The sequence below is a fragment of the Dendrobates tinctorius genome, unplaced genomic scaffold (genome assembly GCF_039654945.1).
Source record: "Dendrobates tinctorius isolate UK_male_01 unplaced genomic scaffold, ASM3965494v1 ptg000215l, whole genome shotgun sequence".
Taxonomy (NCBI): domain Eukaryota; kingdom Metazoa; phylum Chordata; class Amphibia; order Anura; family Dendrobatidae; genus Dendrobates; species Dendrobates tinctorius.
This window is the reverse complement of record NW_027361882.1, coordinates 3,948,328-4,015,857: the sequence shown is the minus strand read 5'-3', so window position 1 is coordinate 4,015,857 and position 67,530 is coordinate 3,948,328. Positions and strand designations below refer to the sequence as shown.

General features: G+C 51.2%; 1 protein-coding gene across 1 annotated transcript; it reads left to right on the top strand.

Annotated features, from left to right (window-relative positions):
• Positions 1-25,286: 25,286 nt before the first annotated feature.
• Positions 25,287-46,334, top strand: GPAA1 (glycosylphosphatidylinositol anchor attachment 1). The gene is made up of 13 exons (XM_073555055.1): positions 25,287-25,411; positions 35,183-35,272; positions 36,508-36,687; positions 38,965-39,076; positions 39,153-39,300; positions 40,352-40,453; positions 41,070-41,266; positions 41,647-41,843; positions 42,135-42,288; positions 43,251-43,322; positions 43,414-43,610; positions 45,200-45,370; positions 45,667-46,334. The coding sequence occupies exons 2-13, from the start codon at positions 35,199-35,201 to the stop codon at positions 45,908-45,910; spliced, it is 1,848 nt and encodes a 615-aa protein (XP_073411156.1). The 5' UTR covers positions 25,287-25,411; positions 35,183-35,198; the 3' UTR covers positions 45,911-46,334.
• The last annotated feature ends 21,196 nt before the right edge of the window (positions 46,335-67,530 follow it).

Sequence of the window (67,530 nt, the reverse complement as noted above, 5' to 3'; positions counted from 1 at the left end):
AAAGCGTGATGTTGTCAATTCTGATAGGTCAGGTAAGGAGGATCTGTGAAATGGGGGGAAAGATGATCAGTTCATATTTGTCCACATTCAGTTTGAGGAAGCGGGAGGAGAAGGAGGATATGGCTGATAGACACTCCGGGATTCTGGACAGAAGAGAGGTGACATCTGGGCCAGAGAGGTAGATCTGAGTGTCATCGGCATAAAGATGGTACTGGAATCCATTGAACTTTATGAGTTGCCCCAGGCCAAGTGTATAGATTGAGAAGAGTAGGGGTCCTAGAACAGAGCCTTGGGAGACTCCAACAGAGAGAGGGTGGGATGAGGAGATAGTGTGGGAGTTGGAGACACTGAATGTGCGGTTGGAGAGGTATGAGGAGATCCAGGATAGGGCGAGGTCTTTGATGCAGAAGGAGGAGAGGATCTGTAGTAGGAGGCAGTGGTCAACTGTATCGAAGGCAGAGGACAGGTCTAGAAGGAGCAGTGTAGAGTATTGTCCGTTTGCTTCGGCTGTAAGTAGGTAGTTAGTAATTTTGGTCAGGGCTGTCTCAGTGGAGTGATGGGGGCGGAAACCAGATTGTAGATTGTCAAAGAGCAGGTTAGATGAGAGATGGGAGGAAAGTTCAGCGTGGACGTGCTGCTCCAGGAGTTTGGAAGCGAATGGGAGCAGCGATATTGGGCGATAGCTGGACATAGCGGTTGGGTCGAGGATTGGCTTTTTGAGGATAGGCGTGATTGTAGCATGTTTGAAAGCAAAAGGGAAGGTACCAGAAGTTAGTGATAGGTTGAAGAGGTGGGTTAGAGATGAAATAAGAGAGGTGGCGAGGTTGGGGAGGAGGTGGGATGGGATGGGGTCAAGTGCACAAGTGGTGAGGTGTGATTTGGAGAGAAGATGAGTAAGCTCGCCTTCAGTGATGTTGGAGAGTGGGGTTATGGGGTTTGGGCGTTGGTCTGGTATACAAAGGGGTTGTGGTGATTGAATAATAAAGACTTGCCGAGTTTGGTCTATCTAGTTTTTGAAGTGCATGGCGAAGTCCTCTGCAAAGATTAGGGAAGTTGAAGGGGGCAGTGGTGGGCGGAGGAGGGAGTTAAAAGTATTGAACAACTGTTTGGGGTTGTGGGATAAGGAAGATACAAGGGATGTGAAATAGGCCTGTTTAGCAGAGGTGAGAGCTGATTTGAATGCGAGCGTTGCTTGTTTGAGTGCAGTGAAGTCATCTTGGGAATGCGTTTTCTTCCAGCGCCGTTCTGCAATTCTGGATGCTTGCCGAAGCTTTTTAGTGGTGTTATTGTGCCAGGGTTGTCTATTGATTCGTCGCACTCTGTTATGCATGACAGGGGCGACCGAGTCGATGGCTGATGCAAGTGTGGCATTGTAGAGAGTAGTGGCAGTGTCTGTGTCGTGGAGTGAAGATATGGAGGACAGTGGTAGGACAGAGTCAAAGAGCATGTGAGTGTCTAGATGTGCAAGGTTTCTGCGGGGTGTGCGTGTTGCTGGACATGGGTGACAGGTGAGGAGGACTGGGATGAGAAAGTGAGTAGATGGTGGTTAGAGGGAGAGGTGAGGTTGTGAAGTTAGAAAGAGAGCAGAGGCGGGTGAAGACCAGGTCTAATGTGTGTCCGTCTGTGTGAGTGGCTGAGGAGGACCACTGAGTAAGTCCAAAGGAAGAAGTGAGCGACAGAAGTTTTGAGGCTGCTGACTGGTGGGTGTCAGTGGGGATGTTGAAGTCACCCATGATGATGGTGGGAATGTCAGCAGAGAGAAAGTGGAGGAGCCAGGTGGAGAATCGGTCAATAAAGGCAGTGGTGGGGCCTGGAGGTCGGTATATGACAGCCACTTGGAGGTTGGAGGGAGAGTAGATGCGGACAGAGTGTACTTCAAAAGAGGGGAGAATAAGGGAGGGTAGAGGTGGAATTGGGTTGAAGGTGCAGTTGGAAGAAAGGAGAAGGCCCACTCCTCCACCATGTCTATTTCCAGGGCGAGGAGTGTGGGTGAAATGGAGGCCGCCATAGCATAGCGCAGCAGGGGAGGCGGTGTCGGAGGGTGTCAGCCATGTTTCAGTGAGGCCATTTTCATTCTCTGATTGGTAGCAGAGGTTTGGAAATGGGGAAAATGTAGGAAGTGGCAGAAAGGTATCATGTGCGAAAAAAAATCACATTCATTGAAATTCGGAGATAAAGAAAAGTTGGGACATCGCCCAGTACAGCCGCCATTCCCTCTCCCATTGTCGGGGGTCGTCTCCCAGTTCGGTCGCCTTTCTCTCTCCCGTCGGGGGGTCGCTGCCCGGGATGGTCGCCTTTCCTTCTTCTGTCTGAGGGCGGTGGTCATTGTCTGGTCTTTCCTATTGTGGTCATCGTCCGGTACAGACGCCTTTCGCTCTCTTATCGCCTGGTTCGACCACCTTTCCCTCTTCCGCCACATTTCCTTCTCCTTTCGAGGGTCATCGCCCGGAAAGGCCACATTTCCTTCTCCTGTCGGGGGGTCAACTTTGACAGACCCCAGATTGGCCTAATTACATAGTGGTCTTGCCATGTGAGATTATGTGAGACCATAGATGGGGCAAGTAAGTTCTGTGTTAAATATTATTATTATTTATTGTTATAGCGTCATTTATTCCATGGCGCTTTACATGTGAGGAGGGGTATACATAATAAAAACAAGTACAATAATCTTAAACAATACAAGTCATAACTGGTACAGGAGGAGAGAGGACCCTGCCCGCGAAGGCTCACAATCTACAAGGGATGGGTGAGAATACAGTAGGCGAGGGTAGAGCTGGTCATGCAGTGGTTTGGTCGATTGGTGGTTACTGCAGGTTATAGGCTTGTCAGAAGAGGTAGGTCTTCAGGCTCTTTTTGAAGGTTTCGATGGTAGGTGAGAGTCTGATATGTTGTGGTAGAGGGTTCCAGAGTAGGGGTGATGCGCGAGAGAAATATTGTATGCGATTGTGGGAAGAGGAGATAAGAGGGGAGTACAGAAGGAGATCTTGTGAGGATCGGAGGTTGCGTGCAGGAAAGTACCGGGAGACGAGGTCACAGATGTATGGAGGAGACAGGTTGTGGATGGCTTTGTATGTCATGGTTAGGGTTTTGTACTGGAGTCTCTGGGCAATGGGGAGCAAGTGAAAGGATTGACAGAGGGGAGAAGCTGGGGAATAACGGGGGGACAGGTGGATTAGTCAGGCAGCAGAGTTTAGAATAGATTGGAGGGGTGCGAGCGTGTTCGAGGGGAGGCCACTGAGCAGGAGGTTGCAGTAGTCAAGGCGAGAGATGATGAGGGCATGGACTAGGGTTTTTGCAGATTTTTGGTTGAGGAATGAACGGATTCGTGAAATATTTTTGAGTTGAAGTTGGCAGGAAGTGGAAAGGGCTTGGATATGTGGTTTGAAGGAGAGATCAGCGTCAAGGATTACCCCGAGGCAGCGAGCTTGTGGGACTGGGGAGAGTGGGCAGCCATTTACTGTAATGGATAGGTTCGTTGGGGGGGTCACGTGAGATGGGGGAAAGATGATGAATTCTGTTTTGTCCATGTTAAGTTTCAGAAATCTAGCAGAGAAGAAGGATGAAATAGTGGACAGACATTGAGGGATTCTGGTTAGTAGGGAGGTGATATCTGGTCCAGAGATGTAGATCTGTGTGTCATCAGCATAGAGATGATACTGAAAGCCATGAGATTCTATGAGCTGTCCCAGGCCAAAGGTGTAAATGGAGAAGAGCAGGGGTCCTAGGACTGAACCTTGTGGGACTCCAACAGATAGGGGGCGAGGTGAGGAGGTGGTGTGTGAGTGGGAGATGCTGAATGTCCGGTCTGTTAGGTATGATGAGATCCAGGATAGGGCCAAGTCTGTGATGCCGAGGGATGAGAGGGTCTGTAATAATAGGGAATGGTCCACTGAGTCAAAGGCAGCCGACAGGTCCAGGAGGAGGAGGACAGAGTAGTGTCGCTTGCTCTTGGTGGTTAAGAGGTCATTGGTGACCTTAGTAAAGGCAGTTTCAGTGGAGTGGTGTGACCGGAAGCCAGATTGTAAGCGGTCGAAGAGGGAGCAAGAAGAGAGATGGGAGGACAATTCAAGGTAGACGTGTTGTTCCAGTAGCTTGGAGGCATAGGGGAGAAGTGATATAGGGCGATAGCTAGATACAGAGGATGGGTCAAGAGAGGGCTTTTTGAGGATAGGTGTGATAGAGGCATGTTTAAAGCCTGAGGGGGAAACACCAGTTGTTAGTGATAGGTTGAAGAGATGGGTTAGGGTTGGGTATTAATCTTAAGCTTTTTTTGTGCCGGGTTTCTTTTTTTTTTTCTTCCATTTTTTTTTTAAAGTTCTATAAAGCAGCTCAAGTAGAGGAAAAAAAATCTCTAGTCTTGTCTGCTTTTTTTTATGTCTGGTGAGGAGTTGCTTAGCCTTAGGGCAAGTGACTGGTTCCTGTATATAGTTAGATAGGGACAAGTTCAAGTAGAACGTATCCTGTGAGCAGTGCTACTATTGTGGACGAGCTACAGTCGAAGAGACTAAAGAGTAGCGCGACCTACAAATGACTGAAGAGACAGTGGCCTTCCACCTTAAAGGGGTCCTTGGATGAGACGACTGGTGGGGGTCTTGAGTGGTAGATCCAGGGCACCACTAATGGAAGAAATGTGGAGCTGCTGAGAGAGTGGAGAGCCTTGCTGATCAGGACTATGGAGAAGAGCTGGGCTGTGATGAAGTGCGGCGAAACACTGTGCTTCACCGGCCCTGGAGAACGAAGCGTCCGTAAGACTGTGGACCGTCCACCCCGTGTCTATGACCCTAACCGTCCGTAAGACTGTGGACCGTCCACCCCATGTCTATGACCCTAACCGTCCGTAAGACTGTGGACCGTCCACCTCGTGTCTATGACCCTAACCGTCCGTAAGACTGGGGACCCTCCACCCCCTGTCTATGACCCTAACCGTCCGTAAGACTGTGGACCGTCCACCCCGTGTCTATGACCCTAACCGTCCGTAAGACTGTGGACCCTCCACCCCGTGTCTATGACCCTAACCGTCCGTAAGACTGTGGACCGTCCACCCCGTGTCTATGACCCTAACCGTCCGTAAGACTGTGGACCGTCCACCCCGTGTCTATGACCCTAACCGTCCGTAAGACTGTGGACCCTCCACCCCGTGTCTATGACCCCAACCGTCCGTAAGACTGTGGACCCTCCACCCCGTGTCTATGACCCTAACCGTCCGTAAGACTGTGGACCGTCCACCCCGTGTCTATGACCCTAACCGTCCGTAAGACTGTGGACCGTCCACCCCGTGTCTATGACCCTAACCGTCCGTAAGACTGTGGACCCTCCACCCCGTGTCTATGACCCCAACCGTCCGTAAGACTGTGGACCGTCCACCCCGTGTCTATGACCCTAGGTACAGCTCAGTAAAGACTCGGGGGTCTCCGTTACTGAACTGTGAAGCCTAAAGTCATCGGCTACAGGGGCCTGAACCGGCGCAAGACCCTCACAACCCCCAGCCAGGACCCACGCTGTCACATAGTGTGACCGGTGGAGACCACTGCCTCACCGGCAGCTACTGCCCCACGGCGCACTCCACGTGAGCAAGCGGGATGGGCTTCAGGGCCACTGCCATTCGATCAATAAGTTCTGTTATTATGGGGGCACGGTGGACGTCGCTGTTATTATGGGGGCACTGTGGATGTCACTGTTATTATGGGGGCACTGTGGACGTCGCTGTTATTATGGGGGCACTGTGGATGTAGCTGTTATTATGGGGGCACGGTGGACGTCGCTGTTATTATGGGGGCACTGTGGATATCGCTCTTATGGGGGCACTGTGGACGTCGCTCTTCTGTGTGCACACGCTGCGGATTCCGCTGCGGATTAATCCGCACGGATTTTGCAAAAACCGCAGATAATCCGCAGGTCAAAAGACCTGCGGATTATCTGCGGTTTTGCCTGCGGTTTGGTCCTGCGGATTCACTATCTCCACAATGGTGGAGATAGGAACCCGCAGCGGTTTCCGCAGAAAGAATTGACATGCAATTCTTTCTGCGGATTCAAAACCGCAGCAAATCCGCGCGGATTTTTCCGCAGCGTCGGCACAGCGGGGATTTTTTACCATTCATTTGAATGGTCCTGTACACCGCAGCTAAAACTGCTGCGTGTCCGTAGCGGCCAAAACCGCTGCGGAAACGCAGCGGAATCCGCAGCGTGTGCACACAGCCTGGGGGCACTGTGGATGTCGCTCTTATTATGGGGGCACTGTGGACGTCGCTCTTATTATGGGGGCACTGTGGACGTCGCTGTTATTATGGGGCACTGTGGACGTCGCTCTTATAATGGGGGCACTGTGGACGTCGCTGTTATTATGGGGGCACTGTGGACGTCGCTCTTATTATGGGGGCACTGTGGACGTCGCTCTTATTATGGGGGCACTGTGGACGTCGCTCTTATTATGGGGGCACTGTGGACGTCGCTCTTATTATGGGGGCACTGTGGACGTCGCTCTTATGGGGGCACTGTGGACGTCGCTCTTATTATGGGGGCACTGTGGACGTCGCTCTTATTATGGGGGCACTGTGGACGTCGCTCTTATTATGGGGGCACTGTGGACGTCGCTCTTATTATGGGGGCACTGTGGACGTCGCTGTTATTATGGGGGCACTGTGGACGTCGCTGTTATTATGGGGGCACTGTGGACGTCGCTGTTATTATGGGGGCACTGTGGACGTCGCTCTTATTATGGGGGCACTGTGGACGTCGCTCTTATTATGGGGGCACTGTGGACGTCGCTGTTATTATGGGGGCACTGTGGACGTCGCTGTTATTATGGGGGCACTGTGGACGTCGCTGTTATTATGGGGGCACTGTGGACGTCGCTGTTATTATGGGGGCACTGTGGACGTCGCTGTTATTATGGGAGCACTGTGGACGTCGCTCTTATTATGGGGGAACTGTGGACGTCACTGTTATTATGGGGGCACTGTGGACGTCGCTCTTATTATGGGGGCACTGTGGACGTCGCTCTTATTATGGGGGCACTGTGGACGTCGCTCTTATTATGGGGGCACTGTGGAAGTCGCTCTTATTATGGGGGCACTGTGGACGTCGCTCTTATTATGGGGGCACTGTGGACGTCGCTCTTATTATGGGGGCACTGTGGACGTCGCTCTTATTATGGGGGCACTGTGGACGTCGCTGTTATGGGGGCACTGTGGACGTCGCTCTTATTATGGGGGCACTGTGGACGTCGCTGTTATTATGGGGGCACTGTGGACGTCGCTCTTATTATGGGGGCACTGTGGACGTCGCTCTTATTATGGGGGCACTGTGGACGTCGCTCTTATTATGGGGGCACTGTGGACGTCGCTCTTATTATGGGGGCACTGTGGACGTCGCTCTTATTATGGGGGCACTGTGGACGTCGCTCTTATTATGGGGGCACTGTGGACGTCGCTCTTATTATGGGGGCACTGTGGACGTCGCTCTTATTATGGGGGCACTGTGGACGTCGCTCTTATTATGGGGGCACTGTGGACGTCACTCTTATTATGGGGGCACTGTGGACGTCGCTGTTATTATGGGGGCACTGTGGACGTCGCTGTTATTATGGGGGCACTGTGGACGTCGCTGTTATTATGGGGGCACTGTGGACGTCGCTCTTATTATGGGGGCACTGTGGACGTCGCTGTTATTATGGGGGCACTGTGGACGTCGCTCTTATTATGGGGGCACTGTGGACGTCGCTCTTATTATGGGGGCACTGTGGACGTCGCTCTTATTATGGGGGCACTGTGGACGTCGCTCTTATTATGGGGGCACTGTGGACGTCGCTCTTATTATGGGGGCACTGTGGACGTCGCTCTTATTATGGGGGCACTGTGGACGTCGCTGTTATTATGGGGGCACTGTGGATGTCGCTGTTATTATGGGGGCACTGTGGACGTCGCTCTTATTATGGGGGCACTGTGGACGTCGCTCTTATTATGGGGGCACTGTGGACGTCGCTCTTATTATGGGGGCACTGTGGACGTCGCTGTTATTATGGGGGCACTGTGGACGTCGCTGTTATTATAGGGGCACTGTTGACGTCGCTGTTATTATGGGGGCACTGTGGATGTCGCTGTTATTATGGGGGCACTGTGGATGTCGCTGTTATTATGGGGGCACTGTGGATGTCGCTCTTATTGTGGGGGCACTGTGGACGTCGCTCTTATTGTGGGGGCACTGTGGACGTCGCTCTTATTGTGGGGGCACTGTGGATGTCGCTGTTATTATGGGGGCACTGTGGACGTCGCTGTTATTATAGGGGCACTGTTGACGTCGCTGTTATTATGGGGGCACTGTTGACGTCGCTGTTATTATGGGGGCACTGTGGACGTCGCTGTTATTATGGGGGCACTGTGGACGTCGCTGTTATTATGGGGGCACTGTGGACGTCGCTCTTATTATGGGGGCACTGTGGATGTCACTCTTATTATGGGGGCACTGTGGACGTCGCTCTTATTATGGGGGCACTGTGGACGTCGCTGTTATTATGGGGGCACTGTGGACGTCGCTGTTATTATGGGGCACTGTGGACGTCGCTGTTATTATGGGGACACTGTGGACGTCGCTGTTATTATAGGGGCACTGTGGATGTCGCTCTTATTATGGGGGCACTGTGGATGTCGCTATTATTATGGGGGCACTGTGGATGTCGCTGTTATTATGGGGGCACTGTGGACGTCGCTCTTATTATGGGGGCACTGTGGATGTCGCTGTTATTATGGGGGCACTGTGGACGTCGCTGTTATTATAGGGGCACTGTGGACGTCGCTGTTATTATAGGGGCACTGTGGATGTCGCTGTTATTATGGGGGCACTGTGGACGTCGCTCTTATTATGGGGGCACTGTGGACGTCGCTGTTATTATGGGGGCACTGTGGATGTCGCTGTTATTATGGGGGCACTGTGGACGTCGCTCTTATTATGGGGGCACTGTGGACGTCGCTGTTATTATGGGGACACTGTGGACGTCGCTGTTATTATAGGGGCACTGTGGACGTCGCTGTTATTATAGGGGCACTGTGGACGTCGCTGTTATTATGGGGGCACTGTGGACGTCGCTGTTATTATGGGGGCACTGTGGACGTCGCTGTTATTATAGGGGCACTGTGGACGTCGCTGTTATTATGGGGGCACTGTGGACGTCGCTGTTATTATGGGGGCACTGTGGACGTCGCTCTTATTATGGGGGCACTGTGGACGTCGCTCTTATTATGGGGGCACTGTGGACGTCGCTCTTATTATGGGGGCACTGTGGACGTCGCTCTTATTATGGGGGCACTGTGGACGTCGCTCTTATTATGGGGGCACTGTGGACGTTGCTCTTATTATGGGGGCACTGTGGACGTCGCTCTTATTATGGGGGCACTGTGGATGTCGCTGTTATTATGGGGACACTGTGGACGTCGCTGTTATTATAGGGGCACTGTGGACGTCGCTCTTATTATGGGGGCACTGTGGACGTCGCTGTTATTATGGGGGCACTGTGGACGTCGCTGTTATTATGGGGGCACTGTGGACGTCGCTCTTATTATGGGGGCACTGTGGACGTCGCTCTTATTATGGGGGCACTGTGGACGTCGCTCTTATTATGGGGGCACTGTGGACGTCGCTCTTATTATAGGGGCACTGTGGACGTCGCTCTTATTATGGGGGCACTGTGGACGTCGCTCTTATTATGGGGGCACTGTGGACGTCGCTCTTATTATGGGGGCACTGTGGATGTCGCTGTTATTATGGGGGCACTGTGGACGTCGCTCTTATTATGGGGGCACTGTGGACGTCGCTCTTATTATGGGGGCACTGTGGACGTCGCTCTTATTATGGGGGCACTGTGGACGTCGCTCTTATTATGGGGGCACTGTGGACGTCGCTCTTATTATGGGGGCACTGTGGACGTCGCTCTTATTATGGGGGCACTGTGGACGTCGCTCTTATTATGGGGGCACTGTGGACGTCGCTCTTATTATGGGGGCACTGTGGACGTCGCTCTTATTATGGGGGCACTGTGGACGTCGCTCTTATTATGGGGGCACTGTGGACGTCGCTCTTATTATGGGGGCACTGTGGACGTCGCTGTTATTATGGGGGCACTGTGGACGTCGCTGTTATTATGGGGGCACTGTGGACGTCGCTCTTATTATGGGGGCACTGTGGACGTCGCTCTTATTATGGGGGCACTGTGGACGTCGCTCTTATTATGGGGGCACTGTGGACGTCGCTCTTATTATAGGGGCACTGTGGACGTCGCTCTTATTATGGGGGCACTGTGGACGTCGCTCTTATTATGGGGGCACTGTGGATGTCGCTCTTATTATGGGGGCACTGTGGATGTCGCTGTTATTATGGGGGCACTGTGGATGTCGCTGTTATTATGGGGGCACTGTGGACGTCGCTCTTATTATGGGGGCACTGTGGATGTCGCTCTTATTATGGGGGCACTGTGGACGTCGCTGTTATTATGGGGGCACTGTGGACGTCGCTGTTATTATGGGGGCACTGTGGACGTCGCTGTTATTATAGGGGCACAGTTGACGTCGCTGTTATTATGGGGGCACTGTGGATGTCGCTGTTATTATGGGGGCACTGTGGATGTCGCTGTTATTATGGGGGCACTGTGGATGTCGCTCTTATTATGGGGGCACTGTGGACGTCGCTCTTATTGTGGGGGCACTGTGGACGTCGCTCTTATTGTGGGGGCACTGTGGATGTCGCTGTTTTTATGGGGGCACTGTGGACGTCGCTGTTATTATAGGGGCACTGTTGACGTCGCTGTTATTATAGGGGCACTGTTGACGTCGCTGTTATTATGGGGGCACTGTGGACGTCGCTGTTATTATGGGGGCACTGTGGACGTCGCTCTTATTATGGGGGCACTGTGGACGTCGCTCTTATTATGGGGGCACTGTGGACGTCGCTGTTATTATGGGGGCACTGTGGACGTCGCTCTTATAATGGGGGCACTGTGGACGTCGCTGTTATTATGGGGGCACTGTGGACGTCGCTCTTATTATGGGGGCACTGTGGACGTCGCTCTTATTATGGGGGCACTGTGGACGTCGCTCTTATTATGGGGGCACTGTGGACGTCGCTCTTATTATGGGGGCACTGTGGACATCGCTCTTATTATGGGGGCACTGTGGACGTCGCTCTTATTATGGGGGCACTGTGGACGTCGCTCTTATTATGGGGGCACTGTGGACGTCGCTCTTATTATGGGGGCACTGTGGACGTCGCTCTTATTATGGGGGCACTGTGGACGTCGCTCTTATTATGGGGGCACTGTGGACGTCGCTGTTATTATGGGGGCACTGTGGACGTCGCTCTTATTATGGGGGCACTGTGGACGTCGCTGTTATTATGGGGGCACTGTGGACGTCGCTGTTATTATGGGGGCACTGTGGACGTCGCTCTTATTATGGGGGCACTGTGGACGTCGCTCTTATTATGGGGGCACTGTGGACGTCGCTGTTATTATGGGGGCACTGTGGACGTCGCTGTTATTATGGGGGCACTGTGGACGTCGCTGTTATTATGGGGGCACTGTGGACGTCGCTGTTATTATGGGAGCACTGTGGACGTCGCTCTTATTATGGGGGAACTGTGGACGTCGCTGTTATTATGGGGGCACTGTGGACGTCGCTGTTATTATGGGGGCACTGTGGACGTCGCTCTTATTATGGGGGCACTGTGGACGTCGCTCTTATTATGGGGGCACTGTGGACGTCGCTGTTATTATGGGGGCACTGTGGACGTCGCTCTTATTATGGGGGCACTGTGGACGTCGCTGTTATTATGGGGGCACTGTGGACGTCGCTGTTATTATGGGGGCACTGTGGACGTCGCTCTTATTATGGGGGCACTGTGGACGTCGCTCTTATTATGGGGGCACTGTGGACGTCGCTCTTATTATGGGGGCACTGTGGACGTCGCTCTTATTATGGGGGCACTGTGGACGTCGCTCTTATTATGGGGGCACTGTGGACGTCGCTCTTATTATGGGGGCACTGTGGACGTCGCTCTTATTATGGGGGCACTGTGTACGTCGCTCTTATTATGGGGGCACTGTGGACGTCGCTCTTATTATGGGGGCACTGTGGACGTCGCTCTTATTATGGGGGCACTGTGGACGTCGCTCTTATTATGGGGGCACTGTGGACGTCGCTGTTATTATGGGGGCACTGTGGACGTCGCTCTTATTATGGGGGCACTGTGGACGTCGCTGTTATTATGGGGGCACTGTGGACGTCGCTGTTATTATGGGGGCACTGTGGACGTCGCTGTTATTATGGGGGCACTGTGGACGTCGCTCTTATTATGGGGGCACTGTGGACGTCGCTCTTATTATGGGGGCACTGTGGACGTCGCTGTTATTATGGGGGCACTGTGGACGTCGCTGTTATTATGGGGGCACTGTGGACGTCGCTGTTATTATGGGGGCACTGTGGACGTCGCTGTTATTATGGGAGCACTGTGGACGTCGCTCTTATTATGGGGGAACTGTGGACGTCGCTGTTATTATGGGGGCACTGTGGATGTCGCTGTTATTATGGGGGCACTGTGGACGTCGCTCTTATTATGGGGGCACTGTGGACGTCGCTCTTATTATGGGGGCACTGTGGACGTCGCTCTTATTATGGGGGCACTGTGGACGTCGCTCTTATTATGGGGGCACTGTGGACGTCGCTGTTATTATGGGGGCACTGTGGATGTCGCTGTTATTATGGGGGCACTGTGGACGTCGCTCTTATTATGGGGGCACTGTGGACGTCGCTCTTATTATGGGGGCACTGTGGACGTCGCTCTTATTATGGGGGCACTGTGGACGTCGCTCTTATTATGGGGGCACTGTGGACGTCGCTCTTATTATGGGGGCACTGTGGACGTCGCTCTTATTATGGGGGCACTGTGGACGTCGCTCTTATTATGGGGGCACTGTGGACGTCGCTGTTATGGGGGCACTGTGGACGTCGCTGTTATTATGGGGGCACTGTGGACGTCGCTGTTATTATGGGGGCACTGTGGACGTCGCTGTTATTATGGGGGCACTGTGGACGTCGCTCTTATTATGGGGGCACTGTGGACGTCGCTCTTATTATGGGGGCACTGTGGACGTCGCTCTTATTATGGGGGCACTGTGGACGTCGCTCTTATTATGGGGGCACTGTGGACGTCGCTCTTATTATGGGGGCACTGTGGACGTCGCTCTTATTATGGGGGCACTGTGGACGTCGCTCTTATTATGGGGGCACTGTGGACGTCGCTCTTATTATGGGGGCACTGTGGACGTCGCTCTTATTATGGGGGCACTGTGGACGTCGCTCTTATTATGGGGGCACTGTGGACGTCGCTGTTATTATGGGGGCACTGTGGACGTCGCTGTTATTATGGGGGCACTGTGGACGTCGCTCTTATTATGGGGGCACTGTGGACGTCGCTCTTATTATGGGGGCACTGTGGACGTCGCTGTTATTATGGGGGCACTGTGGACGTCGCTCTTATTATGGGGGCACTGTGGACGTCGCTCTTATTATGGGGGCACTGTGGACGTCGCTCTTATTATGGGGGCACTGTGGACGTCGCTCTTATTATGGGGGCACTGTGGACGTCGCTCTTATTATGGGGGCACTGTGGACGTCGCTCTTATTATGGGGGCACTGTGGACGTCGCTCTTATTATGGGGGCACTGTGGACGTCGCTGTTATTATGGGGGCACTGTGGACGTCGCTGTTATTATGGGGGCACTGTGGACGTCGCTGTTATTATGGGGGCACTGTGGACGTCGCTCTTATTATGGGGGCACTGTGGACGTCGCTCTTATTATGGGGGCACTGTGGACGTCGCTCTTATTATGGGGGCACTGTGGACGTCGCTCTTATTATGGGGGCACTGTGGACGTCGCTGTTATTATAGGGGCACTGTTGACGTCGCTGTTATTATGGGGGCACTGTGGATGTCGCTGTTATTATGGGGGCACTGTGGATGTCGCTGTTATTATGGGGGCACTGTGGACGTCGCTCTTATTGTGGGGGCACTGTGGACGTCGCTCTTATTGTGGGGGCACTGTGGACGTCGCTGTTATTATGGGGGCACTGTGGACGTCGCTGTTATTATAGGGGCACTGTTGACGTCGCTGTTATTATGGGGGCACTGTTGACGTCGCTGTTATTATGGGGCACTGTGGACGTCGCTGTTATTATGGGGGCACTGTGGACGTCGCTCTTATTATGGGGGCACTGTGGACGTCGCTCTTATTATGGGGGCACTGTGGACGTCGCTCTTATTATGGGGGCACTGTGGACGTCGCTCTTATTATGGGGGCACTGTGGACGTCGCTCTTATTATGGGGGCACTGTGGACGTCGCTGTTATTATGGGGGCACTGTGGACGTCGCTGTTATTATGGGGCACTGTGGACGTCGCTGTTATTATGGGGACACTGTGGACGTCGCTGTTATTATGGGGGCACTGTGGATGTCGCTCTTATTATGGGGGCACTGTGGATGTCGCTATTATTATGGGGGCACTGTGGATGTCGCTGTTATTATGGGGGCACTGTGGACGTCGCTCTTATTATGGGGGCACTGTGGACGTCGCTGTTATTATGGGGGCACTGTGGACGTCGCTGTTATTATAGGGGCACTGTGGACGTCGCTGTTATTATAGGGGCACTGTGGACGTCGCTGTTATTATGGGGGCACTGTGGACGTCGCTCTTATTATGGGGGCACTGTGGACGTCGCTGTTATTATGGGGGCACTGTGGATGTCGCTGTTATTATGGGGGCACTGTGGACGTCGCTCTTATTATGGGGGCACTGTGGACGTCGCTGTTATTATGGGGACACTGTGGACGTCGCTGTTATTATAGGGGCACTGTGGACGTCGCTGTTATTATAGGGGCACTGTGGACGTCGCTGTTATTATGGGGGCACTGTGGACGTCGCTGTTATTATGGGGGCACTGTGGACGTCGCTCTTATTATGGGGGCACTGTGGACGTCGCTCTTATTATGGGGGCACTGTGGACGTCGCTCTTATTATGGGGGCACTGTGGACGTCGCTCTTATTATGGGGGCACTGTGGACGTCGCTCTTATTATGGGGGCACTGTGGACGTCGCTCTTATTATGGGGGCACTGTGGACGTCGCTCTTATTATGGGGGCACTGTGGACGTCGCTCTTATTATGGGGGCACTGTGGACGTCGCTCTTATTATGGGGGCACTGTGGACGTCGCTCTTATTATGGGGGCACTGTGGACGTCGCTCTTATTATGGGGGCACTGTGGACGTCGCTGTTATTATGGGGGCACTGTGGACGTCGCTCTTATTATGGGGGCACTGTGGACGTCGCTCTTATTATGGGGGCACTGTGGACGTCGCTCTTATTATGGGGGCACTGTGGACGTCGCTCTTATTATGGGGGCACTGTGGACGTCGCTCTTATTATGGGGGCACTGTGGACGTCGCTCTTATTATGGGGGCACTGTGGACGTCGCTCTTATTATGGGGGCACTGTGGACGTCGCTCTTATTATGGGGGCACTGTGGATGTCGCTCTTATTATGGGGGCACTGTGGATGTCGCTCTTATTATGGGGGCACTGTGGATGTCGCTGTTATTATGGGGGCACTGTGGACGTCGCTCTTATTATGGGGGCACTGTGGACGTCGCTCTTATTATGGGGGCACTGTGGACGTCGCTGTTATTATGGGGGCACTGTGGACGTCGCTGTTATTATGGGGGCACTGTGGACGTCGCTGTTATTATAGGGGCACAGTTGACGTCGCTGTTATTATGGGGGCACTGTGGATGTCGCTGTTATTATGGGGGCACTGTGGATGTCGCTGTTATTATGGGGGCACTGTGGACGTCGCTCTTATTATGGGGGCACTGTGGACGTCGCTCTTATTGTGGGGGCACTGTGGACGTCGCTCTTATTGTGGGGGCACTGTGGATGTCGCTGTTATTATGGGGGCACTGTGGACGTCGCTGTTATTATAGGGGCACTGTTGACGTCGCTGTTATTATAGGGGCACTGTTGACGTCGCTGTTATTATGGGGGCACTGTGGACGTCGCTCTTATTATGGGGGCACTGTGGACGTCGCTCTTATTATGGGGGCACTGTGGACGTCGCTGTTATTATGGGGGCACTGTGGACGTCGCTGTTATTATGGGGCACTGTGGACGTCGCTGTTATTATGGGGACACTGTGGACGTCGCTGTTATTATAGGGGCACTGTGGATGTCGCTCTTATTATGGGGGCACTGTGGATGTCGCTGTTATTATGGGGGCACTGTGGATGTCGCTGTTATTATGGGGGCACTGTGGATGTCGCTGTTATTATGGGGGCACTGTGGACGTCGCTGTTATTATAGGGGCACTGTGGACGTCGCTGTTATTATAGGGGCACTGTGGACGTCGCTGTTATTATGGGGGCACTGTGGACGTCGCTCTTATTATGGGGGCACTGTGGACGTCGCTGTTATTATGGGGGCACTGTGGACGTCGCTGTTATTATGGGGGCACTGTGGACGTCGCTCTTATTATGGGGGCACTGTGGACGTCGCTGTTATTATGGGGACACTGTGGACGTCGCTGTTATTATAGGGGCACTGTGGACGTCGCTGTTATTATAGGGGCACTGTGGACGTCGCTGTTATTATGGGGGCACTGTGGACGTCGCTGTTATTATGGGGGCACTGTGGACGTCGCTCTTATTATGGGGGCACTGTGGACGTCGCTCTTATTATGGGGGCACTCTGGACGTCGCTCTTATTATGGGGGCACTGTGGACGTCGCTCTTATTATGGGGGCACTGTGGACGTCGCTCTTATTATGGGGGCACTGTGGACGTCGCTCTTATTATGGGGGCACTGTGGACGTCGCTCTTATTATGGGGGCACTGTGGACGTCGCTCTTATTATGGGGGCACTGTGGACGTCGCTCTTATTATGGGGGCACTGTGGACGTCGCTCTTATTATGGGGGCACTGTGGACGTCGCTCTTATTATGGGGGCACTGTGGACGTCGCTCTTATTATGGGGGCACTGTGGACGTCGCTCTTATTATGGGGGCACTGTGGACGTCGCTGTTATTATGGGGGCACTGTGGACGTCGCTCTTATTATGGGGGCACTGTGGACGTCGCTGTTATTATGGGGGCACTGTGGACGTCGCTGTTATTATGGGGGCACTGTGGACGTCGCTGTTATTATGGGGGCACTGTGGACGTCGCTGTTATTATGGGGGCACTGTGGACGTCGCTGTTATTATGGGAGCACTGTGGACGTCGCTCTTATTATGGGGGCACTGTGGACGTCGCTCTTATTATGGGGGCACTGTGGACGTCTCTGTTATTATGGGGGCACTGTGGACGTCGCTCTTATTATGGGGGCACTGTGGACGTCGCTGTTATTATGGGGGCACTGTGGACGTCGCTGTTATTATGGGGGCACTGTGGACGTCGCTCTTATTATGGGGGCACTGTGGACGTCGCTCTTATTATGGGGGCACTGTGGACTTCGCTCTTATTATGGGGGCACTGTGGATGTCGCTGTTATTATGGGGGCACTGTGGACGTCGCTCTTATTATGGGGGCACTGTGGACGTCGCTCTTATTATGGGGGCACTGTGGACGTCGCTCTTATTATGGGGGCACTGTGGACGTCGCTGTTATTATGGGGGCACTGTGGACGTCGCTGTTATTATGGGGGCACTGTGGATGTCGCTGTTATTATGGGGGCACTGTGGATGTCGCTGTTATTATGGGGGCACTGTGGACGTCGCTCTTATAATGGGGGCACTGTGGACGTCGCTGTTATTATGGGGGCACTGTGGACGTCGCTGTTATTATGGGGGCACTGTGGACGTCGCTCTTATTATGGGGGCACTGTGGACGTCGCTCTTATTATGGGGGCACTGTGGACGTCGCTCTTATTATGGGGGCACTGTGGACGTCGCTCTTATTATGGGGGCACTGTGGACGTCGCTGTTATTATGGGGGCACTGTGGACGTCGCTCTTATTATGGGGGCACTGTGGACGTCGCTCTTATTATGGGGGCACTGTGGACGTCGCTGTTATTATGGGGGCACTGTGGACGTCGCTCTTATTATGGGGGCCCTGTGGATGTCGCTGTTATTATGGGGGCACTGTGGATGTCGCTGTTATTATGGGGGCACTGTGGACTTCGCTCTTATTATAGGGGCACTGTGGATGTCGCTGTTATTATGGGGGCACTGTGGACGTCGCTGTTATTATGGGGGCACTGTGGACGTCGCTCTTATTATGGGGGCACTGTGGACGTCGCTCTTATTATGGGGGCACTGTGGACGTCGCTCTTATTATGGGGGCACTGTGGACGTCGCTCTTATTATGGGGGCACTGTGGACGTCGCTCTTATTATGGGGGCACTGTGGACGTCGCTCTTATTATGGGGGCACTGTGGACGTCGCTCTTATTAAGGGGGCACTGTGGACGTCGCTGTTATTATGGGGGCACTGTGGACGTCGCTCTTATTATGGGGGCACTGTGGACGTCGCTCTTATTATGGGGGCACTGTGGACGTCGCTGTTATTATGGGGGCACTGTGGACGTCGCTCTTATTATGGGGGCACTGGATGTCGCTGTTATTATGGGGGCACTGTGGATGTCGCTGTTATTATGGGGGCACTGTGGACTTCGCTCTTATTATAGGGGCATTGTGGATGTCGCTGTTATTATGGGGGCACTGTGGACGTCGCTGTTATTATGGGGGCACTGTGGACGTCGCTCTTATTATGGGGGCACTGTGGACGTCGCTCTTATTATGGGGGCACTGTGGACGTCGCTCTTATTATGGGGGCACTGTGGACGTCGCTCTTATTATGGGGGCACTGTGGACTTCGCTCTTATTATGGGGGCACTGTGGATGTCGCTGTTATTATGGGGGCACTGTGGATGTCGCTGTTATTATGGGGGCACTGTGGACGTCGCTCTTATTATAGGGGCACTGTGGATGTCGCTGTTATTATGGGGGCACTGTGGACGTCGCTGTTATTATGGGGGCACTGTGGACGTCGCTCTTATTATGGGGGCACTGTGGACGTCGCTCTTATTATGGGGGCACTGTGGACGTCGCTCTTATTATGGGGGCACTGTGGACGTCGCTCTTATTATGGGGGCACTGTGGACGTCGCTCTTATTATGGGGGCACTGTGGATGTCGCTGTTATTATGGGGGCACTGTGGACGTCGCTCTTATTATGGGGGCACTGTGGATGTCGCTGTTATTATGGGGGCACTGTGGACGTCGCTGTTATTATAGGGGCACTGTGGATGTCGCTCTTATTATGGGGGCACTGTGGACGTCGCTCTTATTATGGGGGCACTGTGGACGTCGCTCTTATTATGGGGGCACTGTGGACGGCGCTCTTATTATGGGGGCACTGTGGACGTCGCTCTTATTATGGGGGCACTGTGGACGTCGCTGTTATTATGGGGGCACTGTGGATGTCGCTGTTATTATGGGGGCACTGTGGATGTCGCTGTTATTATGGGGGCACTGTGGACGTCGCTGTTATTATGGGGGCACTGTGGACGTCGCTCTTATTATGGGGGCACTGTGGACGTCGCTCTTATTATGGGGGCACTGTGGACGTCGCTCTTATTATGGGGGCACTGTGGACGTCGCTCTTATTATGGGGGCACTGTGGACGTCGCTCTTATTATGGGGGCACTGTGGACGTCGCTCTTATTATGGGGGCACTGTGGACGTCGCTCTTATTATGGGAGCACTGTGGACGTCGCTGTTATTATGGGTGCACTGTGGACGTCGCTCTTATTATGGGGGCACTGTGGACGTCGCTGTTATTATGGGGGCACTGTGGACGTCGCTGTTATTATGGGGGCACTGTGGACATCGCTCTTATTATGGGGGCACTGTGGACGTCGCTCTTATTATGGGGGCACTGTGGACGTCGCTGTTATTATGGGGGCACTGTGGACGTCGCTGTTATTATGGGGGCACTGTGGACGTCGCTCTTATTATGGGGGTACTGTGGACGTCGCTCTTATTATGGGGGCACTGTGGACGTCGCTGTTATTATGGGGGCACTGTGGACGTCGCTCTTATTATGGGGGCACTGTGGACGTCGCTCTCATTATAGGGGCACTGTGGACGTCGCTGTTATTATAGGGGCACTGTGGACGTCGCTCTTATTATGGGGGCACTGTGGACGTCGCTCTTATTATGGGGGCACTGTGGACGTCGCTCTTATTATGGGGGCACTGTGGACGTCGCTCTTATTATGGGGGCACTGTGGACGTCGCTCTTATTATGGGGGCACTGTGGATGTCGCTGTTATTATGGGGGCACTGTGGACGTCGCTCTTATTATAGGGGCACTGTGGATGTCGCTGTTATTATGGGGGCACTGTGGATGTCGCTGTTATTATGGGGGCACTGTGGACGTCGCTCTTATTATGGGGGCACTGTGGATGTCGCTGTTATTATGGGGGCACTGTGGATGTCGCTGTTATTATGGGGGCACTGTGGATATCGCTCTTATTATGGGGGCACTGTGGACGTCGCTGTTATTATAGGGGCACTGTGGACGTCGCTCTTATTATGGGGGCACTGTGGATGTCGCTGTTATTATGGGGGCACTGTGGATATCGCTCTTATTATGGGGGCACTGTGGACGTCGCTGTTATTATAGGGGCACTGTGGACGTCGCTCTTATGGGGGCACTGTGGATATCGCTGTTATTATGGGGGCACTGTGGACGTCGCTCTTATTATAGGGGCACTGTGGACGTCGCTGTTATTATAGGGGCACTGTGGACGTCGCTCTTATTATGGGGGCACTGTGGACGTCGCTCTTATTATGGGGGCACTGTGGACGTCGCTCTTATTATGGGGGCACTGTGGATGTCGCTGTTATTATGGGGGCACTGTGGATGTCGCTGTTATTATGGGGGCACTGTGGACTTCGCTCTTATTATAGGGGCACTGTGGATGTCGCTGTTATTATGGGGGCACTGTGGACGTCGCTGTTATTATGGGGGCACTGTGGACGTCGCTCTTATTATGGGGGCACTGTGGACGTCGCTCTTATTATGGGGGCACTGTGGACGTCGCTCTTATTATGGGGGCACTGTGGACGTCGCTCTTATTATGGGGGCACTGTGGATGTCGCTGTTATTATGGGGGCACTGTGGATGTCGCTGTTATTATGGGGGCACTGTGGACGTCGCTCTTATTATAGGGGCACTGTGGATGTCGCTGTTATTATGGGGGCACTGTGGACGTCGCTGTTATTATGGGGGCACTGTTATTATGGGGGCACTGTGGACGTCGCTCTTATTATGGGGGCACTGTGGACGTCGCTCTTATTATGGGGGCACTGTGGACGTCGCTCTTATTATGGGGGCACTGTGGACGTCGCTCTTATTATGGGGGCACTGTGGACGTCGCTCTTATTATGGGGGCACTGTGGATGTCGCTGTTATTATGGGGGCACTGTGGATGTCGCTGTTATTATGGGGGCACTGTGGACGTCGCTCTTATTATGGGGGCACTGTGGATGTCGCTGTTATTATGGGGGCACTGTGGACGTCGCTGTTATTATAGGGGCACTGTGGATATCGCTCTTATTATGGGGGCACTGTGGACGTCGCTCTTATTATGGGGGCACTGTGGACGTCGCTGTTATTATGGGGACACTGTGGACGTCGCTGTTATTATAGGGGCACTGTGGACGTCGCTGTTATTATGGGGGCACTGTGGACGTCGCTGTTATTATGGGGGCACTGTGGACGTCGCTCTTATTATAGGGGCACTGTGGACGTCGCTGTTATTATAGGGGCACTGGACGTCGCTGTTATTATGGGGGCACTGTGGACGTCGCTCTTATTATGGGGGCACTGTGGACGTCGCTCTTATTATGGGGGCACTGTGGACGTCGCTGTTATTATAGGGGCACTGTGGATATCGCTCTTATTATGGGGGCACTGTGGACGTCGCTCTTATTATGGGGGCACTGTGGACGTCGCTGTTATTATGGGGGCACTGTGGACGTCGCTGTTATTATGGGGGCACTGTGGACGTCGCTCTTATTATGGGGGTACTGTGGAGGTCGCTCTTATTATGGGGGTACTGTGGACGTCGCTGTTATTATGGGGGCACTGTGGATGTTGCTGTTATTATGGGGGCACTGTGGACGTCGCTGTTATTATGGGGGCACTGTGGACGTCGCTGTTATTATGGGGGCACTGTGGACGTCGCTCTTATTATAGGGGCACTGTGGACGTCGCTGTTATTATAGGGGCACTGTGGACGTCGCTCTTATTATGGGGGCACTGTGGACGTCGCTCTTATTATGGGGGCACTGTGGACGTCGCTCTTATTATGGGGGCACTGTGGACGTCGCTCTTATTATGGGGGCACTGTGGACGTCGCTCTTATTATGGGGGCACTGTGGACGTCGCTCTTATTATGGGGGCACTGTGGACGTCGCTCTTATTATGGGGGCACTGTGGACGTCGCTCTTATTATGGGGGCACTGTGGATGTCGCTGTTATTATGGGGGCACTGTGGATGTCGCTGTTATTATGGGGGCACTGTGGATGTCGCTGTTATTATGGGGGCACTGTGGATGTCGTTGTTATTATGTGGGCACTGTGGACGTCGCTCTTATTATGGGGGCACTGTGGATGTCGCTGTTATTATGGGGGCACTGTGGATGTCGCTGTTATTATGGGGGCACTGTGGATATCGCTCTTATTATGGGGGCACTGTGGACGTCGCTGTTATTATAGGGGCACTGTGGACGTCGCTCTTATTATGGGGGCACTGTGGATGTCGCTGTTATTATGGGGGCACTGTGGATATCGCTCTTATTATGGGGGCACTGTGGACGTCGCTGTTATTATAGGGGCACTGTGGACGTCGCTCTTATTATGGGGGCACTGTGGACGTCGCTGTTATTATGGGGGCACTGTGGACGTCGCTGTTATTATGGGGGCACTGTGGACGTCGCTCTTATTATGGGGGCACTGTGGACGTCGCTCTTATTATGGGGGCACTGTGGACGTCGCTCTTATTATAGGGGCACTGTGGACGTCGCTCTTATTATGGGGGCACTGTGGACGTCGCTCTTATTATGGGGGCACTGTGGACGTCGCTGTTATTATGGGGGCACTGTGGACGTCGCTGTTATTATGGGGGCACTGTGGACGTCGCTCTTATTATGGGGGCACTGTGGACGTCGCTCTTATTATGGGGGCACTGTGGACGTCGCTCTTATTATGGGGGCACTGTGGACGTCGCTCTTATTATGGGGGCACTGTGGACGTCGCTGTTATTATGGGGGCACTGTGGACGTCGCTGTTATTATGGGGGCACTGTGGACGTCGCTCTTATTATAGGGGCACTGTGGACGTCGCTCTTATTATGGGGGCACTGTGGACGTCGCTCTTATTATGGGGGCACTGTGGACGTCGCTCTTATTATGGGGGCACTGTGGACGTCGCTCTTATTATGGGGCACTGTGGACGTCGCTCTTATTATGGGGGCACTGTGGACGTCGCTGTTATTATGGGGGCACTGTGGACGTCGCTGTTATTATGGGGGCACTGTGGACGTCGCTGTTATTATGGGGGCACTGTGGACGTCGCTGTTATTATGGGGGCACTGTGGACGTCGCTCTTATTATAGGGGCACTGTGGACGTCGCTCTTATTATGGGGGCACTGTGGACGTCGCTCTTATTATGGGGGCACTGTGGACGTCGCTCTTATTATGGGGGCACTGTGGACGTCGCTCTTATTATGGGGGCACTGTGGACGTCGCTCTTATTATGGGGGCACTGTGGACGTCGCTCTTATTATGGGGGCACTGTGGACGTCGCTCTTATTATGGGGGCACTGTGGACGTCGCTCTTATTATGGGGGCACTGTGGACGTCGCTGTTATTATGGGGGCACTGTGGACGTCGCTGTTTTTATAGGGGGGCACTGTGGACGTCGCTGTTATTATGGGGGCACTGTGGACGTCGCTCTTATTATGGGGGCACTGTGGACGTCGCTCTTATTATGGGGGCACTGTGGACGTCGCTCTTATTATGGGGGCACTGTGGACGTCGCTCTTATTATGGGGGCACTGTGGACGTCGCTGTTATTATGGGGGCACTGTGGACGTCGCTGTTATTATGGGGGCACTGTGGACGTCGCTGTTATTATGGGGGCACTGTGGACGTCGCTGTTATTATGGAGGCACTGTGGACGTCGCTGTTATTATGGGGGCACTGTGGACGTCGCTCTTATTATGGGGGCACTGTGGACGTCGCTCTTATTATGGGGGCACTGTGGACGTCGCTCTTATTATGGGGGCACTGTGGACGTCGCTCTTATTATGGGGGCACTGTGGACGTCGCTCTTATTATGGGGGCACTGTGGACGTCGCTCTTATTATGGGGGCACTGTGGACGTCGCTGTTATTATGGGGGCACTGTGGACGTCGCTGTTATTATGGGGGCACTGTGGACGTCGCTCTTATTATAGGGGCACTGTGGACGTCGCTGTTATTATGGGGGCACTGTGGACGTCGCTGTTATTATGGGGGCACTGTGGACGTCGCTCTTATTATGGGGGCACTGTGGACGTCGCTCTTATTATGGGGGCACTGTGGACGTCGCTGTTATTATGGGGGCACTGTGGACGTCGCTCTTATTATGGGGGCACTGTGGACGTCGCTGTTATTATGGGGGCACTGTGGACGTCGCTGTTATTATGGGGGCACTGTGGACGTCGCTCTTATTATGGGGGCACTGTGGACGTCGCTCTTATTATGGGGGCACTGTGGACGTCGCTGTTATTATGGGGGCACTGTGGACGTCGCTGTTATTATGGGGGCACTGTGGACGTCGCTCTTATTATAGGGGCACTGTGGACGTCGCTGTTATTATGGGGGCACTGTGGACGTCGCTCTTATTATGGGGGCACTGTGGACGTCGCTCTTATTATGGGGGCACTGTGGACGTCGCTGTTATTATGGGGGCACTGTGGACGTCGCTCTTATTATGGGGGCACTGTGGACGTCGCTGTTATTATGGGGGCACTGTGGACGTCGCTGTTATTATGGGGGCACTGTGGACGTCGCTCTTATTATGGGGGCACTGTGGACGTCGCTGTTATTATGGGGGCACTGTGGACGTCGCTGTTATTATAGGGGCACACGCTGGCGGTATTTCCCTCTATATGTTGAGACTGTCGGTGCAGTTCCTCTCTGTGTCGGTAGGTGTCGCTGTCTCCTCTAATCAGTTTCCATGGTCACCACTTGTGGCCGCTCTGTCTTCTTTTTCTTCCTGGTCTCTATGATGCGGAAATCTCTGCAGTGACAGCAGCTGCACACGGAGGAGGTGAGGGGGTGACGGGGTCTGTGTGATGTGTGCACGATACACGGTGACCGGGACAGTGATGTCTGCGAGTCAGAGAGAGACAGCTGTGTGATGACATTAGTGATGGCTCCCATCGTCCGTACATTATAGTGTCTCCCCCTCGGGCCCCCCCTGTACATTATAGTGTCTCCCCCCTCATCCCCCCCTGTACATTATAGTGTCTCCCCCCTCAGCCCCCCCTGTACATTATAGTGTCTCCCCCTCAGCCCCCCCTGTACATTATAGTGTCTCCCCCTCAGCCCCCCCTGTACATTATAGTGTCTCCCCCTCAGCCCCCCCTGTACATTATAGTGTCTCCCCCTCAGCCCCCCCTGTACATTATAGTGTCTCCCCCTCAGCCCCCCCTGTACATTATAGTGTCTCCCCCTCATCCCCCCCTGTACATTATAGTGTCTCCCCCCTCAGCCCCCCCTGTACATTATAGTGTCTCCCCCTCAGCCCCCCCTGTACATTATAGTGTCTCCCCCTCAGCCCCCCCTGTACATTATAGTGTCTCCCCCTCAGCCCCCCCTGTACATTATAGTGTCTCCCCCTCAGCCCCCCCTGTACATTATAGTGTCTCCCCCTCATCCCCCCCTGTACATTATAGTGTCTCCCCCCTCATCCCCCCCTGTACATTATAGTGTCTCCCCCTCAGCCCCCCCTGTACATTATAGTGTCTCCCCCCTCATCCCCCCCTGTACATTATAGTGTCTCCCCCCTCAGCCCCCCATGTACATTATAGTGTCTCCCCCCTCATCCCCCCCTGTACATTATAGTGTCTCCCCCCTCATCCCCCCCTGTACATTATAGTGTCTCCCCCTCAGCCCCCCCTGTACATTATAGTGTCTCCCCCCTCATCCCCCCCTGTACATTATAGTGTCTCCCCCCTCAGCCCCCCCTGTACATTATAGTGTCTCCCCCTCAGCCCCCCATGTACATTATAGTGTCTCCCCCCTCAGCCCCCCATGTACATTATAGTGTCTCCCCCCTCAGCCCCCCCTGTACATTATAGTGTCTCCCCCTCAGCCCCCCCTGTACATTATAGTGTCTCCCCCTCAGCCCCCCCTGTACATTATAGTGTCTCCCCCTCAGCCCCCCCTGTACATTATAGTGTCTCCCCCTCATCCCCCCCTGTACATTATAGTGTCTCCCCCCTCATCCCCCCCTGTACATTATAGTGTCTCCCCCTCAGCCCCCCCTGTACATTATAGTGTCTCCCCCCTCATCCCCCCCTGTACATTATAGTGTCTCCCCCCTCAGCCCCCCATGTACATTATAGTGTCTCCCCCCTCATCCCCCCCTGTACATTATAGTGTCTCCCCCCTCATCCCCCCCTGTACATTATAGTGTCTCCCCCTCAGCCCCCCCTGTACATTATAGTGTCTCCCCCCTCATCCCCCCCTGTACATTATAGTGTCTCCCCCCTCATCCCCCCCTGTACATTATAGTGTCTCCCCCTCAGCCCCCCATGTACATTATAGTGTCTCCCCCCTCAGCCCCCCCTGTACATTATAGTGTCTCCCCCTCATCCCCCCCTGTACATTATAGTGTCTCCCCCCTCATCCCCCCCTGTACATTATAGTGTCTCCCCCCTCAGCCCCCCATGTACATTATAGTGTCTCCCCCCTCATCCCCCCCTGTACATTATAGTGTCTCCCCCCTCAGCCCCCCCTGTACATTATAGTGTCTCCCCCTCAGCCCCCCCTGTACATTATAGTGTCTCCCCCTCAGCCCCCCCTGTACATTATAGTGTCTCCCCCTCAGCCCCCCCTGTACATTATAGTGTCTCCCCCTCAGCCCCCCCTGTACATTATAGTGTCTCCCCCTCAGCCCCCCCTGTACATTATAGTGTCTCCCCCTCATCCCCCCCTGTACATTATAGTGTCTCCCCCCTCAGCCCCCCCTGTACATTATAGTGTCTCCCCCTCAGCCCCCCCTGTACATTATAGTGTCTCCCCCTCAGCCCCCCCTGTACATTATAGTGTCTCCCCCTCAGCCCCCCCTGTACATTATAGTGTCTCCCCCTCAGCCCCCCCTGTACATTATAGTGTCTCCCCCTCATCCCCCCCTGTACATTATAGTGTCTCCCCCCTCATCCCCCCCTGTACATTATAGTGTCTCCCCCTCAGCCCCCCCTGTACATTATAGTGTCTCCCCCCTCATCCCCCCCTGTACATTATAGTGTCTCCCCCCTCAGCCCCCCATGTACATTATAGTGTCTCCCCCCTCATCCCCCCCTGTACATTATAGTGTCTCCCCCCTCATCCCCCCCTGTACATTATAGTGTCTCCCCCTCAGCCCCCCCTGTACATTATAGTGTCTCCCCCCTCATCCCCCCCTGTACATTATAGTGTCTCCCCCCTCAGCCCCCCCTGTACATTATAGTGTCTCCCCCTCAGCCCCCCATGTACATTATAGTGTCTCCCCCCTCAGCCCCCCATGTACATTATAGTGTCTCCCCCCTCAGCCCCCCCTGTACATTATAGTGTCTCCCCCTCAGCCCCCCCTGTACATTATAGTGTCTCCCCCTCAGCCCCCCCTGTACATTATAGTGTCTCCCCCTCAGCCCCCCCTGTACATTATAGTGTCTCCCCCTCATCCCCCCCTGTACATTATAGTGTCTCCCCCCTCATCCCCCCCTGTACATTATAGTGTCTCCCCCTCAGCCCCCCCTGTACATTATAGTGTCTCCCCCCTCATCCCCCCCTGTACATTATAGTGTCTCCCCCCTCAGCCCCCCATGTACATTATAGTGTCTCCCCCCTCATCCCCCCCTGTACATTATAGTGTCTCCCCCCTCATCCCCCCCTGTACATTATAGTGTCTCCCCCTCAGCCCCCCCTGTACATTATAGTGTCTCCCCCCTCATCCCCCCCTGTACATTATAGTGTCTCCCCCCTCATCCCCCCCTGTACATTATAGTGTCTCCCCCTCAGCCCCCCATGTACATTATAGTGTCTCCCCCCTCAGCCCCCCCTGTACATTATAGTGTCTCCCCCTCATCCCCCCCTGTACATTATAGTGTCTCCCCCCTCATCCCCCCCTGTACATTATAGTGTCTCCCCCCTCAGCCCCCCATGTACATTATAGTGTCTCCCCCCTCAGCCCCCCCTGTACATTATAGTGTCTCCCCCCTCATCCCCCCCTGTACATTATAGTGTCTCCCCCCTCAGCCCCCCATGTACATTATAGTGTCTCCCCCTCAGCCCCCCCCTGTACATTATAGTGTCTCCCCCCTCAGCCCCCCCTGTACATTATAGTGTCTCCCCCCTCATCCCCCCCTGTACATTATAGTGTCTCCCCCCTCATCCCCCCCTGTACATTATAGTGTCTCCCCCCTCATCCCCCCCTGTACATTATAGTGTCTCCCCCCTCATCCCCCCCTGTACATTATAGTGTCTCCCCCCTCATCCCCCCCTGTACATTATAGTGTCTCCCCCCTCAGCCCCCCTGTACATTAGTGTCTCCCCCCTCAGCCCCCCCTGTACATTATAGTGTCTCCTCCTCAGCCCCCTGTACATTATAGTGTCTCCCCCTCAGCCCCCCCTGTACATTATAGTGTCTCCCCCCTCAGCCCCCCCTGTACATTATAGTGTCTCCCCCCTCAGCCCCCCCTGTACATTATAGTGTCTCCCCCTCAGCCCCCCCTGTACATTATAGTGTCTCCCCCTCAGCCCCCCCTGTACATTATAGTGTCTCCCCCTCAGCCCCCCCTGTACATTATAGTGTCTCCCCCCTCAGCCCCCCCTGTACATTATAGTGTCTCCCCCTCAGCCCCCTGTACATTATAGTGTCTCCCCCTCGGGCCCCCCCTGTACATTATAGTGTCTCCCCCCTCAGCCCCCCCTGTACATTATAGTGTCTCCCCCTCAGCCCCCCCTGTACATTATAGTGTCTCCCCCTCAGCCCCCCCTGTACATTATAGTGTCTCCCCCTCAGCCCCCCCTGTACATTATAGTGTCTCCCCCTCAGCCCCCCCTGTACATTATAGTGTCTCCCCCTCAGCCCCCCCTGTACACTACCCCACACTGAGCTGTCTGTATTCTGTGTCGGCCCTCCGTTGCCCCAGGCAGTTTTATCACTCCCCCAGCTGTAATATCCGGCGTCTCCTGACTCCAGCACGCTGGGTGTTATAGTGTGCAGCCTCCACACTGGTGTATTGTTCTCTTATTCCTCCCAGCTGTAATATCCGGCGTCTCCTATCGGCGGCGAATTTTGGCTCATCTTTCATCGTTTTTAAGAAATCTCAAGATGGAAGAGGCCAGGAGCCATTTGGTGAGCTGCATTTCTTGCTACATGTTCACAGATTTACCAGTGGAAAAGCCAAACTTCACATGCCACAAATGCAAGCTTGTGTCCCTGTTGGAGGAAAAGTTGCAAAATCTCGAAGAGAGGTTAGCTACGTTGAAGATCATTAAGGAAGGTGAAGAGTTCTTGGACAGAGCAGAATTATCTCTTCATGTTACAGAAAGAGAAGAAATTCGAAGTGCACCTGAAGAAACAGAGGAATGGAGACATGTGACCCAGAGAAGCAGGAGGATCAGGAGGCAGTCAGCACCCATACTGCTCAGGAACCAGTACCAGGCTCTCACGCAGGAAAACGATGAAGAAATACATCAGGATAAGACTTTGCCAAAAAACAGCAACCTTGTACGCCTTCAGAGTCCTCCTGGATGGAGAAAGAAAAATGTTGTGAAGAAGAAACGGAGAGTGGTGGTCATGGGGGATTCCCTGCTGAGAGGAACAGAGGCCGCTATCTGCAGACCGGATATAACTTCAAGAGAAATGTGCTGTCTTCCAGGTGCAAAAATTAAAGATGTGTCTGACAGGATATCAGGACTCTTCAGACCTACAGATGACTACCCATTCCTGCTACTACATGTGGGGACAAATGACACCGCAAGAAACGACCTGGAAACCATCTGCAGAGACTTTGAAGACTTAGGCAAGAAAGTGAAAGAACTGGGAGCGCAGGTGGTCTTCTCTTCCATCCTCCCAGTGGATGGCCATGGAACAAGGAGGTGGAATAAGATTCTGCAGGTGAACAACTGGCTACGTCGATGGTGCCGTCAGCAACGATTTGGATTTATAGATCACGGAGTGAACTACTTATACGATGGACTACTTGCTAGAGATGGGGTGCACCTTACGAAGACTGGAAAGCATGTATTTGGAAGTCGCCTTGCTACACTTGTAAGGAGAGCTTTAAACTAGAACAACATGGGAAGGGAAGCAAAAGACCAGAAAAAGCCACACACCTGACAAATGCTATTGAGAACTCTGCTATTAGAAGTGGAAAGGAAGAACAAAGACGAAAGAATCTAATCAATAAAAATATTGGAGAAAGAGAAACCAATCACAAACTAAAATGTTTCTATACTAATGCACAAAGCATGGGCAACAAACAAGGAGAATTGGAACTACTAACACAGGAAAAGAAATATGATGTCATTGGAATCACTGAAACTTGGTGGGACGATACACATGATTGGAATACAAGACTAGAAGGATACAACTTATTTGCAAGAAACAGACTTGATAAACGAGGAGGGGGTGTCGCATTGTATGTTAGAAACGCGTATATCTGCACAGAGATTGAAGCTTCAGAGACGGGGAGTCCTGTGGAAACTGTTTGGGTAAGAATACAAGGACAGAACAATGGAAAGGACACCATTGTAGGCATTTACTACAGGCCGCCTGTGCAAGCTGAAGATATGGATGAACTCTTTATGCATCAAATGGCCAAGTTCTCCAAAAAATATGACATAGTTGTCATGGGAGATTTCAACTATCCAGACATTTGTTGGGAATCTCTCTCAGGCAAAACTAACAGGTCAAGGAAATTCTTATCCTCTCTTGCTGACAACTTTATCTTCCAAAAGGTAAGGGAGAAAACAAGGGGAACTGCTACCTTGGATCTAATCCTTATAAACAGGGAGGAAATGGTTGAGGAGGTAAAAGTGGCTGGGACCCTAGGAGGTAGCGACCATGCTATTTTAGAATTTTGGATAACTAGAGGCGGAAGACCTGTGAAGACTCAGACATCAAGGTTAGATTTCAGAAAGGCAGATTTTAAGGGATTCAGAAAGAGAATTGGAGGGATCCAATGGCTGGATATCCTTAAAGACAAAAATGTCCAGGAAGGATGGGAAATCTTGAAAAATGAAATTCTCAAAGCACAGTTGTTAACAATTCCGAAAAGAGGGAAGAATAGGAAGCATTTGAGGAAACCAGGATGGATGAACACAGAACTTAAGCACATGCTAAAAAGGAAGAAAAAAATGTTTATAAAATGGAAGGAGGGAGGCATATCTAAAGAAGAATATAATGCGGTCTGCAGAACCTGCAGAGCACAAATCAGATTAGCTAAAGCTGAAAATGAATTGAGGCTTGCAAGAGATGTCAAAAGCAATAATAAAGGATTTTGGGGATATGTCAAAAGTAAAAGAAAAGTCAAAGATGCTATAGGATTTTTACAGGATGAAAATGATGAAATGGTAAGACAGGATGTTGAGAAGGCTGAACTTTAAATTCCTATTTTGCATCTGTTTTCTCTCAGTAAGGAAATGTAACATCAACTGTTATTCACTGTCCTATTAAGGGAATAGAAGAATCCAGGATATCTATAAACAGAAAGATAGTGAGGAAACACTTAGCTAACCTAAATGAATTCAAGTCTCCAGGTCCAGATGAATTACACCCCAGAGTACTGAAGGAGATAGCAGAAGAAATTTTTGAACCCCTCTCCATAATCTTTGAAAATTCTTGGAGAACAGGAGAAGTGCCAGAAGACTGGAGAAGAGCAAATGTTGTTCCTATCTTCAAAAAGGGGAAGAAGGTGGACCCAAGCAACTATAGGCCGGTGAGTCTGACTTCTATACCAGGAAAGATCTTTGAACAAATTATTAAACAACATGTATGTCAATACCTGGATAAGAATGAAGTGATTAAACAGAGTCAGCATGGGTTTGTAACTAATAAGTCATGTCAGACTAACTTAATTTCCTTCTATGACGGTATCACTGATTGGGTGGATCAAGGAAATGCTGTAGATATAGTATATCTTGACTTCAGCAAAGCATTTGACAAAGTCTCTCATACAATCCTTATTGAAAAAATGACTAAGTATGGAATGGACAAGGCAACTGTTAGGTGGATTCATAACTGGCTTAGTGATCGGACCCAAAGAGTGGTCATAAATGGCTGCACATCCAGTTGGAAGAATGTCTCAAGTGGGGTACCACAGGGCTCTGTCCTGGGCCCTGTATTGTTCAACATCTTTATCAACGATTTAGATGAAGGAATTGAGGGTAAACTGATTAAATTTGCTGATGACACAAAGCTAGGAGGGATAGCTAATACTAGAGAAGAGAGAGAGAGGATTCAAAAAGATTTAAATAAACTGGAGAAGTGGGCAGCAACTAACACAATGGTTTTTAACAGGGAGAAATGCAAAGTACTACATCTGGGCAATAAAAATGAAAAAAGCAAATATAGAATGGGAGGAATAGGGCTAAGTGACAGCACATGTGAAAAATACTTGGGTATACTAATAGATCACAGACTGAATATGAGTCAACAGTGTGATGCAGCAGCAAAAAAGGCAAATGCAATTCTAGGATGTATTAACAGAAGCATACAGTCTAGATCACGTGAAGTCATTATTTCCCTCTACTCCTCTTTGGTCAGACCTCACCTGGAATATTGTGTCCAGTTTTGGGCACCACATTTTAAAAAAGACATCAACAAACTGGAGCAAGTTCAGAAAAGAGCGACCAGAATGGTGACCGGTCTGGAAACCCTGTCTTATGAGGAAAGGTTGCAGGATTTGGGAATGTTTAGTTTGCAAAAGAGAAGACTGAGAGGAGACTTAATAGCTGTCTACAAATATCTAAAGGGCTGTCACATTGTAGAAGGATCAACTTTATTCTCATTTGCACAAGGAAAGACTAGAAGCAATGGGATGAAACTGAATGGGAGGAGACACAGATTAGATATTAGAAAAAACTTTTTGACAGTTCGAGTGATCAATGAGTGGAACAGGCTGCCACAAGAAGTGGTGAGTTCTCCTTCAATGGAAGTCTTCAAACAGAGGCTGGACAGACATCTGACTGGGATGATTTAGCGAATCCTGCTTTGAGCAGGGGGTTGGACCAGATGGCCCAGGAGGTCCCTTCCAACTCTACGATTCTATGATTCTATGATTCCTGACTCCAGCACGCTGGGTGTTATAGTGTGCGGTCTCCACACTGGTGTATTATTCTCTTATTCCTCCCAGCTGTAATATCCTGTGTGTCTTGACTCCAGCACGCTGAGTGTTATAGTGTGCGGTCTCCACTCCGGTGTATTATTCTCTTATTCCTCCCAGCTGTAATATCCGGTGTCTCCTGACTCAGCACGCTGGGTGTTATAGTGTGCGGTCTCCACTCCGGTGTATTATTCTCCTATTCCTCCCAGCTGTAATATCTGGCGTCTCCTGACTCCAGCACGCTGAGTGTTATAGTGTGCGGTCTCCACTTCGGTGTATTATTCTCTTATTCCTCCCAGCTGTAATATCCGGTGTCTCCTGACTCCAGCACGCTGAGTGTTATAGTGTGTGGTCTCCACACTGGTGTATTATTCTCTTATTCCTCCCAGCTGTAATATCTGGCGTCTCCTGACTCCAGCACGCTGGGTGTTATAGTGTGCGGTCTCCACTCCGGTGTATTATTCTCCTATTCCTCCCAGCTGTAATATCCGGCGTCTCCTGACACTAGCACGCTGAGTGTTATAGTGTGCGGTCTCCACTCCGGTGTATTATTCTCCTATTCCTCCCAGCTGTAATATCCGGCGTCTCCTGACTCTAGCACGCTGAGTGTTATAGTGTGCGGTCTCCACACTGGTGTATTATTCTCTTATCCCTCCCAGCTGTAATATCCGGCGTCTCCTGACTCCAGCACGCTGGGTGTTATAGTGTGCGGTCTCCACTCCGGTGTATTATTCTCCTATTCCTCCCAGCTGTAATATCCGGCGTCTCCTGACTCTAGCACGCTGAGTGTTATAGTGTGCGGTCTCCACACTGGTGTATTATTCTCTTATCCCTCCCAGCTGTAATATCCGGCGTCTCCTGACTCCAGCACGCTGGGTGTTATAGTGTGCGGTCTCCACACCGGTGTATTATTCTCTTATCCCTCCCAGCTGTAATATCCGGCGTCTCCTAACTCCAGCACGCTGGGTGTTATAGTGTGCGGTCTCCACACTGGTGTATTATTCTCCAACGGGAAATGGGTGAAAAATGCTATGCAATCCTTATCCCAGCTAATTCAGTGACAATCCTGACGTGTTGTGCACCTGATCAGTAATTTTCCTTTGAGTCTTTGCAGTGCGTTTGTTTTTCTGCAGCATGCCAATTCTTTGTGCAAATTTTTGTTTTTTCACCTATTGACTTCAATTCAGTCCGTCAAATCCGCAGCAGAAGCGCAGGTGTAAAAATGTTTGTGGATTTGCTGAGTTTCTGTGCGCGTTTTTACAGACTTCCTGTGGTTTTTCCCACCCTGTCATCTGTGTAACAGCATGGGAAACACTGGCGAGGTGGTTCTGATCGGTGGTAACGTTACCACAGGTAAGATTGTTTCTGTCCCCGGCTGTGACACCAGGGTCTCCTGACTCCAGTACGCTGGGTGTTAAAACGTCCGGTTATAATGGTGCAGTCATTGTCCTCCTCTGGACTTATCGTTTCTCCGCTTCTTTCAGTTTTCTGTTTTATTACAGGGAGCAGACTGGCACCATGGGCATCCTCTCTGACCCGAATCGGCGACAGGCGCTAGCACGTCTCATCACACGGCTCAACTCCCCGCTCTGGTGAGTGTGCGAGAGCGAGAAACGCTGGGGGGGGGAGAGAGAGCGAGAAACGCTGGGGGGAGAGAGAGAGCGAGAAACGCTGGGGGGGAGAGAGAGAGCGAGAAACGCTGGGGGGGAGAGAGAGAGCGAGAAACGCTGGGGGGGAGAGAGAGAGAGCGAGAAACGCTGGGGGGGAGAGAGAGAGAGCGAGAAACGCTGGGGGGGAGAGAGAGAGAGCGAGAAACGCTGGGGGGGAGAGAGAGAGAGCGAGAAACGCTGGGGGGGAGAGAGAGAGAGCGAGAAACGCTGGGGGGGAGAGAGAGAGAGCGAGAAACGCTGGGGGGGAGAGAGAGAGCGAGAAACGCTGGGGGGGAGAGAGAGAGAGCGAGAAACGCTGGGGGGGAGAGAGAGAGAGCGAGAAACGCTGGGGGGGAGAGAGAGAGAGCGAGAAACGCTGGGGGGGAGAGAGAGAGAGCGAGAAACGCTGGGGGGGAGAGAGAGAGAGCGAGAAACGCTGGGGGGGAGAGAGAGAGAGCGAGAAACGCTGGGGGGGAGAGAGAGAGAGCGAGAAACGCTGGGGGGGAGAGAGAGAGAGCGAGAAACGCTGGGGGGGAGAGAGAGAGAGCGAGAAACGCTGGGGGGAGAGAGAGAGAGCGAGAAACGCTGGGGGGGAGAGAGAGAGAGCGAGAAACGCTGGGGGGGAGAGAGAGAGAGCGAGAAACGCTGGGGGGGAGAGAGAGAGCGAGAAACGCTGGGGGGGGGAGAGAGAGCGAGAAACGCTGGGGGGGAGAGAGAGAGAGCGAGAAACGCTGGGGGGAGAGAGAGAGAGCGAGAAACGCTGGGGGGAGAGAGAGAGAGCGAGAAACGCTGGGGGGAGAGAGAGAGAGCGAGAAACGCTGGGGGGGAGAGAGAGAGAGCGAGAAACGCTGGGGGGGAGAGAGAGAGAGCGAGAAACGCTGGGGGGGAGAGAGAGAGAGCGAGAAACGCTGGGGGGGAGAGAGAGAGAGCGAGAAACGCTGGGGGGGAGAGAGAGAGAGCGAGAAACGCTGGGGGGGAGAGAGAGAGAGCGAGAAACGCTGGGGGGGAGAGAGAGAGAGCGAGAAACGCTGGGGGGGGGAGAGAGAGAGCGAGAAACGCTGGGGGGGAGAGAGAGAGGGAACAAGCTCTTTCTATAATGGTCTTTCGGGGGGCCTCCTTCTATGAAGGGTCCTCGTTATATCAGGGGTCACTCATAACTCTGTGTTTTCCCCCCCCAGCATCATCAGCTACCTGATCGGGGTCGGCTGGTTCCTGGGTTTGGCTTTCCAGCCGTTCACGCTGCGCTCTTACATATCAGAGAACTCCATGGGCTCCACCATGGTGGACGAGAAGTTCGTGTACGGGGAGAAGGCGCTGTCCTACGCCCGAGAATTCTCCGCACACAAGAAGTCAGCCGGGTGAGTGACCAGATCCTCTGCTGACAGCACACAGGTCACCACATCAGAACTGCGCCCACAGCACACACCCAACATCCTGCTACGACTTTTAGACCAGAGTGTGGACTGGGGGTGGGGGCGGGATCAGAGTGTGGACTGGGGGTGGGGGCGGGATCAGAGTGTGGACTGGGGGTGGGGGCGGGATCAGAGTGTGGACTGGGGGTGGGGGCGGGATCAGAGTGTGGACTGGGGGTGGGGGCGGGATCAGAGTGTGGACTGGGGGTGGGGGCGGGATCAGAGTGTGGACTGGGGGTGGGGGCGGGATCAGAGTGTGGACTGGGGGTGGGGGCGGGATCAGAGTGTGGACTGGGGGTGGGGGCGGGATCAGAGTGTGGACTGGGGGTGGGGGCGGGATCAGAGTGTGGACTGGGGGTGGGGGCGGGATCAGAGTGTGGACTGGGGGTGGGGGCGGGATCAGAGTGTGGACTGGGGGTGGGGGCGGGATCAGAGTGTGGACTGGGGTGGGGGCGGGATCAGAGTGTGGACTGGGGGCGGGATCAGAGTGTGGACTGGGGGCGGCATCAGAGTGTGGACTGGGGGCGGGGGCGGGATCAGAGTGTGGACTGGGGGTGGGGGCGGCATCAGAGTGTGGACTGGGGGTGGGGGCGGCATCAGAGTGTGGACTGGGGGTGGGGGCGGCATCAGAGTGTGGACTGGGGGTGGGGGCGGCATCAGAGTGTGGACTGGGGGTGGGGGCGGCATCAGAGTGTGGACTGGGGGTGGGGGCGGCATCAGAGTGTGGACTGGGGGTGGGGGCGGCATCAGAGTGTGGACTGGGGGTGGGGGCGGCATCAGAGTGTGGACTGGGGGTGGGGGCGGCATCAGAGTGTGGACTGGGGGTGGGGGCGGCATCAGAGTGTGGACTGGGGGTGGGGGCGGCATCAGAGTGTGGACTGGGGGTGGGGGCGGCATCAGAGTGTGGACTGGGGGTGGGGGCGGCATCAGAGTGTGGACTGGGGGTGGGGGCGGCATCAGAGTGTGGACTGGGGGTGGGGGCGGCATCAGAGTGTGGACTGGGGGTGGGGGCGGCATCAGAGTGTGGACTGGGGGTGGGGGCGGCATCAGAGTGTGGACTGGGGGTGGGGGCGGCATCAGAGTGTGGACTGGGGGTGGGGGCGGCATCAGAGTGTGGACTGGGGGTGGGGGCGGCATCAGAGTGTGGACTGGGGGTGGGGGCGGCATCAGAGTGTGGACTGGGGGTGGGGGCGGCATCAGAGTGTGGACTGGGGGTGGGGGCGGCATCAGAGTGTGGACTGGGGGTGGGGGCGGCATCAGAGTGTGGACTGGGGGTGGGGGCGGCATCAGAGTGTGGACTGGGGGTGGGGGCGGCATCAGAGTGTGGACTGGGGGTGGGGGCGGCATCAGAGTGTGGACTGGGGGTGGGGGCGGCATCAGAGTGTGGACTGGGGGTGGGGGCGGCATCAGAGTGTGGACTGGGGGTGGGGGCGGCATCAGAGTGTGGACTGGGGGTGGGGGCGGCATCAGAGTGTGGACTGGGGGTGGGGGCGGCATCAGAGTGTGGACTGGGGGTGGGGGCGGCATCAGAGTGTGGACTGGGGGTGGGGGCGGCATCAGAGTGTGGACTGGGGGTGGGGGCGGCATCAGAGTGTGGACTGGGGGTGGGGGCGGCATCAGAGTGTGGACTGGGGGTGGGGGCGGCATCAGAGTGTGGACTGGGGGTGGGGGCGGCATCAGAGTGTGGACTGGGGGTGGGGGCGGCATCAGAGTGTGGACTGGGGGTGGGGGCGGCATCAGAGTGTGGACTGGGGGTGGGGGCGGCATCAGAGTGTGGACTGGGGGTGGGGGCGGCATCAGAGTGTGGACCGGGGGTGGGGGCGGCATCAGAGTGTGGACCGGGGGTGGGGCTCAAAGTGTGTGGGCTGGAGGGGGAGAAATCAGAGTGTGGGTGGGGGGTGGATTAGAGTGTGTGGACTGGGGAGGAGAGATCAGAGCGTGGGTGGGAGCAGAGCATGGACCGGGGGAGATCAGGGTGGACTCCCATCCTGGCTGTTTACAGAAAATACATAATTTAATATTCTCTGCTATAAATCTGTTCACTGTTTTCAATATCTGTGCTTGCTGACATTCACATCTGAGGGTTTGTTAGTCATATCCTGTCCCCCTGGGCTGCAATCCAGGCTGTTACCTGCACTGACACATTGTAACAAACCATTGGTGCAGGAGGCGATCAGTGCTTGGAGCAGGGTGACGGCTAACGCTCGTCTGCTTTCTTCGCAGGGGTTCTCCCGTCGCCTGGCTGGAGAGGACGATGCGCGGGATCGGGCTGGAGGTTTACACCCAGAGCTTTGTCCGGAACCTACCGTTTCCTGACGAGTCCACGGAGCGCTACGTATGTGTATGCGGGGGGGGATACGGCTGTGGCCGGAGGGGACGGCGCCTGTAATAACCTTGCATTCTGTTGTCAGATGGTGAAAGGCACCAACGTGTACGGCATCCTGCGGGCCCCCCGCGCCGCCAGTACCGAGTCCCTGGTGCTCAGCGTCCCCTGCAGCGAGGGCCAGAACAACAACCAGGCGGTGGGGCTGCTGCTGGCGCTGGCCTCCTACTTCCGAGGTGAGACCACAGGAGAGGAGCTGCGTTATAGTGCCTGTACATGGCAACCCTGGGGGTCCTCTGAGACCCCTGATCAATCACAGAGGTACCCCAACTTTTCTAATTTTATTATGCGGCTCTTATAATTCATAGACCATTTTTTGAGACTCTTAACCTTATTGTTCTGTCCATGGAGCCACGTGAGAGTTCGCAGTCTGAGCTCTGAGCTGATGTTATTAGTCCAGTTTTGGGTACATGATCACTTTTTTGCATTTTTGGGAGTGGGGCGGCGGCTGCTGAATTTCTGCACTTTGGCCTTTTGCCTTCATGAATGTTTTAAAAACTTTATGGCGTTCACTTCAGAAGTTCTATTTGTAAATGTCGTATTGTAAAAGTTGTTTTTATTTTGTAGTCGCTGCATAGTGTTTCTGTTTGGTGGGGGTCCCGGTCCTGAGGCCCCCCCCACCAATCGCTCAAAATTCCATTCTGCGCACACCTTTCATGTAGAAGCTGCGCTAACGGCTGTGTAAGGACCCGACACTTCCTAATGAGCCCATGCAGGCGCTGCACACTTCAGAGCGTTGCTTTGACCTATCGGTGAGGGTCTCGGGACCCGCACCCCCTCTGATCAGAGACACAATGCAACACTGGTCACAAATAGTACACTTTTCCATAACGACAGGGAAACTTTACGCCCTGACTCGGCCTTTACCCCTTTGGTACACCATTTAGCCCCTGTGGAGCGCTCGTCATCCCCGCCGACTTGCTCCTTGACTGCTCTGTATGTCCTGGAGCGTGAAGGGGTTAATTTTCCCACAGGTTCTGATTTTTAGGTCGGAGCCGTAAAAAGCGATAGATTAGATGGAAGTCGCCTCTGAGAAGTAACGGAGCTTCACATCTGTAAAATCCATGGCACCTCCTAGTGTCAGATTATCAGATATTCCGGATTATTGGACAGTCACCAGTACATTAGATTCTCTGGAGTCCTACGGCAGGATCAGCGGTCTGCACGGTATGTGAGGGGCCACGAACGGTAAATGGTAACACGCTGTCTGGTCCCGTGTACTCGCAGGTCAGATCTACTGGGCGAAGGACATCATCTTCCTAGTGAACGAGCACGACCTGATCGGCATGGAGGCCTGGCTGGAGGGCTACCACGACGTCAACGTGACCGGTACGAGAGCCCCAATCTCTTCGCCGGAGATTTTACCCAATTGTCACGAATTCTCAGCTGCGACTGGTGTCTCGTCTGGATGGATTTTTTTCTTTTTAGCCAGAATGTTTCCATTCACTGACAACACTGAGATCTGAAAGTGAGAAATGATTGCAAAGAACATTTATATCGTAGAAAGTTGCAGAACTTTTTCTCATTGATTTAAGTTTTATCTCTTCTTATAAACCCGGAGAAGAAGCCGCCTCGCCACGATAACCTCTGATCCCGCGATATTATGGGGGTGGGCGTCCTGATCCATTCCTATGTTATTTATTATGGACCCGCAGCAATCAGCCGATCATTCCTTGTGTATTGTTTCCGCTTATATCTGGCTGGCTGGGTCTTGTAGTGCTGCAGGTCCACATGTAAATGCTGAATTACCCTTCATGTATGAGGAGCTGTCGTGTACCGGGCTTATTAGCAATATTGGAACCGAGCCTCTATCTAGAGCAGGGGCGCCCGTCTGGCAGTGTGAATGCCCCTCTAGTGCTGGGTGGGCTCCCTGCATTCTTCTGATGTCTGCCGCCATCTAGTGGCTGTCCTGAGTATTGCACTGTGTGTTCTCTGCACCTTACAGACATAGAGTCGTCGGTGATGATGGGACGAGCAGGAGCCATCCAGGCCGCCTTGTCCCTAGAGATCAGCAGCGACGTCATCACCAGCTTTGATGTGGTCGTGGAAGGGCTGAACGGGCAGCTGCCCAACCTGGATATGGTCAACCTGTTCCTAGCGTTCTGCCAGAAGAACCAGCTGCTGTGCACCATACAGGGCAAGGTGAGGCCCAGAGAGGCCGCTGCTGCCCCCGTCAGCTTTACAGTGTCAGATGTAGATGTAGCTCTACTTTCTAGGCATCATTAACTTACACATACAACACGGCCCACCCCCTCTCGGCGTATGGGTATAGTGCGGCCCACCCCCTCTCGGCGTATGGGTATAGTGCGGCCCACCCCCTCTCGGCGTATGCGTATAGTGCGGCCCACCCCCTCTCGGCGTATGGGTATAGTGCGGCCCACCCCCTCTCGGCGTATGGGTATAGTGCGGCCCACCCCCTCTCGGCGTATGGGTATAGTGCGGCCCACCCCCTCCTGGCGTATGGGTGGAGCGCGGCGCTCCTTTTCCTCCTGCTGACACCGCTTCCTTCTCTCATTGATCAGCTGCAGCGCAGTGACTACGACACCTTCCCCGGATACCTGCACAACCTGCACACAATGCTGCTCATGGTCCTGAAGCAAGGCTCCGGCCGACCTCAGGGAGACCACGGACTCTTCCTCCGCTACCACATCGAAGCCATCACGCTGCGCGGCATCAACAGCTTCCGCCAGTACAAATATGAGATGGTCACCATCGGAGAGTAAGTAACGGACAGTCCTGTAAGGTCCTGGTACTGCACACGGGGGGTCAGTAACACCACACATCTAGTACTGCACATGGTGGATTCAGTAATGTCACGCTTCTAGTATTGCACACGGGGGGGTCAGTAACATCACACTTCTAGGACTGCACCCGGGAGGGGGGGGGGGGGGGTGAGTCAGTAACGACACGCTCCTAGTACTGCTGCGGTGACTGTGCACTCCATCAAGCATCCACTAGGGGAAGCCGAACAACCCTTTACCTGACCTGTTTCCTTTCTTTTTATTCCCAGGACTATTGAAGGGATGTTCCGCAAACTGAATAACCTGTCGGAGCGGCTGCACCAGTCCTACTTCTTCTACCTGCTTCCTTCCCTCACCAGATTTGTGTCTATCGGGATTTACATGCCGGCCATCGGCTTCATAATCCTCATCCTCATCCTCCGAATATCCTAAACTGCAATGCCGTGTGTACAGTAATGGTTGGTTTATTTCCTGCTCTTAGAGCTCTGACGCTGAGCTCGGACATTACCAGGGCGATGGCTGCACTCACTGAATCTTTCCTGATATACGTCATTCTTGTCCTTGAACAGAAAAGTGCAATGATAATTAGCCACCACTAGAGGGAGCTGGTGTACTCGCATGTATACAGCATTGACTTCCATGGAAATTGTACACATTAGTATGTAGATGGCGCCCCCCCCCCCCCTTAGTGGTAAAGATGGCAAGAAAATGAAAAAAAAATCAAAGTGAAAAAGAAAACAATCGATGAAAAGGAAAAATATCCAGCACCAATGTCTAACAGCTGCAACTGGAGCCAGCTCCGATCGCTTCTGTTTTACGCATTTAGATCAATCACTCACCGCAACATTTATATGGTTCCTTTGCTGGTACACATCGACCTCCATCAAAACAGGGTACTGATGAGTTGTAATGGCAGCCGGGGCCAACGGTAGGCTCACATCGTCTCCATATTTGTCACCTACCTGAGACCATTAATGTTCCCTATATTCTGCAGCACTGGGATATTGCAGCATATAGTATAAATAGTCTCCGGTACAAAAAAAATAGTGAAAATTAATTGAAATATATATTTAAAGAATATGTAAAATAAAACATTTGCTTTACCCCTTAATTTTCCCAATTCAAAAGTAATAGAATTTTTGTTTATCGTCAGTTTTATACCTGTGGAGCCGCCATTTAACAAACCAGACCCGCAACATTATGCAGGTTTTATCCAAATTTACATCATGTACTTCTCTCCAATGGATCCTGAGTTATCATCCTCCAGTCACATCCAGAGCTTGTAAGGAACCATCAGAACTGTGAATGCAGCTTTGGTTGTGACTGGAGTATTAGTTTTCCTGTAGGGATTTAATCTGTTCAATGATCCTTGACTTTGTCCTCACGCTCTGGATTTGTGGATTAAGCTGAGCCGGACAGAGACGACGAGCGAGGACGGAGCTGGAGATAGTGACGCGGTTCGTATATATCCCCCATCCCTATGATATTCCTGGGGGGCCGCTCATCCCCCAGCGCGGACTGATCGTCTGTGTCGCTTGTGTTTTGTAGGCGGGCAGACCCGGCATCCTGCAGCTGGCGACCCCCATCGTGATCTGCCACGCCACGGGCCTCAGCCTGTACTACATGCCGGTGCTGAGCCAGGAGATGGCCACTGACCACTTCCCAGTGTCGGAGTCCGAGGCGGTGGTGCTGATCGCCATCGCTATATACGTGGCAGGATTGGCGCTGCCCCATAACACGCACAGGTACGAGGCCGGATTTGCACGTGTCTGAGGGAGCGTCCATCTGTGGGACGGGACAGGTAGATAAGGCACAAGATGTTTGCAGCATCTGAAGCTGAAATCTGTCAGAAAAACTGATCGATGTTTGAGGCCTGAACGCGATCAAGATCTCTGCTCGCTGGTGAGGAATGGAAGCGATCCGGCTCAAAACACATCCCGTCCCCCTGTCCTGCTCGCTGTAGAGCCGGGGTCAGGTCGCAGTGCAGGCCTGCGTGTTTCCATTTACAAAAAGCAAGCAGTGAGCTCGCAAATGGTGAGAAAGCCGGCAAAAAGTTTATTAGAAAGTTGCAAAACTTTTTCTTACATTAATACAATTGAACGTGTCGACATTTGGGCTGTGGGATAAACTGTCTGATGCCTCCTGTAGGTGGGTGCCCTGCAATTATGTTCTGGGGCTTTTTAACCCTTTGGTGCTCCGTCCAGGTCCCAATGTACAGAGCAGGTGTTATGTACTGTATTTGGTTTGACGGGTCCGGAAACGTCTGAACTTAAAGGAATAGTCCCATCTCCAAGATCCTACTTCATTATGTATTAATGTAGTAATAATAATAATATTAGCAAATACCTCCAATTAGAAATGTAGTATAGTTTTTCTGATTAGCTATGTAGCTTTCCCCATGTGCAGGGCATTGTAATAGCTTAGGGTATCCATGGTTACCGCCACTAAGAGCTAACTGTCACTATATGAGTGGTGGTAACCATGGATACCTAACCTACTACAATCCCCTGCACATGGAATAAGCGACTTTGCTCATAAGAAGAACTATACTACTTTTCTAATTGGAGGTATTTGCTAATTTTATTATTATAACACCTACTACATATAGGGATGGACTCTTGGAGATGGGAATACCCCTTTAAAGAATTATTCATCTCACATAGAGATCTTCGAAAAAAATTGTTCATCGCACAAAAAATAGGATAAATAGCAATAAAAATATAAATATATATAATTATGTGAGCGCTATGGCGACTGAAGCAACTTTTTAGTTCTTTCAATAGATTTTTTTATACATATTTTTCAAAATCCTAAAAACCATCAATATCACGATCTCAGAACGATTTTACTACACAAGCGAGTCCCGAGCCGCAATAGTAGAACTTAATTTCTGGGTAGGGGGGAGGTTGGTGATCCCAGGCCACAGAGGCGCTAATGGAGAAGGGGAGTTATGGCTCTTGGGAACCACGGACATTTGGAATCGCCCTCAATATTACCAATAAAAATTAAAAAAGTTAAAATAATATAATATTCAGTATAGCTTCATCCAGAAAAGTCTGATCTATACAAATCTCAAATTAACACTACAGAAAAAAATCAACAACATTGTGATAATTGCCATTTTTAGTTGTTACCGATTTTCGCATTTTCAGTCCATTATATGGTAAATGGGGTCTCTCTAAACTACAACTCATTTCGCAATAAACCAGCCCCCGATACGGCTGTGGAAGATTGCATCGTGGGAAGAGTTTAATGAGTCGGACTCGTAGGAGATGCTGAAGACTTTGTCTTCATCTGGTGACCGACAAATGTACAACATGCCTCTGTCCCGCAGGGTCCTGACGGGGGCCGGCTCGGACCAAGGCTGGATGATGCTGAAGCTCATCTCCCTCCTGTATCTGGCCGTCCAGCTGGGCTGTATCGCCGTCATTAACTTCTCCCTGGGGTTCATCCTGGCCGTCACTATTGTGCCAGTGGCCGCCATCGTCCAGCCCGTCGGACCCAAGTAAGTGCTTGCTGCAAATAATAAATCTCCAAATGACTTATCTTGTCCTGATCTAATTGCACCCAGAGCTGCATTCATACATCTGCTGTTCTCCTGGTATTACCTGAGCCTGCACATCCTTATTTTTTGCTTCCTGTACACTGTTAGAGCTGCAGCACTGAAATCTGCTGTAAGCTTATAAAAAAGGCAAATGGCAGAATTGTGAGTGCAGCTCTGGAGGTGTCTGGGGTAGGAGACTTCTGAGCCGCTTCAGATTGACAGCTTTTTTTTCCTGGTCTTGTCTGTTCTGTTTCCAGGCTCCTTTACGCCGGACTGCTGGTCCTGGTCACGCCGGCCACCACTCTTCTGGGCAGCATCTTCCTGTACCGGGAGCTGATCGAGTACCCAGTGACTCTCCTAGAATGCTGGCAGATCTTCCTCCAGGCAATCGCGGGGGGCATGCTGGACCACTACCTCTACGGATCACTACTTTTCCCTTTCATTTCCTTCTTTGTGTACCCCTGCTGGCTACAACTGTGGAACGTGGTTTTCTGGAAATAATGCCGGATTTGGTTTTTAGTTCTCCCTAAGAAATGGCTCTGAGAGTGGACGTAAAGGGCATTCTGAGCGAGACAGACCCATCTGTAGGCAGTGATGTGGTCTGGTGGTGGCAGCTTTGGGTCAGGCAGGAGCAATCTGGAGAAACTGGAAGTATTTGTTGCAAGTTCTTGATAAGTGATGGATCCCTCATATGATGCATGAGACATTTTACTGACTACTGGACTTTTTTTTTTCCTATATGGGAATAAGTTCCAAACTTTCTACTATAACCCAGCTTCAGGAACATGGCTCCCAAGTGATATGATGCAATGATGACACAGCTGTGGATAAAAGCTCTTCAGGAGCAGCAGGTTTTACCGCAAGAGTGAAACTCAGACAACTCCTAATAAATGTGACATAATAATAAAAAGATGAATAAATGTAAGATTTTTTTTTAAAGAGTTGTAATGTTATGTACAAGACTATTAACTACTATAATACTGCCCCTATGTACAAGAATATAACTACTATAATACTGCCCCTATGTACAAGAATATAACTACTATAATACTGCTCCAATGTACAAGAATATAACTACTATAATACTGCTCCTATGTACAAGAATATAACTACTATAATACTGCCCCTATGTACAAGACTATTAACTACTATAATACTGCCCCTATGTACAAGAATATAACTACTATAATACTGCCCCAATATACAAGAATATGACTACTATAATACTGCCCCTATATACAAGAATATAACTACTATAATACTGCCCCTATGTACAAGAATATAACTACTATAATACTGCTCCCTATGTACAAGAATATAACTGCTATAATACTGCCCATATGTACAAGAATATAACTACTATAACACTGCCCCTATGTACAAGAATATAACTACTATAATACTGCTCCCTATGTACAAGAATATAACTACTATAATACTGCTCCCTATGTACAAGAATATAACTGCTATAATACTGCCCCTATGTACAAGAATATAACTACTATAACACTGCCCCTATGTACAAGAATATAACTACTATAATACTGCTCCCTATGTACAAGAATATAACTGCTATAATACTGCCCCTATGTACAAGAATATAACTACTATAATACTGCTCCTACGTGCAAGACTATTAACTACTATAATACTGCCCCTATGTACAAGGATATAACTGCTATAATACTGCCCCTATATACAAGAATATAACTACTATAACACTGCCCCTATGTACAAGAATATAACTACTATAATACTGCTCCCTATGTACAAGAATATAACTACTATAATACTGCTCCTATGTACAAGAATATAACTACTATAATATTGTCCCTATGTACAAGAATATAACTGCTATAATACTGCCCCTATGTACAAGAATATAACTACTATAATACTGCTCCTATGTGCAAGACTATTAACTACTATAATACTGCCCCTATGTACAAGGATATAACTACTATAATACTGCCCCTATGTACAAGAATATAACTACTATAATACTGCCCCTATGTACAAGAATATAACTACTATAATACTGCCCCTATGTACAAGACTATTAACTACTATAATACTGCCCCTATGTACAAGAATATAACTACTATAATACTGCCCCTATATACAAGAATATAACTACTATAATACTGCCCCTATGTACAAGAATATAACTACTATAATACTGCCCCTATGTACAAGGATATAACTGCTATAATACTGCCCCTATATACAAGAATATAACTACTATAACACTGCCCCTATGTACAAGAATATAACTACTATAATACTGCTCCCTATGTACAAGAATATAACTACTATAATATTGTCCCTATGTACAAGAATATAACTGCTATAATACTGCCCCTATGTACAAGAATATAACTACTATAACACTGCCCCTATGTACAAGAATATAACTACTATAATACTGCTCCCTATGTACAAGAATATAACTACTATAATACTGCTCCTATGTACAAGAATATAACTACTATAATATTGTCCCTATGTACAAGAATATAACTGCTATAATACTGCCCCTATGTACAAGAATATAACTACTATAATACTGCTCCTATGTGCAAGACTATTAACTACTATAATACTGCCCCTATGTACAAGGATATAACTACTATAATACTGCCCCTATGTACAAGAATATAACTACTATAATACTGCCCCTATGTACAAGAATATAACTACTATAATACTGCCCCTATGTACAAGACTATTAACTACTATAATACTGCCCCTATGTACAAGGATATAACTACTATAATACTGCCCCTATATACAAGAATATAACTACTATAATACTGCCCCTATGTACAAGAATATAACTACTATAATACTGCCCCTATGTACAAGAATATAACTACTATAATACTGCCCCCTATGTACAAGAATATAACTACTATAATACTGCCCCCTATGTACAAGAATATAACTACTATAATACTGCTCCTATGTACAAGAATATAACTACTATAATATTGTCCCTATGTACAAGAATATAACTACTATAATACTGCCCCTATGTACAAGAATATAACTACTATAATATTGTCCCTATGTACAAGACTATTAACTACTATAATACTGCTCCTATGTACAAGAATATAACTACTACAATACTGCTTCTAAATTAGTTTTTCTAAAAATATTGCGAAAGCACAAAAACAACCATCCATGATGCAGGGTGAAGGAGGCTGGTTAGTTGCTTTGAGTTTTGGACTGAGTCTTGTTCTTTTATTGTTTGACAGCCCCAGAATATAGTAAACTATAAATGTTATTACGGAAAATGTTCCAGACTCTCAACAATGACTTGTAGGCAGCGATTGTAATCAATAGACCCTGGAGGGAATTGTGAATCCAAAATAACTGTGTGCCGCACGTCACTGTTTTCTCAGTGACAGGAAGCTGCTAATCTATATTTCCTGTTTGTGCCGTAAACACGAATTGCCAACAATAGGCACGTGTACCCTCCGCTTCCAAAGAAATCAGACTATACTGTATATCGGAGCGGTTTCAAATGCTGTTCAGATTTCTCATCCCAGATATGCAATGAATATGACCCATGCTTCCTTGCTAAATATCTCGAAAACTGGTCTTGTATTTCAGTACCAAGGGCTCAATTCATCACTGCTTTTGACAGATTTTTGGCGAGGATACCTCTTAATTAGTGATTTTCCAAATTGGCTTTCTGGTTTTTACGTTAATGTGTCTTTTTCTCCTTCGCTTCATTGGGGGACACAGGTACTGTGGGTGTATGCTACTGCAGCCTGGAGGCTGACACTAAGTGGAAAAAAAGAGGTTAGCTCCTCCTCCGCCATATACACCCTCGCCCCGATTGCGGGCGGAAATCCGTTCATGCTTAGTGTCCGTTGGAGGCACACGTCTGTTTTTCTCCAGACTTTTATTTTTTTCCCTATGAAGATGAGACAGGGGCGACGGACCCTATTGAAAGGGTCCAATCTCCCCAAACCAACAACGGGCGAGCACGTGCGAGTGTCTCCTCCACGTATCCACTCCCGCAACGTGGGACACGTCTGGTCTTTTTTCCCAGATTTTTTTCTTTTTACTTTCCATGAAGATGAGACAGGGGCAATGGACCTGTCAGAGACAACGCACTGAACTTGCTCACTGAGCCAGTGCGCGTGCCCTGAGTAAAGCGAAAGCGTGCTCAAAGCTACCTGTGGAGCGGGCAGCAACTGAATAGATGCGTACTTCAGAGCCGCAGGACCTGAAGCACGTGACTGCTAGAGGCGTGGCCTAAACTCCATAGAGCTAGGAGCTGCAAGACAATTCCTAGCAGAGTAACTGCGAGACAAAGTTAGCAAGGGGCATAGACAGGGAGAATAGTCAGGACGTAGCCAATGAGTCACACACAGAGATAGCTGCAAGGCACCAGAGGGGCGAGCAGAGAGTAGTCAGGTCACAGGCAATGAGTCATACACAGATAGCTGCAAGGTACAAGAGGGGTGAGCAGAGAGTAGTCAGGTCACAGGCAATGAGTCATACACAGATAATAACGCAGTACAAAAACAACAGGCAAACTCACAACGGGAAACAGAGCCGGGTCAGAACCATATAAACAAGCTATAGCAACAAACAGGCACACGGGGGTCAGCACACTAGGCCAAAGGCAAAAGTATAACTGGCAGGGATTGAAGCTACCCAGAGGTTTATGAAGCTCTCCCAGAACCAGAAAGAGGCCACAATCATTAACCCCAAGTGTGCAGGTCAAAACCTGCACAGAGCTCCAGACATTAACCTCCGGTGTGCAGCTCAAAAACCTGCACTGGGATCATGACAGTACCCCCCTCTCAACGGGGGGCCTCTGGAACCCCAGGCTTCCCCGGGTACTTGGCATGGAACGCCTGAACCAGGCGATCTGCATGTACCGAACGAGCAGGGACCCATGAGCGCTCTTCTGGTCCATATCCCTTCCAGTGGACCAGGTACTGTAAAGAGCGGCGCACCCGCCGAGAGTCCACAATATGTCCGACCTCATACTCCAATTGACCCTCCACCAGCACTGGAGGAACAACAGTCTCAGAGTTCTCTTTGACAGATCCTGCTGGTTTCAACAGAGACTTATAGAACACATTAGATATTTTTAAGGAGGCGGGGAGACGCAACCTATATGCCACAGGGTTGACCATCTCCATAATCTCGTACGGACCAATGAACTTTGGTCCCAACTTAACTGATGGGACCTTTAAGTTGATGTTACGCGTGGAGAGCCAAACCTCTCCCACCTGAAACATGTCTCCCGAGGCTCTCTTTTTGTCCGCAAAATATTTGTATCTCCCCTGGGCCCGAGAGATATTACGCCGGACTTCAGCCCAGAGGTTTTTTAACCGTTGAACGGACCCCTCTGCTCCTGGACAACCGGAATCCACCCGAGAAAACTCCCCAAAATGCGGATTAAAGCCATAGTTAATCAGGAATGGGGACATGTTGGTGGACTGACTCACCCGATTGTTAAAAGCGAATTCAACGGTAATGCATCACACCAATCCTCCTGTCTGGCGGAGGTCAGACACCTGAGAATTTGTTCCAGGGATTGATTGGTGCGTTCCGTCTGACCATTGCTCTCCGGGTGATATGCTGACGAGAAGGAGAGTGAGATGCCCAATTTCATACAGAACGCCCTCCAAAATTTGGCCACAAACTGCACACCTCTGTCATACACCACATTCAGGGGTACCCCATGCAATCGGACCACATGCTGCACAAACAACCTTGACAATGTTTCTGCTGAAGGTAATGCTGCCAAGGGAATGAAATGGGCCTGTTTAGAAAACCTATCCACCACCACCCAGATCACGGTATTGCCCCTGGAAGGTGGAAGGCCGGTAATAAAATCCATGGAAAGATGAGTCCATGGCCTATCAGGAACCGGTAAAGGTATGAGTTCCCCAGCCGGTCGGTTATGCGAGCTTTTGGAACGGGCACACATGCCACAAGCAGAAACAAATTCCTTGACATCGGACCTTAATGACGGCCACCAAAAACCCCTGGTTACTGCCTCTCTAGTGGCCGTGATACCTGGATGAGCACTCAGCCTAGAATCATGAAACTCCTGCAGAAGTCTAGGCCGCAATGAATCTGGAACAAACAGTTTATCGCTTGGCCTGGTTGCCGGAGCTAGGGCCTGAGCCCTTAGGATTTCTTGTTCCAACTCAGTTGAGACCCCCGCCACTACCACCCCTGGGGGAAGAATGGAGGACGGCGGCTCAGGGGGAGACACTGGATCAAAACTTCTGGACAGGGCATCCGCTTTAACATTTTTGGACCCCGGTCGAAAAGTAATTGAGAACTGAAATCGTGAAAAAAAAAAAAAGTGACCAACGGGCCTGTCTAGGAGTAAGCCTCTTAGCAGATTCAAGGTGTGCCAAATTTTTGTGATCCGTGACAACCGTGATAGGGTGAGCCGCCCCTTCCAAAAAGTGCCTCCATTCCTCAAATGCCAGCTTGACCGCAAGAAGTTCTCTATTGCCTACATCATAGTTTTTCTCAGCTGAAGAGAACTTCTTGGAGAAGAAGGCACAGGGTTTGAGATTGGTAAGGGTGGCCGGACCCTGGGACAGCACAGCCCGCACCCCCACTGCAGAAGCATCCACCTCCACAATGAATGGTTTGGACGGGTCAGGTTGCACCAACACCGGGGCAGACATAAAACATTTCTTAATTGCTGAGAAGGATTCCTTAGCGAGTACAGACCAATTTTTTACATCAGCTCCCTTCTGGGTAAGATCCGTGAGTGGTTTAACCACTTGTGAGAAACCTTTAATGAATCTCCGGTAACAGTTCGCAAATCCTAAGAAGCGCTGGAGCCCCTTGAGATCTCGAGGCTGAACCCAGTCAGCGATCGCCAGCACCTTCTTAGGATCCATACGAAACCCCTCACAGGACACAACCCCAAAAAAGACAGCTCCTGTACAAAAAACGAACATTTTTCCAATTTGGCGAACAATTGGTTCTCCCTGAGTCTCTGGAGAACAGTCTTTAGATGTTGCAAGTGAGATTGACTGTTCGGGGAATACACCAAAATATCATCCAAATAAATAATAACAAAACGGCCTATCAGATCAGAAAACACAACATTGATGAAATTTTGGAAAATAGCGGGTGCATTAGTTAACCCAAATGGCATTACCAGGTTCTCAAAGAGTCCTTCTGATGTGAGGAATGCCGTTTTCCACTCGTCCCCTTCCCGAACCCTTATCAGATTGTAGGCCCCCCGCAGATCCAACTTGGAGAACCATTGGGCCCCAGCTAACTGGTTACATAAGTCTGGGATGAGGGGAAGCGGGTAAGAGTTCCTAACCGTTATCTTGTTCAGTTGCGGAGACTCTCAGCTATGTACTCCTTCATGGCTTGGCGCTCAGGCCCAGACAAATTGAACAATCGAGCCTTAGGTAACTTGGCTCCGGGTACTAAATCAATGGCACAATCATAGGGTCTATGTGGTTGCAGCGCCTCAGCCTCACTTTCGGAAAAAACGTCTTCGAAATCTTTTAGGTACTCCGGAATACCTTCCAGATCGACAGACGACACAGACACAGATTTAACAGCGTTAACAAGATGTCCTCGGTTACCACATTTACTATTGCATCCCCATTGAGTGATTTCCCCTGTAACCCAATCAATGGTAGGATTATGGCGTTGAAACCAAGGCATCCCCAGTACCAGTCCTGCAGGCAAGTTATCTACCACCAGACAACTTAGTTTCTCCTCATGAGTGGAACCCACTTTTAGAGAAAAAAGTTCAGACCTGCAACAGATACTGTCTTGGGTAAGAGGAGATGAGTCAATTGCCACAAGTTTAACAGGATCGTGAAGCCTGACTGTCCCTATCTTATAAAGAGTCATAACCTTGGTATCAATCAGGTTCACAGCTGAACCACAGTCAATAAAAGCAGTAGTCTGAACAGGACCATAACCAAGCTCCAGTTCCACCTGCAGCACCATTTTTGCACATGAGGAAAATTGTACCTGAAGGTCTGGGTAGCCTCCTCGATTACTACCCAGACCTAGTCGTTTCCCGCCATCTTGGAGGATGACGGACAGGAGGGGCAGTCCTTCTTCCAATGTCCAGATTTCCCACAATAGAAGCACAACTGCTTTTCCCGGCGGCGTCTTCTTTCCTTTGCCTCACAGGTGACAGCGCTCACCTCCATAGCCATAGGAAGAGTCTGGGTCTCATCTCCACTGAAGAATAAGGGCATTTCCCGTTGCATAATGCCTCTAGCCCGCAGCCTGCGATCCATGCGAGCCGCTTGGACCATGGCATCGTCCAGGAAGTCAGGCGGAGGATGAAGTGCCAAAGCATCCTTCAGACGTTCACACAGGCCTCTGTGGAACAGCCCCCGCAGGGCGGCATCACTCCAGGAAATCTCCGCTGCCCAACGTCTGAATTCAGTACAGAACCATTCGACCGAGTGCTCCCCCTGACAGACACTCATCACCTTATCCTCAGCCAACCGCACACTATCAGGCTCATCATAAATAAGCCCTAAGGCTTCAAAAAATGCATCCACAGACATTCTCTCAGGGGCAGAAGAGGAAAGCGAGAACGCCCAGGCTTGTGGGGACCCCCTAAGCAGGGACATCACCACCCCCACCCTCTGTTTCTCATCCCCAGAGGAGCGAGGTCTCAAAGAAAAGCTTACAGCCCTCCATAAATGCCCTGAAATCATCCTTGTTACCAGAAAATATATCGGGCAATTTAACCGGGGATTCGGATGGGACTAAAATGACATCTCTATTCCCCACCTGCTGGAAGCCAGCGGAAAGTACCCCCTGAACTGAGTCCTCAACCCGCCGTTGGGACTGGGCCAGAGCTTGGTGTTCCAAACTAAGCTTCTGCAGTGACTGAGTCAAGCTTTTCACCTGCTCAGATAAAGCACACATTGGGTCCATGCTGCAGAAGTGAGGAGAGAAAAAAAAATTGTAGGCCAGTTATAATGTCAGAGGCACTGCACTGAACTTGCTCACTGAGCCAGTGCGTGTGCCCTGAGTAAAGCAAAAGCGTGCTCAAAGCTACCTGTGGAGCGGGCAGCAACCGAATAGATGCGTACTTCAGAGCCGCAGGACCTGAAGCACGTGACTGCTAGAGGCATGGCCTAAACTCCACAGAGCTAGGAGCTGCAAGACAATTCCTAGCAGAGTAACTGCGAGACAAAGTTAGCAAGAGGCATAGACAGGGAGAATAGTCAGGACGTAGCCAATGAGTCACACACAGAGATAGCTGCAAGGTACCAGAGGGGCGAGCAGAGAGTAGTCAGGTCACAGGCAATGAGTCATACACAGATAGCTGCAAGGTACAAGAGGGGTGAGCAGAGAGTAGTCAGGTCACAGGCAATGAGTCATACACAGATAGTAACGCAGTACAAAAACAACAGGCAAACTCACAACGGGAAACAGAGCCGGGTCAGAACCATATAAACAAGCTATAGCAACAAACAGGCACACGGGGGTCAGCACACTAGGCCAAAGGCAAAAGTATAACTGGCAGGGATTGAAGCTACCCAGAGGTTTATGAAGCTCTCCCAGAACCAGAAAGAGGCCACAATCATTAACCCCAAGTGTGCAGGTCAAAACCTGCACAGAGCTCCAGACATTAACCTCCGGTGTGCAGCTCAAAAACCTGCACTGGGATCATGACAGTACCCCCCTCTCAACGGGGGGCCTCTGGAACCCCAGGCTTCCCCGGGTACTTGGCATGGAATGCCTGAACCAGGCGATCTGCATGTACCGAACGAGCAGGGACCCATGAGCGCTCTTCTGGTCCATATCCCTTCCAGTGGACCAGGTACTGTAAAGAGCGGCGCACCCGCCGAGAGTCCACAATATGTCCGACCTCATACTCCAATTGACCCTCCACCAGCACTGGAGGAACAACAGTCTCAGAGTTCTCTTTGACAGATCCTGCTGGTTTCAACAGAGACTTATGGAACACATTAGATATTTTTAAGGAGGCGGGGAGACGCAACCTATATGCCACAGGGTTGACTATCTCCATAATCTCATACGGACCAATGAACTTTGGTCCCAACTTAACTGATGGGACCTTTAAGTTGAAGTTACGCGTGGAGAGCCAAACCTCTCCCACCTGAAACGTCTCCCGAGGCTCTCTTTTTGTCCGCAAAATATTTGTATCTCCCCTGGGCCCGAGAGATATTACGCCAGACTTCAGCCCAGAGGTTTTTTAACCGTTGAACGGACCCCTCTGCTCCTGGACAACCGGAATCCACCCGAGAAAACTCCCCAAAATGCGGATTAAAGCCATAGTTAATCAGGAATGGGCACATGTTGGTGGACTGACTCACCCGATTGTTAAAAGCGAATTCAATGGTAATGCATCACACCAATCCTCCTGTCTGGCGGAGGTCAGACACCTGAGAATTTGTTCCAGGGATTGATTGGTGCGTTCCGTCTGACCATTGCTCTCCGGGTGATATGCTGACGAGAAGGAGAGTGAGATGCCCAATTTCATACAGAACGCCCTCCAAAATTTGGCCACAAACTGCACACCTCTGTCATACACCACATTCAGGGGTACCCCATGCAATCGGACCACATGCTGCACAAACAACCTTGACAATGTTTCTGCTGAAGGTAATGCTGCCAAGGGAATGAAATGGGCCTGTTTAGAAAACCTATCCACCACCACCCAGATCACGGTATTGCCCCTGGAAGGTGGAAGGCCGGTAATAAAATCCATGGAAAGATGAGTCCATGGCCTATCAGGAACCGGTAAAGGTATGAGTTCCCCAGCCGGTCGGTTATGCGAGCTTTTGGAACGGGCACACATGCCACAAGCAGAAACAAATTCCTTGACATCGGACCTTAATGACGGCCACCAAAAACCCCTGGTTACTGCCTCTCTAGTGGCCGTGATACCTGGATGAACACTCAGCCTAGAATCATGAAACTCCTGCAGAAGTCTAGGCCGCAATGAATCTGGAACAAACAGTTTATCGCTTGGCCTGGTTGCCGGAGCTAGGGCCTGAGCCCTTAGGATTTCTTGTTCCAACTCAGTTGAGACCCCCGCCACTACCACCCCTGGGGGAAGAATGGAGGACGGCGGCTCAGGGGGAGACACTGGATCAAAACTTCTGGACAGGGCATCCGCTTTAACATTTTTGGACCCCGGTCGAAAAGTAATTGAGAACTGAAATCGTGAAAAAAAAAAGTGACCAACGGGCCTGTCTAGGAGTAAGCCTCTTAGCAGATTCAAGGTGTGCCAAATTTTTGTGATCCGTGACAACCGTGATAGGGTGAGCCGCCCCTTCCAAAAAGTGCCTCCATTCCTCAAATGCCAGCTTGACCGCAAGAAGTTCTCTATTGCCTACATCATAGTTTTTCTCAGCTGAAGAGAACTTCTTGGAGAAGAAGGCACAAGGTTTGAGATTGGTAAGGGTGGCCGGACCCTGGGACAGCACAGCCCCCACCCCCACTTCAGAAGCATCCACCTCCACAATGAATGGTTTGGACGGGTCAGGTTGCACCAACACCGGGGCAGACAGAAAACATTTCTTAATTGCTGAGAAGGATTCCTTAGCGAGTACAGACCAATTTTTTACATCAGCTCCCTTCTGGGTAAGATCCGTGAGTGGTTTAACCACTTGTGAGAAACCTTTAATGAATCTCCGGTAACAGTTTGCAAATCCTAAGAAGCGCTGGAGCCCCTTGAGATCTCGAGGCTGAACCCAGTCAGCGATCGCCAGCACCTTCTTAGGATCCATACGAAACCCCTCACAGGACACAATCAACCCCAAAAAAGACAGCTCCTGTACAAAAAACGAACATTTTTCCAATTTGGCGAACAATTGGTTCTCCCTGAGTCTCTGGAGAACAGTCTTTAGATGTTGCAAGTGAGATTGACTGTTCGGGGAATACACCAAAATATCATCCAAATAAATAATAACAAAACGGCCTATCAGATCAGCAAACACAACATTGATGAAATTTTGGAAAATAGCGGGTGCATTAGTTAACCCAAATGGCATTACCAGGTTCTCAAAGAGTCCTTCTGATGTGAGGAATGCCATTTTCCACTCGTCCCCTTCCCGAACCCTTATCAGATTGTAGGCCCCCCGCAGATCCAACTTGGAGAACCATTGGGCCCCAGCTAACTGGTTACATAAGTCTGGGATGAGGGGAAGCGGGTAAGAGTTCCTAACCGTTATCTTGTTCAGTTGCGGAGACTCTCAGCTATGTACTCCTTCATGGCTTGGCGCCCTGGCCCAGACAAATTGAACAATCGAGCCTTAGGTAACTTGGCTCCGGGTACTAAATCAATGGCACAATCATAGGGTCTATGTGGTTGCAGCGCCTCAGCCTCACTTTCGGAAAAAATGTCTTCGAAATCTTTTAGGTACTCCGGAATACCTTCCAGATCGACAGATGACACAGACACAGATTTAACAGCGTTAACAAGATGTCCCCGGTTACCACATTTACTATTGCATCCCCATTGAGTGATTTCCCCTGTAACCCAATCAATGGTAGGATTATGGCGTTGAAGCCAAGGCATCCCCAGTACCAGTCCTGCAGGCAAGTTATCTACCACCAGACAACTTAGTTTCTCCACATGAGTGGAACCCACTTTTAGAGAAAAAAGTTCAGACCTGCAACAGATACTGTCTTGGGTAAGAGGAGATGAGTCAATTGCCACAAGTTTAACAGGATCGTGAAGCCTGACTGTCCCTATCTTATAAAGAGTCATAACCTTGGTATCAATCAGGTTCACAGCCGAACCACAGTCAATAAAAGCAGTAGTCTGAACAGGACCATAACCAAGCTCCAGTTCCACCTGCAGCACCATTTTTGCACATGAGGAAAATTGTACCTGAAGGTCTGGGTAGCCTCCTCGATTACTACCCAGACCTAGTCGTTTCCCGCCATCTTGGAGGATGACGGACAGGAGGGGCAGTCCTTCTTCCAATGTCCAGATTTCCCACAATAGAAGCACAACTGCTTTTCCCGGCGGCGTCTTCTTTCCTTTGCCTCACAGGTGACAGCGCTCACCTCCATAGCCATAGGAAGAGTCTGGGTCTCATCTCCACTGAAGAATAAGGGCATTTCCCGTTGCATAATGCCTCTAGCCCGCAGCCTGCGATCCATGCGAGCCGCTTGGACCATGGCATCGTCCAGGAAGTCAGGCGGAGGATGAAGTGCCAAAGCATCCTTCAGACGTTCACACAGGCCTCTGTGGAACAGCCCCCGCAGGGCGGCATCACTCCAGGAAATCTCCACTGCCCAACGTCTGAATTCAGTACAGAACCATTCGGCCGAGTGCTCCCCCTGACAGACACTCATCACCTTATCCTCAGCCAACCGCACTCTATCAGGCTCATCATAAATAAGCCCTAAGGCTTCAAAAAATGCATCCACAGACATTCTCTCAGGGGCAGAAGAGGAAAGCGAGAACGCCCAGGCTTGTGGGGACCCCCTAATCAGGGACATCACCACCCCCACCCTCTGTTTCTCATCCCCAGAGGAGCGAGGTCTCAAAGAAAAGCTTACAGCCCTCCATAAATGCCCTGAAATCATCCTTGTTACCAGAAAATATATCGGGCAATTTAACTGGGGATTCGGATGGGACTAAAATGAAATCTCTATTCCCCACCTGCTGGAAGCCAGCGAAAAGTACCCCCTGAACTGAGTCCTCAACCCGCCGTTGGGACTGGGCCAGAGCTTGGTGTTCCAAACTAAGCTTCTGCAGTGACTGAGTCAAGCTTTTCACCTGCTCAGATAAAGGACACATTGGGTCCATGCTGCAGAAGTGAGGAGAGAAAAAAAAATTGTAGGCCAGTTATAATGTCAGAGGCACTGCACTGAACTTGCTCACTGAGCCAGTGCGCGTGCCCTGAGTAAAGCGAAAGCGCGCTCAAAGCTACCTGTGGAGCGGGCAGCAACCGAATAGATGCGTACTTCAGAGCCACAGGACCTGAAGCACGTGACTGCTAGAGGCGTGGCCTAAACTCCACAGAGCTAGGAGCTGCAAGACAATTCCTAGCAGAGTAACTGCGAGACAAAGTTAGCAAGGGGCATAGACAGGGAGAATAGTCAGGACGTAGCCAATGAGTCACACACAGAGATAGCTGCAAGGTACCAGAGGGGCGAGCAGAGAGTAGTCAGGTCACAGGCAATGAGTCATACACAGATAGCTGCAAGGTACAAGAGGGGCGAGCAGAGAGTAGTCAGGTCACAGGCAATGAGTCATACACAGATAGTAACGCAGTACAAAAACAACAGGCAAACTCACAACGGGAAACAGCCGGGTCAGAACCATATAAACAAGCAATAGCAACAAACAGGCACACGGGCATCAGCACACTAGGCCAAAGGCAAAAGTATAACTGGCAGGGATTGAAGCTACCCAGAGGTTTATGAAGCTCTCCCAGAACCAGAAGAGGCCACAATCATTAACCCCAAGTGTGCAGGTCAAAACCTGCACAGAGCTCCAGACATTAACCCCCGGTGTGCAGCTCAAAAACCTGCACTGGGATCATGACAGGACCCTATTGAAAGGGCCTGATTTCCCCAAACCATCAACGGGCGAGCACGTGCGAGTGTCGCCTCCACGTATCCTCTCCCGCAACGTGTGACATGATGCTGGACTTGAAACCCTAGGCTATACAGAGGCACAAGCATAGTCCGTGCGGTCCCCACTGCTCCACAAATGCTAGACTGCGGTGCTGCAAGGCGGCGGACGGTCCCTCTCTTCATGCCTGGAGGGAAAGATGGAGCTAGGGTGCCTGCTCCGTCCTATATGTGGCCCCCCCTCCCCTCTACTTGACCTGGGAAGCTGAAGGAAGCGTCACGGAAGGGGATGGCCGGGAGGGCACCTGCAGCAGCGTCCACAGGGCTGGAGCCCTTAGCTTTTTCCTCAGGGGTCAAAGCGGCAGCATCCGAAGATAGCCCACCTCGCCGCGCACGGCGGCGGGTCCTGACGTCCAGCCATGTATCCTTGGCCTGGGACTCTGGAAGTCCCGCCTCCTTCTTTGCCCCCGGCTTCGGACCAGTGCTTGGCCGCAAACCGGAAGTACCGCTCCGCAGTTGTGGAGCGCTTCTTTGAGCTAGCGCAACGCCCAGCACTTCCAGGACATGTGGTGGCACAGGACTGGGGTTAGTGCTGCCCCCCCAACCCGAGAGGCCACACTATGGAAAAACTAGGAGTGCTCCCCCCAGCGGTCTGCAGGGCTGATGCCTGGCAGATACAGCATGTACGAAAAAGCGAAGACGCACACGTTTTTACACGCTGCATGCATCTCTTGTCGGGCTGCTTTTCCGTGGGCGCAGAGCAAGCGATTATGCGAAGCCTGCAATTCCGAACGCGCCCAGGAGCCCTCCCCTGCAACCGAGCCAAGTCCCCAGGATTGGCGTCTCCCGGTCCGTCTGGTGCCTCGGCATCCGTGAGTTCCGCTTCTCGCTCTCCTTCACCATTAGTCGATAGCGAGCAAAGCTCAGATTTCGACTCGGACGAACCCGTTGACCTAGATACTCCGGGGTGTCGTGAAACAGTGGACAGCCTCATTGAAGCCGTCTACCAGACTTTGGGGATTGAGGATGATTCCACCTTGGCTTCGGGCCATAAGGTGTCATTTAAGCGAGTTAAGCGGCCGCATAGTGTATTTTACTTGGTCAGAATCATTGAACAAAGCCTTGCAGGATAGGGACCTACCTGCAGAAGTATGAGAGATTGCATGTCAGATCGCTATGGCGGGGGACTACTTAATCAATGCATCTTTGGATGCGGCTAATTGCGCTGCACTTGCTGCCGCAAAGGCAATTTCCATTAGGAGAGCTGTATGGTTAATGACATGGAGGGCCGATTCAACCTCCAAGAAGTCCTTGACTTCTCTACCGTATCAGTGCGGCCACCTATTCGGAGATGAGTTAAATCAGCTCATCTCTGACTCCACAGGAGGGAAGAGCAGCTTTCTCCCTCAACAAAAGGTCAAACTGCCATTTCGTCGCCAGTTTCAGGCACGTTTTCAGGCTTTTCGCAACCCCGGGTGGACTACAGCAGCCAATTCCGCCACTTCAGGTCGCCCCAACCAGGATTGAGATCGACAGGTCTCATATAGAGCCAACCCGTTGGGGAGAATGCGTACTCACCAGTCCAGGTCGAGGGGATCCAGGTCCCAAAGATCTTCAGCCAAATGGCTCTAGGCATTTGCTAGGCGACGCCTACTCTGGTTTTGCCATGTCTGGCTCACCGTTGCACACGACACATGGGTAAGAGCTGGTGTCCTCAGGGTACAAGGTAGAGTTTGTCAGGTACCCCCCAAGACAGTTTTTTCTTTCCCGTCTTCCCAAAGTGGATACCCAGGCAAAAGCTTTGCTAGGAGCCATCGAATCCCTCCAGCGCAACGGAGTCATTATTCCCGTGCCAGAACACGAAAAGGCCCATGGCTTCTATTCCAACCTTTTCGCGGTCCCCAAAAAGGACGGGACTGTCAGACCTGTTTTGGACCTGAAGCTCCTGAAAAAAAATTCATCAGGGTCAGACATTTCCGGATGGAGTCTCTCCGTTCAGTCATATCGGCCATGGGGCAGGGGGAATACTTGGCCTCTATCGATATCCAAGACGCCTACCTACATATCCCCATTTTATTCAATCGTCCATGACAGCACCACCTGAGAGAGAGGGGATCCGCCCTTCAGGAACAGGAACCACCTACAGATACATAAGGGAGGCACCTCACCCACGCATCAGTTGGTTTCCTGTTTCTGGAGGACGGGATTCCCTACAGATCGTGCCATTATGGACGTTAGGAATTCCCAGGCCGGCTGTCTGACCCAGGTAGCGAGGGGATCTCCTACCTCAGCCAGTGCGGGGTCCCTGGAGGCGCCGCGGTGGGTCCGGGTAGGGCTCCACGGCAGTGTGCGGAGCAGGTGCAAACGGGGTCCGGAGGATGGCCGTTTTCTATGCCAGCGCCGGCATGTAAGTATTCCCCCAGCCCTCCGGGGTTCCTCCGGGTCTGCTCCCTGCAGCTGTCCCCCATCCAGGCCGCTCTGCTGCGCCGGCCGGTGTGGAGTGGTGAGGGGGGAGGTCGCGCCTGGTCGGCCGCTGCGCCGCTTTTGGCCTGCGTGTCCCCGCACGTTGCTGGAGGCTGAGAATGAGAGCCGGAAGTGACGCGGCGGAGGGGGCAGGGCCGGAGGCGCCGGGCCGGAAGTCGGGTGCCAGCAAGCTTCTCCCTCCCTGTGTGGCGTGGGGCTGTCTGGGGGATAAAAGGAGCGCAGGAACGCTGCAGGGCTGCGGTTGGCCCAGTACAGCAATGGCTGAGCCAGAAGCTCCGGTAATCCAGCAGGATCTTCGACCTCATTGTGCAAAAGTGGGGGAAACCAGAGGTGGATCTCTTCGCCACCAGAGAAAACAGAAAAGTGACGCAATTTTGCTCACTAAATCCCCGGGAGGGCCTTCTGGCTGTAGACGCTCTGCTGGTAAAATGGAACTTCAAACTAGCATATGCCTTCTCTCCCCTCTCCCTGCTACCCCTCGTGCTGAGGAAAGTCAAAAAAGACAAGGCAAGGGTCATAGTGATCGCTCCGTTCTGGCCCAGGAGGGCATGGTTCTCATGCCTCTTGACGATGTCAGTGTCCGATCCGTGGGTCCTGCCAGAGGTCCCGGATCTCCTATCCCAGGGCCCAGTTTACCATCCTCAGGTGGCTGGCCTACATCTGACGGCGTGGATTTTGAATGGAAACTACTAATAGAGAGGTTTCTCTCCAGGCCTAATTAATACCCTACTCAAAAGCAGGAAAACTATTACATCCCAGATTTATGTCAGAATCTGGAAAAGATTCCTTCAGGACTCATACATGGTGGCTGGTCAAGCAGCCCCGATTAATCAGATTCTAGAATTCCTCCAAAAAGGCCTGGACATGGGGCTTTCCACCAGTACCCTTAAGGTACAGGTATCTGCCTTAGGGGCCCTCTTTAACTGCAGCATCGCCGGTAATTACTGGGTCAACAGGTTCATTAAAGCGGCAGATAGATCTAGGCCAGTATTGAATGAGAGGTTCATGGCCTGGGATTTGAACCTAGTTCTCACCGCCATGACAGAAGCTCCGTTCGAGCCTATGGCAGCAGCCTCCATAAAGACCCTGTCCCTCAAAGTAGCCTTCCTGGTAGCACTGACATCAGCTGCCAAGTAAGCGACATCCAGACGTTATCTAGGCTTCCCCCTTATACTCAAATAAAGGATGATAGGGTAATACTGAGACCTGACCCAGCATACATACCGAAGGTAGCCTCCAGGTTCCATAGGACACAGGAAATAGTCCTGCCATCTTTTGTCCCTAATTCAACTAACGAGAAGGAAAGGAAATTACATACCCTGGATGTTAGGAGATGCCTCCTGGAATACCTGGCGGTTACGGAGCCCTGGAGAAAAGATAATGCCCTGTTTGTCTCCTATCAGGGCACTAGGAAAGGCCTTAGGGCATCAAAAAGCTTGCTAGCTAAAGGTACTGTCACACTTAGCGATGTAGAGCAATCCCGACCAGCGATATGATGCGGTCAGGATCGCTGGTACATCGCTAAGTGGTCGCTAGTGAGCTGCCACACAGGCAGATCTCCCCAGCGACATCGCTGGGTTCGGGGGTCGCTACTTACCTGTCACACTAGGCGATCCTGCATCCTCCCGCCCGGCTCCACGCTCGTCTCTCCACAGGAAGCGCCACAGGAAGCTGACGACGAGAAACAGTCCTAGACATTCTCGCGCGATCAGCGATAACCAGCAGGGGAGCGGGTCGGAGGTAAGTATCAGACACAGCGATATCGCTAGTAATATCGCTATAACGTCACAAGTTATAGCGATATCGCTAAGTGTGACAGTACCTTAAGTGGATTAGTTAAGCCATTTCATTAGCATACAGTCATGGCCAAAAGTTTTGAGAATGACACAAATATTATATTTTCACATGATCTGCTGGCCTCTGGTTTTTATGTGTGTTTGTCAGATGTTTTTATCACATACAGAAATATAATTGCAATCATATTATGAGTAACAAAAGGTTATATTGACAGTTAGAATGAGTTAATGCAGCAAGTCAATATTTGCAGTGTTGACCCTTCTTCTTCAGGACCTCAGCAGTTCTCCCTGGCATGCTCTCAATCAACTTCTGGATCAAATCCTGACTGATAGCAGTCCATTCTTGCAAAATCAATGCTTTTATTTTGTCTGAATTTGAAGGTTTTTGTCCACCCATCTCTTGATGATTGACCACAAGTTCTCAATGGGATTAAGATCTGGGGAGTTTCCAGGCCATGGTCCCAAAATCTCTATGTTTTGTTCCCTGAGCCAATTAGTTATCACCTTTGCTTTTAGGCAAGGTGCTCCATCATGTTGAAAAAGGCATTGTTGATCGCCAAACTGCTCTTGGACGGTTGGGAGAAGATGCTCTTGGAGGACATTCTGGTACCATTCTTTATTCATGGCTGTGTTTTAGGCAAGACTGATAGAGAGCCCATTCCCTTGGCTGAGAAGCAACCCCACACATGAATGGTTTCAGGATGCTTGACAGTTGGCATGAGACAAGACTGGTGGTAGCGCTCACCTGGTCTTCTCCGAATAAGCCGTTTTCCAGATGTCCCAAACAATCGAAAAGGGGATTCATCAGAGAAAATGACTTTACCCCAGTCCTCAGCAGTCCACTCCCTGTACCTCTTGCAGAATATCAGTCTGTCCATGATGTTTTTCCTGGAGAGAAGTGGCTTCTTTGCTGCCCTCCTTAAGACCAGGCCTTGCTCCAAGAGTCTCCGCCTCACAGTGCGTGCAGATGCACTCACCTGCCTGCTGCCATTCCGGAGCAAGCTCTGCACTGCTGGTAGCCCGATCCCGCAGCTGAAACACTTTTAAGAGACGGTCCTGGCGCTTGCTGGTCTTTCTTGGGCGCCCTGGAGCCTTTTTGGCAACAAGGGAACCTCTCTCCTTGAAGTTCTTGATGATGCGATAGATTGTTGACTGAGGTGCAATCTTTCTAGCTGCGATTCTCTTCCCTGTTAGGCCATTTTTGTGCAGTGCAATGATGACTGCACCTGTTTCTTTAAGAGATAACCATGGTTAACAGAAGAGAAACAATGATGCCAAGCACCAGCCTCCTTTTAAAGTGTCCAGTGGTGTCATTCTTACTTAATCATGACAGATTGATCTCCTGCCCTGTCCTCATCAACACCCACACCTGTGTTAATGGAGCAATCACTGAAACGATGTTAGCTGGTCCTTTTAAGGCAGGGCTGCAATGATGTTGAAATGTGTTTTGGGGGATAAAGTTCATTTTCTAGGCAAATATTGACTTTGCAAGTAATAGCTGTTAAGCTGATCACTCTTTATAACATTCTGGAGTATATGCAAATTGCCATTAGAAAAAATGAAGCAGTAGACTTTGTAAAAATTAATATTTGTGTCATTCTCAAAACTTTTGGCCATGACTGTACACCTCGAAGGGCAGGTCGGCTCCTGGCAAGCTGAGGGCGCATTCCACCAGAGCCATGGCAACCTCGTGGGCGGAGAGATCAGGAGTGTCAATCGACCAGATATGTAAGGCAGCTACTTGGTCCTCTCCGAGCACCTTTTACAACCATTATAGACTAGACTTGGGTGCTTCCTCAGACCTCTCCTTTGGTGTAAGGGTCTTGCAGGCTGTAGCCCCTCCCTTAGTAATTATTACTCTCTATAATTCTCTCAGGTGGTGCTGTCATGGACGATCGAATAAAGTCTTAGTTACTCACCGGTTAACGGTATTTTTCAGAGTCCATGACAGCACCCGTAGATTCCATCCCTTTTATTTAGAGTTGGGTGTGCACTTCTTCCTCTTATGTACACTGGTGGTTAATAGTCAAGTAGTAATAGTTGTCATGATCCAGGACGGGGTTTCGCTTTGACCCGTCCTGGTCAGACTGGGGGTTAATTGTTCTGCCTCTCTCTGGCAGAGGGCGGCTATTTAATGCTCACTGGACCTAGGTCCGGTGTCAGTTATACTCCTGCCCTCGGCTGAGTTAGTTGACCTCTTGTGCACAAAATGAACTCACAACAGTGTGCCTTGTGCCTGATAACTTATTGCTTGTTTGGTTGTGATCCGGTTCTGTTTTTGTTACGAGTTCTGCCTGCCCCTCTTGTTTCCGCACCGCTCTCTCGTGTATGACTCTCTGCTTGTGACTCGACTACTCTCTGCTCGTCCCTTTGGTACCGCACCGCCCTTTGGTGTATGACCTTTGGCTTTGTCTGACCTCCCGTCTGTTTATCCCTCCTGTACCTCGTTTGCCCGTACTGTGTATGAACTCCGTTTTGCCCGACACTGAGTTTTCTATCTTCTCTGAAAGCTGGACGCTAAGCCCCGCCCCCTTGCAGTCACATGACCGTAGGTCCTGTGTCGGCTTGCTAACCTTCAGCGTTCAGGTCCTGTGCATCTGTACTTCCTGGATCTTCCTGTCCCCATTGGTCCCTACAGTGCGGGTGAGTCCCTGCTCAGCGGAGGCTGTACGCCAGCGCTGTCAGGATCCTGATAATAGTGTTGTACATAAATCATGTCATTAACCCCTTCACCCCCAAGGGTGGTTTGCACGTTCATGACCGGGCCAATTTTTACAATTCTGACCACTGTCCCTTTATGAGGTCATAACTCTGGAACGCTTCCACGGATCCCGGTGATTCTGACATTGTTTTCTCGTGACATATTGTTCTTCATGATAGTGGTAAAATTTCATTCAAATAACTTGCGTTTATTTGTGAGAAAAATGGAAATTTGGCGAAAATTTTGAAAATTTCGCAATTTTCCAACTTTGAATATTTATGCCCTTAAATCACAGAGATACGGCACACAAAAAACTTGATAACTAACATTTCCCGCATGTTTACTTTACATCAGCACAATTTTGGAACCAAAAATTTTTTTTGTTAGGAAGTTATAAGGGTTAAAAATTGACCAGCGATTTCTCATTTTTGCAACACCATTATATTTTTACGGACCACATCACATTTGAAGCCACTTTGAGGGGTCTATATGATAGAAAATACCCAAAAGTGACACCATTCTAAAAACTGCACCCCTTAAGGTGCTCAAAACCACATTCAAGAAGTTTATTAACCCTTTAG

Bases quoted from the DNA above. Each gene is read 5' to 3' on its own strand.
- GPAA1 (XM_073555055.1), top strand. From the start codon at position 35,199: ATGGGCATCCTCTCTGACCCGAATCGGCGACAGGCGCTAGCACGTCTC. The intron at 41,267-41,646 runs GTGAGGCCCAGA...CTCATTGATCAG, and splicing joins TGTGCACCATACAGGGCAAG to CTGCAGCGCAGTGACTACGA. The intron at 41,844-42,134 runs GTAAGTAACGGA...TTTTATTCCCAG, and splicing joins GAGATGGTCACCATCGGAGA to GACTATTGAAGGGATGTTCC.